We start from the raw sequence: 65,323 nt of genomic DNA on the forward strand, positions 1-65,323 counted from the left end.
TTTTTTAGATATTCGCTATTTCCAGGTGTTGTATTCTACAAAACTCCTAGAAATTTAATCAGATCAACCTCTAATCAGGTCAGTGCACTCTAAAGACCTTCACAATGATTATCGGTTTTCATCAAGGAGCATGTTAGTGGCATCAAATTTGATCTTTCACCAGGAAACAGGAAGTCCATTGTCCAGTGTGCCGCAAATTTCACACGAGTCATGGCTAACTGAGCAAATGGCATGTAGCAGTTGGCTAACTTACTTTAGCAACAAATAAAACTGTAGTCCCATATAGAAACTCTATACTGTATTCCCTGTCTGTCTCAGGGGCTGTGTTCATCCTGGTAATCAGCCCGGTTCTGTTAGCTGTTAGCTAACAAGTAAGCTAGTTTAAAGCCATCTGACCACCAGGGAAGCTCTGTAGTGTAACTAAATAACTGAGAGTGGAAACTGTTGAAATATGACACAGTTTTACCCAAATCAGTGGAAAAAAGTTATAAAGCTGTACTTTTGTACTTTTGAATGCTGAATGGATGTATTCTCCTTCCACACCCGGCTGTGTCATGAGCAACAAAGTGTTTAATTGGATGTAAATTTTGTAACACCCCTTGGTGCAGGATGAGGTAGGTCTGTTATTTCTTAGTTCTTCTATAATCATATACTCCGAAGGAGCAATAAAATAATGTTTAATACAACAAAATCCTTTTCAGAATCAATATTTTGTCAGTTTATTGTTTTATTTTGGTAAGTAACCATGTAATAACTGTGATAATGCACCGTGAGCAGTCAATATTGTGAAATAAACATGCATCACCGCTTCAGGGTTTATCTCACAACAATGACCCGCTCACTGCACATTATTTCTTACTAAAACACATCAACTTTGACTTCATGAGAACTTGTGAAGGTGTTTTTTTTAGATTATGCTAATATATTGTTCTTTTAAGTAAAGGATCTGTGCACTATATCTGTATCACATCAGGATTCTTCCATCTTGCAGCTCCCTCTTAAAGTTGACACCGCTGCTGCTCTGCATATTTCATGTCTGGCAGCAGTGTGACCGTCTTGGCCTTGATCCTTGAATTCCATTTGTGAGGCAGATCTTCAGCTCTGAGATAAAGAAAGGAGTAGCTACTGCACTGGTTTTATTTTCACTGCGAGGTTGTTCACGTGCTCAGTTCAACTACGACCGAGTGTGTTTATTATGTTTCTTTGAAATTCATTTGTTTTTGTGTACATTTATCAGCATTGGAGTTACGCTTAAGGTCACACATGATGAAATGGACTTGGTCAATAAAGACTCTCCAGAGGGCTCCATGTTATCTGAAAGTTACCATCCTGTGATAATAAAAGGGTCAGTGTCTTTTCTTTAATCACTATAACTACCTTGATGTAGTTCTTATTTTTTAAACCTATGTCAATGTTCCAGTGCGTCTAAGTATTTTCAAAGAAAACATCTGGATTAGGACTGTTTCCAGTTACAGAGGCTTACATCTGAACTATATGTCACTCTCTCTGCTCAGTTCAAGGTTGTTGTTTTCAAGTTTTATCTCTTTAGATGTACTTTATCTCACCTCCTCTGATGTAAATCTCATTGTAAACTATCTTATGGACGCAAGCAAAGTTTGAGACTTTGAACCTGAATAACCTGCTGTTTTTATGAAGGGTGACCAACCTCAACGCAGGAAGTAGTGATATGAAGATAAAAGCTGTGCTAATTACTTTACAGACTATTTTTAGTATTTTATTAGTGAGTTTTACTCACTGGTCAGTGAATCAGTGTTTTGGTCAGTTAGTTTATATAAGTTCAATCAAATCCAATCCAACTTTATTTGTAAAACACTTTAAAACAACCACAGTGGACCAAAGTGCTGAAGTTATTTGTCTTTTGTATTGTAGCTGATTAAAAAAATGACAGACGGTAAATTAACATTACATGTAGTTTTGTGAAAGTTGACAAACATGTGTGGAGTCAGTCAGTTGTCTCCTGTCCTCACAGAAACACTGAAGTTGTTATAACAGCACCATGTGGACCACTGCTTGTTTTGCATCATTTAAATATTGAACGTCTGCTGAAGCGGGCAAGCTGCCAATCTCATAGACCATCACAGGCCACATCTGAGGACACATTTTGGACTTCAAACCATTTGACTAAGGACATCTTATTTACTTGTGGGGAAAGTTGGTCCCCCAAACTTGGTTTTGCATAAGTTATTTTTCACCATGAGAGAAACAATTGTTCAAAAAGAAAAAAGTGGGCTAATACAATCTCTAGAAAAAAAAAGTCATGATGTTCTGGGGTGGAAAGTGATACAATTTCTGGGGAAAAAGTTGTAATATTTAAACTATTTAAAAGTCAGAATGTTTTAAGAAAAAGTCATAATACTTCTAAAACAATAGTCATGATATTTTGGGGGAATAGTGGTACAATTGCCAGAAAAATGGTAATATTTTGAAATAAGCTGTAATGTCTTGAGAAAATTTTTTTTAACATTTTGAACGAAATTCATAATGTTTTAAGAAGAAAGTCGGAATGTTTTGAGACAAAAATTGTGATGCTTTGACCAAAAAAAGCTGGAAAAGTTTAGGGAAAAAAAGTTGTAAAACTTTGGGGAAGAAAGGGTAATTTTTTGAGAAAAAAGTTATGTTTGAGGAAACAAAATGTAATGTCTTGAGAAAAAAGTTGAAAAGCTTTTAGAGGAAGGTGAATGGCCTGGGCAAAAAAGCAGAATTACATCCGAGTACTATGAGAGAAGAGAAGAACCAAATGCCATACTGTATGTTACGACTGGATTGTGTAGATTTTTACTTATTTTATACTTTCAAAAGACGTGTGGACTGAGTCATTTTACTATCATCGGTGCACAGCTGATGAAATATTATAAATTCTTTTCTCAGAAATGTTCACCTTTATTCTGTTGTCATATTGTTTTCAACCCTGACCTTGGTCCTTAATAGGCTAGGGTAAGGTTAGAGTTAACCTGCAGAGAATGAAACTTAACTGATGTAGGGGAGAGAGGGGGCAGCTGCAACCAACTTAATTATTCCGATCAGGTACAAACTAAAGTGATGACACTTACTCTACACATGCTCAATAGTTATGAAAGTTTCATTTTGGATGCACAGCATTTTTCTTCTGCTGTTTAAAGTTTAGACAACAAGAAATCCAAACTTATATCAATTTTATTTTGAGGTTATTGGTTAAAAATTAATATGAACATAAAATGCTAATATAGGTGTTGCTAGCTAGCATACATGATTTCATCATGGCTGCAAGAGAGCCGCACAGCCTCATTTAAGCAACTTGTTTCTCTGTGTTGACATATTATTCTGTTAGAAAATTAATATATTTCACTAAATTTAAATTTAAAATTACTTTGCACCCAATCAGAATAACTAAGATCTAATTACCACTAGAACAGTTTCCTAACCTTCTGCAAAAATAGAAATATACTTTAGCTTTGAATGCATACAATGCCTGACATGTAAGGGGATTTCAAGCATATAAAAAAGCAGTCTTAAGTGCAGCAGTAATGTGATTACTTTCAGTGGAGATGTGAGTTAATATGACTTGGTATGAGTTTTTTCAGCGTTACATTTGCCCCTGACCGTTGCAGTCACTCTTATCAAGAGGACAGGTGTAACACTCCTTAATATTATAGTCTTGTCATTACTAGTAAAATATATCAGTTGTATTATTTATTAGTCCAGATATATATGTTTCTAGTGCATTTCAAGTAGTCTGTGAGTTATGACTGAAAATGTAAAACAAATGTTACAGTTGCCCCAGGTCTCCCCTATCTGTACTGTAGGCAATGCGCGTGTGTCCCGCCTCTCTGAAAGGGTTAACTCATAGTAAAAATCCATCTCCATGAAACTCCGCCTTCCAATTGTTGAGGCTGTTTGCCTCAGAAATCACACCACTCCAGATCCCGCCTTCCCCCACCGGGGCCCCTCTCGGTCCCACCCACCGCTGGACCACATTGAAATGGGTCTGATGTTGTTGTCAAACATTACAGTGTGCAGAGCATCCCTCCTCAGCTCCTCCAGCAGGAACATCTCCCGACACAGCAGAGTCTTGACTACCACCGGCGCAGGGTCAAACAGCAGTCACACCCCTCACAGACAGTGTTAAAATCACAATTAGATGAATCTTCCAGTGAGGCTGAAAAACATGGGACGACCGTCACTGTTGTTTCTTCTCTGCTGCCTTGTTCACACAAGTAAGTTCCTTTATTTTATCTCATTAATTAGCTCTATTTTGAATTGGCATTTGCGTTAATTAAAGGCAAAACGGTGCTGTGCTTCAGCTTGATGTTCTGTGGGAGAAGAATATGTTTTAATTATGTTACAAATATGATTTTGGTTATGGTATTTCAGTCGGTGCAGTTTTAAATTGCCCACTCCACTGACAGCACCGGATGCAAGGTGATGGGGGGAGGGCGCAGAATGTAGGTCAAATCTCCCTATCTCATTCACAATGAATGAGTCACCTAGACTCCACCTCGTGTACATTTTAAACCTTATATCCAACAGTCATCATGTGTATTTTAATGGGTGCAGCCTTCAGTTGTACACTTTATCTTTTTTTTTTTTTTTTTTTTATCCTTGCCGGCTTTAATTTGAATGAAGCTGCATGTTTTTTTTTTTCATTCACTGGCGCTCAGCTCGCAGCAGGCTGAGCAGCCAATCAGCTTTGAGCAGTGTGAATACTGTCAAGCGGGGTTTCTGAAAAGCCGGTTTTTTTGAAGCTGTTTCCATTCATAATGTGGGAACTGGCGCCACTTGCATTTAAATAGCTGTGGAGAAAATCTATAAGGGGAACAGTGGAATGAATTAGGATCGCAAGTGCACGTACATGATGCAACATCCAGCCAGTTTGCAAGAGGCTTTCTCTTATCACATCACCTGAAACGCCCTTGTGGAAGGGCCACTCCACCTTTTAATACATTATATTACACATACATTGTGTTACCATTATAATGCATTATATTATCTTGCATTTTTTCCTGTACTCTGTGCTAATTGCGACTTGGAAACATCAACTAAAACTTTAATAAAAACTACTTATATAGAATAAAAGGCTCACACTCTAATATGACATGTCAATTTCCACCATTAAATATAATGATTAGAATTTTTCAGAATTTTTAAAATTATTTTTTGTTTTATTGTGTGACTCATCAGAAATCCACAATATGTTGGTTAAAACACACACTTTTGTCTTGTACCCAGGTTTTCACTCAGTCCTGATATCCTGACACACCCACACCTACCCCCCCCCCCCCCCAAAAAAGTTGCCATATTCTCTAAGTCACGTGTTCAACAAGTAGTAGCACCATTTGAGTCTCCTGAAGGCCATTAGAAGGCCAAAAGTAAATTCTCTTAGTCTATTATTTGTAGTTGTAGTTGTAGTTTTGATCATGTTGTATATATAGCTGAGAATGTCAATCTCAACATTTAGCGCTTTTATCTAAATTATTTCTTTATTATTATTATTATTATTATTATTATTATTATTATTATATACTAATGATAGCTTTGGTGAACTACCTGATTGTATTGATGCCATGTAGCTACATTTCATGTATTTGTTAATGCTATGCTAAAAATTCAGTCATGTTATTATTATAAAAAATGCAAAATCTTCTATTAAACAATCTTGTTAAAAAAATTAATAAAATTGGGCATCAGACAATTTGAACCGTTAAATATGTATAATTAGATACAGTGCTGAAAAAAACATAAAAGATTGAACGTTAGTTTTAATGAGTTGCCACATGCACATGACAGATTCAGGAGAACCCGGAAATGAATGGAAGCCCTCCAACTCGTCGCACATTGTCTTGCATTCCTTTGGTTTTGGTCGCACACTCATCAGTGCGATGCGAAGTTGCTGTCGGACCTGTTCCCACTGTGTTGGTTCTGGGAAATGGTGTGTGCCGAAACATGTTGGAACTGGTTGCCACCCATCCACATTTTCACACCAGTCACAGACAATACAGTGTGTGTCTGTCGCCCATGTTGTGAAATATTTGCCTCTCACCCATGTTGTGACAGAGAAACTTTTTTTGTGCCACTTTGAGGAGAAAGTCATCATCTGAAAGTAGGGCTGGGCAATATATCAGTTTTATATCGATATCTGGATTTGAGACTAGGTATTGTGTTTTGGATGTTATTATATGGTGTTATGGCTGCATTACAGTAAACTGATGTATTTTCTGAACTTACCAGACTGTTATTTGCCTTTCTCACTCATTATATGCCCAAAACTGAAGATTATTTATCAAAAATCCCATTGTGTTCATATTTTGTGAACAATACAATATTCAGAGTATTACAGTATTGTCCCAAAATCAATACCAAGGTATTTGGTCCAAAAAAAATTGTGATTCTGCAGTTTTTGATTGGTATGTCACTCTCAAATTTCTGACTAGCATAAGACACCTGGCAGGATGTTATTCTAAAATAATGAAAAGTGTAGGAGCAGTTCCTGCTCGCTCTTTCTGCTCACCTCATGGTCAATCAATTAAACACACCAGACGTCACAGACTGGGCAACAAACATGAGCACTTTTGTCATTTCCCCAGCAGCGATTTGCACACAACAAATCAATATCGCTGTCATTCGGTCCAGTTTGTCTGTCAAGGTCTGAACTTTAAGCCCATTAAGTAAATATATAGCCAACGTGAAGCTGGCTTCTGATGCGTTGTGTGGGTTTCAGGGAATGAGAATTGATCTATGAAGTGAAAATTTCAACCATGTTGTTATCAGTGTTTTGTAGAGGCACCTCTCCTCCATCTCACTCACACATTCAGGGATAACGTTTTAAATCTAGCTTCAAGTTAAACCATTTAAGTGTTTTGTTTGCAGAGGTGGGAAGTAACTAAGTACAAATATCTGTACTTTCTACTCCTCCAAAACAGGATTCTTACTTTAGCTTTAATGCTGAGGGTGATTAATTGATTATTTTTATTTTGCATTATTGTGCAACGCCTTCCCAATGTTAAGACCGATTGCAGCATACATTGATGGGACAATAACACATCGAAAAGACAATTCCTCGCTGTATGCATCAGTGCATATCACTCACACCAGATGTGATGAGACATAAAAAGATGTGAAAAACATAAGCCATAAAAGAGGTTATACGACAAAAAGGATGCAACAGGATAAAAACAACGTAATAAGACCACAGTTATAACAAGAAAACAAAGACACAAGAAAACAAAAAAAGGTAACAATATGAAAAAGACATACGAGATGAAACAAGACGCAACAGATGAAAGGAAGACTCAATAGTGGAAGAAAGTGAGGTTCAGTTAGCTTTCTACAGAAACAGCTGGTACAAATAGGGCAACTTTTTATTTTTAAATGTTGAGTACATTTCAGAGGCTGTACTTTTATGCTTACTTGAGTAAAGAAATTGAGTCAGTACTTCTACTTTTACCAGAGACTGTTTTACACAAGTATCTGTACTTCGACTAGAGTAAAGACTGTGTCTACTTTTGCCACCTCTGTCATATAGTATTACTGTTGTATCTTTTAAATTAAGGATATTCCTTTGATAAGACCGGGTTTACCAATATGAAAGTGATGACTAACTTTTATGGCAGGGGGCAATAATGCACGTTTCACTTGGAGTCATAAAGAAATTATTGTCTAAACGGTTGATTTGGTTTACAGCCATAACATCTGAGGTTGCTGTCATTTGCAGTCATATAAAATACTACAACAGTAGCAAAAAACATCTCCTTGACCTGCAGACACTTGAAGAAATCAAGCCTCTCCTTGTTTAAATATTGCTTAAGCATCAAGCATGACCGACGGCACCAGATGCTTGACTTTACCAAGAGGCAGCTATGATTTACGACATGCGTAATTCATGATTTGTCCTTTTCCCATATGTTCTTACAGGGTGCGAACATACTATATGAAAATGTACATACTTATACATTAATATTTAATTTAAAAATTTGGGTTAAACCTTGTACTTGTCATATCAGGCTATATAGATGCTAAATCTTAGCTGCTAGGTGGTGGTGGTGTGTGCTGCTCGTGGTAAACACCTCCCTCTGCCCCCCTTCGGAAACAGGTGGCCATCCAGAGTTTTGGAGCCCCCGGGGCCAGAGGGAGGAATGGCCTCTAGTACCTTTTCATAAAGTGCCGTCTCTCTGATGTACAGTCTAATTGGTGCTTCCAGTTCACTGGCTTCATCAGGTCCATTAAAGATGGGGGTTGGGAGGGCGACTCTGTGTCTTCAGCGTATGAATTTTTGCCAACAGGGACCATAAAACGCTGGGAAATTAGATTGCTGTTGTGATTATGAGCTGGGTGTATCAGCAGCTTCCTGATAAATCCTGTTTAAGCAGGCTGCACTGCTTACATTCATACCGTAGGTTTCCCTGTTTGACTTGTGGTTTAACCATTTATCTGCCCTATTTAAACAAGTACCAACAGGCACGTGTGTGTGTGTTCATGTGTGTGTCATGTTGAGTAATTACCTTCCAGCACATTTCACCTCTTGCGGCATATTTATCATCATCTGTACCATCTCTGAAGGCATAGAACCTGCCATAGTGTAATGAAACCCAACTGGGGAGGAACAAGTGAGCTGAAACTTTTTTTTTTTACATTACCTGTGATTATTTGTGACATGAGGCAGTGTTGTATCTGCTCTGAAAAAAAAGTATGCTGACCACAGAAATGCTTCTTTGGTCGAACAACCTTTGGGTGGATTGCCATTAAATATTGTTCAAACATTAGTAGTCCCCCAGGGAGGTATCCTACTGATTTTGGTGATCTCACCACCACCATGAAGTTTACATTTGTGCATCTGAGTAAAATATCACAATGACCATGGGACTGATTGCCCTAAAATTTGGTAGGCCTACAAATATTCAAGTACCCCTCAGGATGAATTGACCCACCCTAAATGCCACCACATTTTGCTCTGTGGTCAAACAGTTGAGAATTTTTTTTTTTTTCTGCGGGATCTGTTAGTGTGACATGTATATAGTCATATCTAATGTTGGCAAAATGCTAACTAACTAGCTAGCTCATCTACTTCAGATGTTTGGTAGCCAGTTACATTTGCTGGCAAATGTTCACAAAAGTCTAAATCAATCATTAGCTATGTAGTTAGCTAGCATTTTGCTAACATTAGAAAAGATAAGTTTGGCCAGCCTGGTCAACTGTTATTGGAACACAGAGCAAAAAGGGGCGGGACTTAGGAAGGGTCACTTGTAATAACTTTAATAATCTCATTACTTATCTGTCAGTGCCATCATCAGGTACTGATGTACTTTGTTTTTACTGCTTAATAGCAAAATGTTAGCATGCCAGCACGCTAAATTAAGATGGTGAACGTTGTACCTGCTGAATATCAGCATACTAGCATATGCATTGAGAGCAAGTTGCCATGCTAGTAGTGCTAGGACTCATTTAAAAAATGTACAATACCAGTGCCAGCACCAGTACTCTTAAAGTGATACAGATACTAGTTTTTTGAAGGAATGTTTGTGCTGATGGCTGCAAGCAGAACCATATAAATAGTAATTTTTTTCTAGATCATAGGAACAGTTTAAGGTATTGTTTGACTGGGTTATTTCAATTGATTCCTTAAAGGTAGTGAGTACAAATACCCAGTCCTACATGTTTGTGTTAACAATTAGGTCAAAGTGCTACTATGCCTACAGGGTCACAGAGTTGCAGTAGCAGGACTGTAGACTCTCAGTCTTGTTTAAAAGCATTCTGCAGAATTATTATTCTGCAACTTCACTGATTTTCATTTGTAGCCATGCTGCTGTTTATGGGGAGTCTTCCTGTATCGGCCCGTGATAAATGATAACTAAAACAATGGCCCTTTTAGCTGAACTGTGTGTTTATATCTGCCTGTCATAGATGCATTGACAACATGTGGAACCAGGCAGTTCCAGTGCGGGAATGGGAAATGCATCACAGTCAGATGGGTGTGTGATGGCACAGATGACTGTGGAGACGGCACAGATGAACTTCCTGGTACCTGCAGTGAGTATCATGTCTCACTCAACATGAGAATGGACTTGTTATTACTCTGCATACATGTTAGAGCTTCAGTCCTTCAGTTGATGATTACGTAGTCTCAGTTATCATTTTTTGTGTATTTCACTTCCAGTGGCCAAAACATGTAGACCGTCAGAGTTCAGCTGTGCAGACCGCCTGAACCAATGTGTACCGAGCACGTGGCGCTGTGATGGAAAAGCTGACTGTGAGAATGGAGCTGATGAAGAAAGCTGTGGTAAGTTGAATTCACTCCAGGCTGCACAGCGTCCACACATATGTTTTACCATTTCCTCAATAATATGTGATCTGTCTTGCGGGGCACAGATCCAAGTACCAAAGTCCAGTTCATTTGATTAGTGTGAACATGTGCATACTGTACTTGGCCACGGTTCATTGAGTTGTAGTCAGGTCCACATGAACAGGTGGTTTTAAATACAGTTTATGTGCTCCAAACTGTTCCTGGTCTTTCATTACTCTGATTGCCCTGATGTGTCTCCTCTCTTTTAGCACCAAGGCAGTGCACAGACACTGAGTTCCGCTGCAGAAATGGCCAATGCGTGTCATCCTCCTTCGTGTGCGATGATGAGGCAGACTGCGACGATGGCAGCGACGAGGCCTCCTGCCCGCCTGTCACCTGCAGCTCCACGTCCTTCCAGTGCAACAACACCGTTTGCGTTCCGCGCCTGTGGGCCTGCGATGGCGATGCCGACTGCGCTGACGGCTCAGACGAGTGGCCCCAGACCTGTGGTGGACAGAGACCGGTCACTGCTGCCACCCATCAGTGCTCAGCCCTCGAGTTCCACTGTCGCAGCGGAGAGTGCATCCATGGTAGCTGGAAGTGTGACGGAGGAGCTGACTGCCTCGATCGATCAGATGAGGCTGATTGTGGTGAGTATGATTGCCAGTTCCAGAGATGGGAAGTAACTAAGTGAAAATACTTAGTTACTATACTTTAGTAGATTCATTTTTTCAGGTATCTGTACTTCACTTGATTATTTACTTTTCTGACAACTTTCTACCTTTACTCCCTAAATTTTAACACAAATAACAAACACAGCTCCTTGTGAATACCATGACCTGGAAGAATCACAGATTACCTCTTGCATCCTTCTAGCTCGTCCCACCTGCCGTCCCGATGAGTTTGAATGCGGTGATGGCACTTGCATCCATGGTAGCCGCCAGTGCAACCACCACTATGACTGCAGGGACATGAGTGATGAACTCGGCTGCGTCAATGGTACGAATATCCTCCCCTATTCTTCGTATTGTGGTCGCTAGCAGCCAGATGAACTGCAAAATATCCAGTCTGTGTCTGCAACTGAATCTTTTAATTTCCATGGCTCATGCATAGCAACCCAGTGTGACGGCCCGACCAGGTTTAAGTGCCGCAGTGGGGAATGTATCAGCATGGAGAAGGTGTGTGACAAGAAGCGTGATTGCAGGGATTGGTCAGATGAGCCTCTGAGGGAATGTGGTGAGTGCAGAGGCCTCTCATTCATAACTGTCTGCTTAATTACTACTTTCATACATTTAATGAAGGTGTCTGCAGCTTGAGAATGTGACTTACTGTACGTCCTCAAAAAAAAAAGATGGTAAACCCTTTCTTCCTCCCACTGCAGGCTCTAATGAGTGCCTGTACAACAATGGCGGCTGCTCTCATATTTGCAATGATCTGAAGATCGGCTACGAGTGCCTTTGTCCTGCTGGATATCACCTGGTTGACCAAAAGCGCTGTGAAGGTAACAAAACATAGTAAACATAAACAACTCTCAGTTTTAATGCTAACGTGAACTTCAGTCAGAATAACAAATGATGCCAAGCAATCTGTTTACTCCATGGCACTGACTGTGCTGTTAGATAACAACAGATTCGACACTGTGACTCAGCATTTGTCCTGTTTTGTTACACTAACATCATGGGTTTTGTTTCATTTTTGTTTCTCTTTTTTTTTTATCAGATATCGACGAGTGTGCTAACCCAGACACCTGCAGTCAGATCTGCATCAACCAGATAGGAAGTTACAAATGCCAGTGTGAGGAGGGCTACCAAGTTGATCCAGCAACCAAAGCCTGCAAGGCCATCGGTAAAAATCAGCTCTTTCCAAAATATTTGTTCTGTTATTCTGTAACAGTCTGCTCAAGTGTTATTTTTATTATTATTTAAGATGTTCCTAGTGTCCATTGTTCACACTTATACACTCTGGTTTTGTAGGTACAATAGCCTACCTTTTCTTCACCAACCGTCATGAAGTCAGAAAGATGACTTTGGACAAAAGTGAGTACACCAGAGTGATCCCCCGTCTAAAGAACGCTGTGGCTCTTGACATGAACATGGCCACCAAAGAGATCTACTGGTCAGACATCTCCCAAAAGAAGATCTACAGGTGAGCAAGAATGAAATCCAAATAAAAGTAGTGTTTTTGTTTCCTTTACTCCTGCTTGATGCCAGCTCTTCACTTTCAATCCAGAGCTCAGATGGACTCGGCTGAAGACTCCACTCATCACAGCACAGTCATGGGTGACAGCATTGATGCTCCTGAAGGCATCGCTTTTGACTGGATTCATGGTAACCTGTACTGGACTGACAGCGTTCGCAGCACCATCTCCGTGGTAACTGCTGATGGAAGTCGCCGCAAAACTCTCTTCCACCAAAACTTATCTAAACCCCGCGCTATTGTGGTCGACCCCCACAGCAAGTAAGTCCAATACAAGCCTTTTTAACTCGACTTCTTTTCTCAGTGTCCCACAACTGTCCCAGTTTCTACTTTCAAAATGTGCCTATTTGGAAATTTGTGGCAACTATTTGTAATTATAAGCTTCTCTATTGGCCCAGAATTGTCCCAGACTTTGTCCCACATGATATTTTTAATGTCCACAGGACAAAGGGATATCCTTAATTTTGAGTGCTGGTCAAATAGTGTTAATAAAAGTCTAAATCCTGCCTAGACTCTCTTTTTGGTGTACATGGAATGTGTTGATTTCAGTATTTTGGTTTGCACTGTTTTATTTACAACATATCTTTGTCCTTCTAGCTTTATTTACTGGACTGACTGGGGGAATCCTGCTAAGATTGAGAAGGCAGGTCTTAATGGAGGGGACCGCAACGCTCTGGTCACTGACAACATTGTGTGGCCTAATGGGATTACACTTGGTAAACTCAATCATTCATGTCTCTCTGGTTTCAAGTAGGGGTTTCCTTATCCATTCATTTGAATTCCAGGGGTCACTCTCGTCTGACCTGTTGACCGCCCCCCCCCCCCTTGTCTGTCCTCTCCAGACCTGTTGAACCAGCGACTCTACTGGGTGGACTCTAAGCTGCACACCCTCTCCAGTATCGATGTGCAGGGTGGTGGTCGACGCACCCTCATCATTGACGAACACAAGCTGGCTCACCCACTGGGGCTCACTGTGTTTGAGGTAGATGTTTACCACCTGATAAACTCTGTTACACATAAACCCAGAGCCTGTAAAATATATGACATGCCATAAACTCCTCACCACACATGCAAACAAAATTATTCCCTACTGCTACTACCGCTGTCCCCAATCTTCCAAATGTTCAGGCTTGGTTGTTTTCTGTGCTTCTAGGAAAGAGTGTTCTGGACAGACGTCAGTAACAACGCCATCCTCAGTGCAAACAGACTGACGGGTGGTGACATCACACCAGTGGCAGAGCACCTATCATCACCAGAAGATATTATTCTCTACCATAACCTCAAACAACCTGCTGGTGAGAGACACAACTCTCACATACTTTTCATTTTCGGCCTTCAAATGGAACTTGTGAACTCATATTTACGACATGGGAATTTGTGTATACCACTTGTGAACTCTGAGCTTTCATAAAATTTCTGTCTTTACAAGGCTGTGAATATCACAAATTGCCCAGTGCCAGAGCAGCGAGGTCATCAGAGAAAAGAAAGATTTTAAGTCAGTGAAAATAATGAATTTAAGTTAAGGCTTAAGGATGATTTTATTTTTAGATTTTTTTTCCTATTTTCTTATGTCAAGTACAGGGACACTAGAAGTCAGTCTATATAATGACATCATACAAAATCGTGTGAATTATATATTGAATTAGTATTTTAAAATCATGAGTTAGTGTCTCAGAATTACAAGTTAGTATCTCAAGATAATTAGAAACTTTCTTAAAATAATAACTGAATAATAATGAGAAGGTTTCTCATATTAATGACTGACAGGATCACCTCTTTCAACACATTGGCTGTAATTGGCTGCCATAAATAGAGACAGCAAATGAACAAGAGGACAACAATAAAACAGATGTTTCATAGAGGAAACAAGACATAATGCAGATTTAGCTGTTGGTCACTGTTACAGTTAACAGAAACTCCAGTCTGCAGTGTAAACCACAGATTTGTAGAGTACCATCAGGCTTCATGGTTTCAGATTTTTTAAGGGACCCTGCAGCCATTGGTTGTTTGCTTTCTTGCCATGAGTTTGATGACAAGATTCATGCCACTCTTATGTATGTACAGTAAATATATAGCTAGCTAGAGCAAGTAGCCGTTTAGGTTAGCTTGGCACAAAGACTAGAAACAGGGAAACAGCTTGTTTGGCTCTCTTTCCAGCTGATTAGTGAGGTTCAGACATGCTGGTAAGTGGATTTTATTTCCATTCGACAGAGCCAAGCAAGATGTTAACCCCTGTTTCCAGTCTTCATGCCAAGCTAAGCTAGATTTCCACTGGCTTGCTGACTAAGCTTATTAGCCTACATTTAGCATTCAGACAAGGGTGGTGGCAGTCTTCTCATCTAACTCTCAGCAAAATGTTAATGAATTATTGCTTTAGTATGATAATGTTAATAATGGCTCCAAGACATATAAAGCAGTTAAACTAAATAAAAATTTCATTCTCTTTTTCATCAACAGGGAGGGATTGGTGCCAGGTATCCGGCTGTGAATTCATGTGCCTGGCAGCTCCTCAAGTGGGCAGACATCCTCCCAAATATACCTGTGTCTGTCCAGATAACATGATGCTGGCAAGAGACATGAGGACATGTGTACCTGGTGAGTAAATTATCAAAGAGCAAAGTATATATATATATAAAGAAGTTTGTTTTTTTCCACTCAGTAGGAAATTGTGTTTGTATTGTGCTCAAGCAGTCCTATACTCTTCTCCTCCTCTGTTCATGTACTTCACCAGCTGTGCCAACGCCTGCAGCTCCTGTGCAACCTCAGGTCCCAGCTACCGACCCCCCTCGTCAGCCTCCAGTGCCAGCCAGCACCACACCTAAGCCCCACGTCCGCACCACACCAAAACCCCAAGTCCGCACCACACCTAAACCTCAGGTCCCCACCACTACTATACCCATAGTAATCACCAGCACGACGGCCAGGCCGGTGCCACGCACCACCACCAAGCCTCCTGTTAGGACCACCACACCTGGACCAAGGATCCAAGCACCAAAGACGGTGAAGCCTAAAATTCCCCAGTCGACCGCAGAGGCTCCAGTTACCTCTCCAGGCAAGTTGAAGCACGCAGAATGGTGGTTTTAGATAGTTTAGGTGTAGATTGTGTGTAGACACTTTACATTCCTGTTGACTATTTAACAAAGTTTGATGGTAGTTTCTTGCAATAAATAGTTTTATGCTGGGCAGGTGACTGTCAGCTCTTACCTGTCTGAGTTTTCCTCAAGAACTTAAAGACACCACTAAAGAACCCTTCCTAAGCCCTGCCCCTTTTCACTGTGCGCTCCAGTGACTCGGTTCAGCAAGCTTGGCACCTCGGTCAACATTGTCCTTTCATGTTTTTCTTGCACTTAGATATGCCATCTGCTCTGCTCGTCTACTTTAAAGGAAACCAAATTTTGAAGATGGTTCAAAGATGTTGCTGGGGGACCTGTTATAAGTTAGCTAATGTTAGCAAAATTCTTGCTCACTAGCTGGCTAATCAACATCAATCATTTCTTAGCCAGTTAGTCAGTGTTTCATTAACGTTTTGCTAACATTGGCTAACTTAAGATGTGACACTATATGTCCCATTTACAGGAAAAGGAGAGTTGACTGAGGTGAATTTGCTCAAGTGTTATTGGAGCGCAGAGCAAATGGGGTGGGACGTAGGAAAGGTCAATTTCAAAACAGTAACTCTACTGCATTATTATGTGACAGTTATTTAAATGTTTATTTAATTTTTTAAGTCTACGCTTTTCATCATCATCATCCTCATAATGCAGTATGATAACAAACTTGGTCTGTTTTGGGAAAACAGCTATTTGTGTATTTGCCCTTTGATGTCAGCAGAGTAAAAACATGCCAGAGCAGCAGTGCAGTCTTTTGAGTGCATTGCTCTCATCTCCGACATACAATGTATATAGTGCAGGTCAGCTTCGTGTATCATTAACTTTTTCTCTTGTGTTTACCTTTCCTCCAGATTTCCAACATGGATTTGCTGCAGCTATACCCACCACTGCCTCCACCACCCCACTAGCTCTGTACATTGTCTTACCTCTGGGTGAGTTGCTTTGTCAGCTCCTGTAAAATGGTTTCTACACAAGAAATAGAAATTATTTGAAATAATAAGAGTGTCTCATCTCTCTCCTCATGCAGCGATTGTTTGCCTGGTGGCTATTGGTGGCGTGCTACTATGGAGGAACTACCGCCTAAAGAACACCAACACTATTCACTTTGACAATCCTGTATATCAGAAAACCACTGAAGACCAAGTGCATATTTGGAGGAGCCACAGCCCTGATGGTTACTCATACCCAAAAGTGAGTACCTTCAACTAAATGGTTTCAACTGCCCCTTCCTAAGTCCCACCCCTTTTTGCCCCCCTTTTTTACTCAATGTTGTCCTTTCCTTTTTCTTGTACTTAGATATACCATGTGCTGTAGTCACATCCTAAGTTAGCTAATGTTAACATGGACGATTGTAGCATATAACACCTAAATACGGGAAAGGAGAAAGTTGACTGAGATACCAGTTTGCTCAACTGTTATTGAAGTAGAGAGCAAAAAGGATCAGTTTGACTGAGATGAATTAATATTGATCAACGGCATCTGTTTCATCGATTCCCTTGCCAATGAAATCTGATGCTTACATCAATAACGTACATTTAGTTGTAATCAGCACATACAGGTTACAGTGTCTGTTATGTCTGACATCCTTTTTATTTGTTGTCCTATCAGAGGCAAATTGTGAGCTTGGATGAAGAGGCGGACAATCCAGCCTTCACAGAAAACTGAGAAATGTCAGGCAGCGTGGAAAGAGGAGCCTCGATAATAAGCTACCTGAGACGTCCTTTTGTATTTTTACCTCACACAGCACAAAGATATGGAAGTCAAAGCCAGTATCACACAAGCTTGAACCACTATATCCTCACAGACAAATAAGTCTGCAGTGGAAAAAAAAACAGGGTGAAACTTCTTTTCAGGTTGCACATTTTTTTTCCAACAACTTTGCAGTTGATGATTCATTCCTCACCAGATCATACCAAATCATACGACAATGGATTCCTCAGTCTAACATATTTCTTATCTTAATTATGATGCTCATGATATAACTGAAGAACTGTGTCATTGTTAAAGCCACATAATGTCTTATAGTGCCATAATGTTTTTAAGCAACAGCTTAAGGGAACTATTTTAATGCATCTTATAATTGGGATTTTCCTCTCACTTGTGTAAGGTAGAATTCACAGATGAGTATTGTAAATATCACTGTTTATCATTATTAATATTGTTATTATTTTAAACATTGTTTTTGTTCATTGAACATTATCAAATTTTTTTTTGCTGTTTTGGCCACTTTTATATCTGTACAGCAAATATAAGGCTGCAGCCAGCAGCAGGTTAGCTTAGCTAAAAGGCTGGAAGCAGAGGGAACCAGCTCTGTCCAAAGGTAACAAAATCCACCTACCAGCACTTTGTATATACGTAATTTATTATAGAACAAATGGCAGTGTTTGTTTACAATAACTTCCAGGTAGAAAATCCCTGTGTCGCATACATAGAATTTAATGGCAGCAACGTTTTTCATGATAGGGTTTTTTCATTGTCACTGTTGGTTGTGCCGAGTTAAACTGCATTGCTTAACTCATTGTTGAACCGATTTGCATTTAGTGAACCCAATACGCCTTTAGTTTTAGTTGTGAGACGGAACTCATGTGCAGAGAAAAAGAGGTTTTTGAAAGTGTCCCCGTGTTCAGCTTTCAGTACTTTTGTAGCTTCCAACTGAATCTCTGTGGTTTGAAGTTTAGTTTCTCTTGTATTTTGCTGTTTCTATGTTCAGACACCTCAGGCATCGCTTTTAGCTGTTTAGGAATCGTGTTAACTAAGCTGCTCGACTAAGCTTGTCTTAAGTTAAAAGACACAAGCGGGTATCACTGCAGAAACATCAGATAGGTCATGAAACAAACACATTTGTCAATTTTGCATTTCTCTGCAATTCAAATCCACTGCCAGTTTCTGGTTGTTGGTTGGCTGACAGGCCGTTTTAACACTTTTTTGGTTTTTGTACAGAATAAATAAATATCATGTTTATTGGTGAGCTTTAGAGATGCTGGTTGGCAGATTTTGTTAGCTTAGCCCAGAGCCAGGCTTGCTGTGTACCCTTCACTCTTTATCCGAAGCTGCTGGCGCCATCTACATATTTAATATCTGAACATGTCTTTTATCCCAAGACAAAAACTAGAGCTGATTTAAAGTTGAGCATACAGTAGGCGAATATAAAATGAATAAGAATTCTGCATACGTGCCATTATAACCAGTGTGACCTCAGTAAGTGTCATAATGATGTGTGTGTGTGTAATTTTGAGTTTTACACCAGCTATCTCCTCAGTAGTGGAGCAAAAACTATCCAAAGGGACCTAAGAACACTGCTGTAGTTAACCTCAAAGAATACACATTGCACACTGTGTATGTGCCTTGATTTATACGGTAGGCTGCGACAGCCTTCAGATTTCACACTTTTGTTTTCTCTGTGCACGTTTTCAGCTTCATTCTCCTGATTTGTGATGGGCTTTCTCTGCCCTGTAAAGCCATCTTTAAATTTTCCCTCCTTACGCCCCTCTTGGGGGGACCGGTGCATTCCTCAAAGACCATAAAGCTTTGATACAAACACGTGTGACCAATGGGGCCGTGTCTAATGATCTGCACCGTGGCACGTGTACATTTACATCCTCCCTTAGGACCAGAGCTTGAACTTGCCTTACACCAGCATCCCCGACAAAAGAAAGCCATGTGCCCATTCATGTTTTGCAAAACACAGCTCATGTATTTTGTATCGCTGACAAATGTGTGCCTTTTTAATGACATGTTTTGTCCACATGTTCATGTTGGTGCTATGGAACTCAGTAGATTTGTATAAAATCAGTGTGTCAGCCTGTTTACAGTGAAATGTTTGAGGGATGTGACAGTGTTACATGTAGGTGAGGTTACACCTAACAAAGACGTTATTGTGATGTGGATCAATCACTGTCGAGAGGCTTGTGGGTAGAAAAAAAGTGCTAATGAAGTTGTACATAAAGTAATCTTACATTTACAGACTAACAGTGCAGATTGAGTGTGTAAATATGATGTTCATACATGTAAATATTTGTTCTTCACTGTTTTGGTAATAATGTCAGTGTTTTAGACTTTGTTGTAAACTTTAAACATTTGCTGTACATAAATAAATGCTTCTATTTATTGTAGAATCATCCTCTGGTGTCATTTTTTGAAAACTTGTGTCTCTTGTCTTTGATGCACAACTTGTTAACATTCATATCAGATGTGAAGCTTGATTTAGTTTTAAACTGAATGCTCTTATGTTGAGCTCTTTCCCTGTGTTTTCCACTTCTCCGTTCAAGCGATGCAACAGCAAACACAGTAGTAAGAACAGAAAAGAAATACAAAATAAAGAGATACAGAAAACAGTATGACAGATGACAGATTGTCAGACAAGAATATGTTCACTAGATATTTATGCATGAAAGTAGGAGAGCAAAATATGATAATGAGCAGAAAGAAAGATGAAAAGTTAGTCAAAAATTTATGAGTATAAGCCAAATTATGATCCTTCACTTTCAGCCAACTATTTCAACAGTTTATCAATTAACCTACTTTGATCTATTACCTTTTTCTTGCTATTTAAACAGTTTATCTATTACCTTTTACTATTTAAGCAGTTTATCCATCTCCTTTAGCTAACTATATGCTGTTTATTCATTACTTTAAGCTTTCCAAACTATTTAAACTGTTTATCTTTTTCTTTAAGTTAACTATTTCAACTAACTTTCACTAATAATGTCAAGTTTTCCTACTTTAAACAAATAACAAATATGTGGATATGTTTTTAATCAAGATTCAATTGCTACTTTTTAATTGAGCTGGTTGAGTTTAATTGAAGTAATTAGTTGAGCAACAATCTTTCCACATACCTGTAAGTGCAGAAGTAAGTAGCTACCCCTGGTTGAGAAAGACTGCTTTAAACAATGTAATAGGTTACAGATGTAAGAAATTGGGAGTAATTTGAACTTAATACTTCCACGAATTTCAAATTAGCAGAAAATGCAGGCAAAACTGGAAAAGTATTAGATGAGACCAGGCCATGATTTGTCCATTTTTCAGAATCGGCTTTCCAAAAATGTATTGGCACTCTTTCCCTTTGTTAATATAGGGTGAAAAGCTACGTCTTACTTTTCTTCTCAGTGTTATCTTGCTTGGCTGAAATGCTTGTTAAGTTATGTGGCAGATGGGTTTTGAAAAACGTAGCATGTTCCACTGTTTTCATCCAGCAGCTTTGGTATGCAGACATGGCTGGAAATGTGCAGGGAGTGTTTTTTTCTCTGTTTTTCAGCGGGGCCGGCTGTGCTTTTGTAACTCTTCAATGGAAAACAGGACCTTTTTCCTAGAAGGTCAAGTCGTCCCAGTGAAACACAAAACCACACAGTTTCTTAGAAATTCTTCAACACTGTGAGTGTGTGGAAGTCTCCCCACCAGCAGATGCAATAATGCAGGCATGGAAACTTGAATTTCAGTAACCTAAACTACAAAGTTTAGTTTATACATTCTGAATGTAATCTGATCACATTAATAAGTATCCCTCATAGTCTAGTAATAGTATATTTTTGTTTGTATGTTGATCAATATATCATTTTAATGGAACATTGTCAATTTGTGCAACAAAAATATTGAGACGATTTGTATTTTTTTTACAAGCAATAGCAGTGGTAGAGCGCTTCTCAAGGTGAGCAGTTTGTAATGGCTAATGTCATTTGTTTTTTTCCTTTACAGACAAACATCATCAACAACAAAACATACATTGGAAACTGTTAATGGATTTTAAGTTATCATGTTTCACAGTCAGGTAAAAGATTACATTGATAAGAATGTGGCCATAGCATAAATAAGAAATGTTTTTCTTCAGCCATCAAAATCTATGTTTTGTGGTCACAACAACAGCTATCAGAGAAGAGAAGGAAAACAAACAGCGTTGTGACCCTGCAGACCTGAGGTCAAATCCACCAGGCATGTCATGTGCAAAGTTCAAGGCTGAGGGAAAGCGGAAGTGCTGAGCTGATAACAAAAGTCAGGGAAAAGATGCAGTGACACATCTGTAAGTGCTGGTAAACACAGAAAACAAGCAGTCCATGCTGACTTTCAGATGTCCCTCTGAGGAAAATCTAAATACTGTACATGATTATTAATGCAGCTTTATCCACAGCATCATCAGTCATTCTGAGGCTTTGTCAAAGCCGTCATCGAGACTCAAAATCCTGCTGTGCAAGTTGTTTCTGTTTGCACAGAGTGCAGAAAAATACTGCTTTTCAAAGAAAAGTTTCATCTGAATCCCTCGACATCATTAATGATTAATGTAACAACAAAGGTCATGTAAGGCAGGCTGGATCATTCCAGTTACTTCCACAGATGGATGGAATAAAGTCTGCTGAAGTCATGGAGACTTATCTACTTGCCACACGTGCTCTTCAGTTTAAAAGAAGGCCTAAATATCAAGTTAACTGAGGACATTTCTTTCTGATTGCAGCACAGACATGGATGACTCAACTTCAGTCATACACAACTATACAATTAATGCAATTCACATTTAAATAGTGATGTAGAAAAAACATTGCAAAAAGGACATCCCATTTTATACAGTCACATAAATTCATGAATTATTCAGAGCATTATGCATTCTGATTAAACGTCTGAGCAGGTTCCAATAAATTTCATCACATGTTTAAGCAGCCCTGTCTCATGCCAAAGTGTATATAGACCCACCGATACTACAACAGTGATTCCCAAAGTGTGGGCCGAGGCCCAATGGTGGGCTGTGTAGGCCTGCAGATGGACCTTGAGAAGTCATGTAATAGAAACAAAAGTTTCAGTTTCATAGTTTTCAAGCTACCATAAAATCCAATCTGGTTTGAAGGGTATATATTGTATTTGGTGACCTAACACATGAGATCCAATACATTAGACACAATTCAACCAACCTGCAACCAACACCAGCAACGTTTCTCAGCAAGCTTTATTTTGAAAGTCTAACCGAACGTTGCATTCAGGTTATTGCTAACTTGACTGTGGAATGAAAGTGTACTTTTGACGTCTAGGTGAGGCAAAACGTGACACTAGGATATGACATCACAACTCACCTCATCCAATACGGACAAAAACAACCAGTTGGGTGCACAGTGACCTTTGCTCAGGCTGCCAGAGAGACCAGCTTCATCTGAGGACGCTCTGCTCACCAGACAGCAGCCTGACCAGTGGCACCACTAACAATATTTGATCAAAGTTGTGCACAGAGAATGAGATGTTCTAAAATGTTCTAGTTCAGCCGTAACCAAACTTAAAGATGCCAGGGTCCAATGTGAAATCAGAAAATGTTCTGAGGCCCACCCAAACTTTTAATCACAACTCTGATCAACACAGGAAACTATTTGTACCAATGACAAGATATAAGATACATTCCGGTGTTAATGTGACAGGTCAAAAAGTACAGTGTAACACAGGTTAAACTGGGTCAGATAAATTAAAAATAACACGTAACTGAAATACCATGGCTTTGTTTTATTAGTCCTGATTACTTCTTACTTCTTACTTCTTCTCCTCCTTTATCAAGCCTAGATTTTACCAGCAGTATTAGGTGTAAGGTAGCTGTTTCAGTGGAATTATTTGCTCAGGACTCATGATAAGACTAGAAAAGTGTACACAGTACAGTCCAGATCTCAGGCAACCCACTAAGAATATTTGCATGTAAGTCCTTTGTTATCGCAAACATTTTGAATAGTAACTGTAATTTAATTACATATTTTTTCACAGTAACTATAATTACAGTCACATTCATTTTGTAATTTCATTACACAGTTACTCTCTAGCACTTATTCTGTCCTATTAGACATTTGAGTGAAAATCGGTCATAATTAGCATGTAAATTCTTGAGTTATGGCCAAAAACATGGTTTGTGAGGTCACAGTGGCCTTGAGTCAAATGGACATTTGTTTGAAGACAATTGCTCAAGATGGTCTTGAGGTATTGCGTTCACAACGAGACGAACATGATGTCACGATGACCTTCCAAGATCTAATATTATAATAAATAAATATAAATAAATAAATAAATATATAATATATTATATCTTCGGGTCCAAGTGGACATTTGTTTCAGAGGTTTTGGAGCTATTGCCTTCACAAGAACAAAATAACCCAAAAGCATAATGGCACAAATATTCTGTCAGACATTTTTGATGTTTGACCTGTATTGATGCTGCCATGAGACATTTCTGTCAGTCAGTCAACATCACACATCTTGTTCATCCCAGCCTGCTCTGATGGGACATGACGTCACACTGTTTTGCCTCACGCAGACTCGCCCCCCTGAACTCTTGCCCACATGGAGTAAACATCCTGTCCAGGTTAACCATAACCCTGTCCAATTATAATTGCAATCAGACCCACTGTTGCTGGGTACTGGTTTACTAATCAGTAATATTATTTCCCCTTTATAAGATTTGTGGGAAACAGTGACCAACTTATATGACTCTGTGTCTTTGTTAGACTGATGTTGGTGGATAATTTTTTTTTTTTAGAAATTAATAATCCTATGCACAGTAACAACAGGGTGCTCATAGATTACAATCCCCTTAACTGACAATGATGAAGAAACTTCAACGTTAATGTTAAATTTACCCTTAGCACTGTCCACATGCTTTTAGATACAGTCATGAGCATAGCTTCATACAGCTATTTCTTTGGTGAGCTGACATTTGTGTTTATTTGTGTTTATTTGGCAAATTATCAGATGATAGTTGAGTTCTGGTGCTTTTGTTAGTGTCAGGTGTGTGGGAAAGGTCGAGGCAAGCAAAAAAAAAAAAAAAAAAGGCACGTCAGCTACTAATAGAATCATTAATTTCAATTTAACAAATATTTCAGCTTTACCTTGACCTTGAAGGAGTGCTCTGTGAAGGTTTTTGTGAATAACCCTCAGAAAACCTTCAGGGAGCATGTAGAGTCAATATTTGTCCCCTGAAATTTAAAAATAGTGGCAGAATAAGATTTAAAAAAAAAAAGAAATCCTGTAATAAATAAAAGTAGTCCTTTAAAAAGCATCCTTTTTAAAATAGGTATTTATTTATTGAACCATATTAACTAATTTATATGTACTCTCATTTATTTATTTAATAGGTATAATATTTATTTATTCATTTATTTGTGGGCATATTCGTTTGTATGTTTGTTCATTTATTTATTTTAAATATATGCATCGATGAAACTGAAAACAAGATCAGATTTTGGGGAGTGAAAATGTTGAGTGATGAATGATGAAATTAGTATCAGAGCGCCTCCTACAGGACAAGTCATGTACCTGCGCACCGGAAACCACGTGGTTCAGCTTTTCACACACGCTTGTTGCAGCTGGGATGGCTTCCCTTCACTAGTGTGTAGTTTTAAGTTAATCACAGAGGTATCCCTTTCATTTAAACAATGTCGGAAAAATCGGAATTGAGGATCAACTCGCAGTTCGCGCAGAAATATGACAAATACCGACAGAAAGAGGAGCTGCAGAGACGTAAGTGTTAGCTAACGGTGGCTAAACTAGCAGGCTAACAACCCAACGTGGGAAAGTGTCGCTGGACTTGAGTTGCTTTCGTCGACGCCGTGGTGTGTTTTTAATATGCGTGTGTCCTGTGTTGTGTTGTTGTGCAGTGAAGGACAAATACGGAGACCGAGGTGATGAAAGTGGCTCCGAGTCGTCCGAGTCCAGCTCTGATGACAGTGAAGTGGTTAGCATCTCCAGACACACACTGATCATCACATAACCGTGTCTTACTAACATCCCACTGGCTTTAATCGGTCGTCTCGCTGTTTTTGTCCTCCAGGAACTGGACCCTGAAGTTGAACGGGACTTTTACAGAACATTGTCCCTGCTGAAGAAGAAAGACCCCAAGATCTATCAGGCAGATGCCAAGTTCTACTCAGAAGGTGATTTAAGTTAATATACAAACATTTATTTATCAAATACATTAACTCAAATGAACTAAATTAACTTGGTGTAAAGATTGACAGATAAATCAGATAAATCTCTTTCCACTTCCAGATGCATCCACCAGTGACAACAAGCCGTCAACCTCGAAGAAAGCAGTGAAGCCCATGTATATCAAAGACTATGAGCGGAAAGTCATACTGGAAAGGGAAGGGTGAGTGAGCTACTGATGTGCCATGGTTTACAATGTTTGACCTCACCACAATTATATAGAACTGCAACAGTTATTTGATCAATTAATAGATTTGTGTCATAAAAAAATCAAAATTCTATCATTCCAGCTTCTTAAATATGAATATTTTTGGCTTTCTTTATGCTGATATCAATATTTTGGGTGTTATTGTGTGTATATGTAGTATAGTTATTGCAGTATCTATCATAATATTCAAAGAATGATGTGAAACTTGGTTTAGACCTTGAGGTGTGAAAGCAGGGAAACTACAATGTGGTTGTTGAATGTGAGCACTGGTCTTTTTATTTTTACTTATTAGCAAATATGAGGACGATGACGAGAGTGATGAGGAAGAGGCCGCCATGAGAAGGGAGGTAAGCTGAAATATACCTAATAATTTTTTTCCTTTGGGAATATGGAGATACTTAAAAGTGACAGAAGATTTATTAATCATCGTTGTTTTCTTTCAAAGAGAGCTGCCTCTCCGAGTTACATTCAGGAGCAGAGGGAGCTGAAGGAAAGGTAAGACTCAAAACAATGTGAGGGTGTCTGGCAATACAATTCACAGACTGGTAATGGAAATCAAACTCTCCCTTCAGCTTCCGTAAATTCGTCCAGGACAGTGACGATGACGACGAGGGCGGTGAGGAAGACGGAGAATCCCAGCTGTTGACCAGGAGGATCAAAACACAGGAAGAGAAGGTCAGGAAGTGTAACTAGTTAACTCCCCAACCTGAAACAGAGACCTGCTAACATATTCCACTTCAGGATGAACTTGTCTCCTTCTGTGTCAATTTTTAGGATAAAGAAGAGGCAGACTATGTGGAGTGGCTGAAAGGTCAGGCTGAGGTTGAGGGTCCAGAAGAGGTGAAGGACATGGTGAGTGTGTGTGAAATATACAGGAGAGTTTGAGTTGCATGTTGGGAAATTAATTTAGAGGCTTGCATTAAGCTCGGTTAGTGATGAGACCTGTTTGTGTTGAGACAGAAATACTTGAGGGACTACTGGAACGACCCAGAGTTGGATGAAAAGGAGTGTTTCCTGAGAGACTATGTCCTCAACAAGGGCTATCTAAATGAGGACGACGATGATGACCGGTATGTTGCTTATATGAATGTTAGGTTTGTTTTCCTCATCAAGCATCCGTATGCAGCCTGATTGCAACATGTATAACAAACGCTCTTGATTCATTAAGGATCCCAACCTACGATGAGGTGGTCCAGGAGGATGTGGAGGACTCTGAAGAGGAAGGGGAGTCTTTCTTGGAGCGGCAGGACGACTTCGAGAGAAGCTACAACTTCCGCTTTGAGGAGCCCGACTCTCAGCAGATCAAGACGTACCCCCGCAACATCGCCACCTCTGTGCGCTCCAAAGACGACCGCAGGAAACGCAAAAGGGAGGAAGTGAAAGAAAGGAAGCAAAAGGTGTGTATTGTGCAAAAAATCCCTCACTATTAACGGGATAGGTCAGATTGTTTGATATTGGATTGTATGAGGTACTTGTCAGTGAATTAGCTGCAGCAGATGGCTTTCAGAACGTCCTCAGTTTGGTGAAGCAGAGAGAATTACAGGCAGGGAAACAGCAGCAGCAGTTCATTACTTACCTTCCATATTTTATCTGTTTAAAAAAAGGTCTGTCAAGGATAAAAGTCTATCAATTTAAGTGTACACTAAAGATTTTGAATATTTTCACCACTTTACCTTGAGACCAGACAGCCTTTTCTGACTGTAAACCTCTATAATACAAGACAAATTTCACTCTCCAAACCAACCAGACTCCATAATCAATATCTGTAATTTTACCTCACGGATCATAAAGGTTACTGGTCTGCCACTGCTTCGCTCTGTTAGTTTGTTGGTGTTAGTGTGTGACTTCAGTGAACCTCAGCCAACCTTTTAAAACACCAAAGTCAAACAATAACATAAACAAAATAACTAATGCATTGATTATCAATAAGTACCTCAAATGACCCATCTTTATATCCAAACTCTTTAATGTTTGGTCTCTTCTCAGTGTTAAATTTCAATATTCCTTCATTCATTTGCTTCCTTTCCCAACAACTCTTTCAGGAGAAAGAGCAGAAGCGGGAGCAGCTGAAGCAGCTGAAGAACTTGAAGCGAAATGAGATCATGGAGAAGCTGAAGAAGCTTCAGGAGCTGACTGGCAACGAGCAGCTCGGCTTTAGTCAGGCTGACCTCGAAGGAGACTTTGATCCACAACGACATGAGCAGCTCATGCAGGTGGGTATATTTACAGACACACACACACACACACACACACACACACACACACACACACACACACACACACACACACCTTCAAAACCATGGAGACAGACAATACACGGTTAAACGATTGCTCAGGACACTTTTAAGTTTTTCTGTGTTAATTTTTATTTATGTGCTCGCTTAATTGACCAATAGCTAAATCCCCACCCAACTGTGATTGTCCAATCAGCTCACTGATCATAATTAGGTTAAGTAGGGCTGTATTGACTCTGTATTTGAAGAGCTTTGAGGGGTTTGTCATTTTTTTTAGACTTAACTCTGCTCTGGTATAAGCTAGAAATATTAGTGATAGCAGGTAAGCTGTTCACCATTAGCACATCCACTGTGGAGTATCTTACCCGCTGTGTTGAAGCCAGAGGCCACACTCAACTGTTCCTTTTCTACTTACTTTTAAACTCAGAAGCTATTTTTGTTTTTCCTCCCGTTCACAGAAATTCTTTGGGGATGAATACTACGGAGAACAAGAAGACGAGAAGCCTCAGTTTAACGATGACGATGAACTCGAGGGTAAGCCTGTTTTCTTCATGTGAGCTGATGCAGCGGTGTTGAAACCTGCAGGTTTTATTCAGATGCAGTAGTAATTCCATGCTCATGGCACGTGCTCAACCAACTGAGCTACTGAGGCATCCCTAGTCATTTTTTTTTGACATCTTAGTGTTAGATTGATCGATGGTGGGATTTTAATTGAATTGCATTAATGAATCAGTCTGTAGATGTAAGCATGTCCTGTTGTGTTTGTGCAACAGAGCACTGGAACTGGGACACATGGACAGGAGAAGAACAAGAGGATGGCTACGGTGAAGAAGAGGAGGAGTACAATGGAGAGGAGTACGATGCACCCCACTGTGACGATGAAGGCTTCATTGTGAGTCGACTCATTTTTGCATACGTTTTTTGCTGGACAGTGTTTTTTTTTTTTATTTGAGTTCGTTCTGGTAAAGAGAAACCGGCTCACTAAATGTCAACCTGTCAACATAGATGGATGCAGACTACGACCCCAATCAGCAGACTGCCTCCAAGAAGAAGAAGAAGAAGGAGAGGAAGAAGATGCAGAAAAGCGATATGCCACAAATGGGCAAAAAGAGAAAAAAGTCTCACTTTGCAGAGGTCATCACTAAAGACAAACCAGTGTTTGATCCACGTAAGTGTCAGTAAACCTCCTGCCATCACATCATAACTATCCTGAGTCCACCAACAGACAGAGCTGTGTGTTATTGTTGTAGTTGTTGTAAGGCTGCTTGTGTTTCAGAGGAGAAAAGCTTCGAGCAGTACCTGGATGAGTACTACAAGCTGGACTATGAGGACATCATAGACGACCTCCCCTGCAGGTTCCGCTACAGGCAGGTCCTGCCCAATGACTTCGGCCTGACCACGGATGAGGTGAGAACTGACGAGAACTGCAATGTGGTTGAAACGAAATGAGAACAGTGGATATGATGTAGGCCGGCTGGACGCTGGTTAATAATGCTGCAGTGATGAGCGTTAAGCTGACTGATCTGGTATTGCTTTTTCTCCGGGAAGAGCTCTGACCAGGGAATGATCTCACTTTAATCTTCTCTCTGAGCAGACAGTGTATGAAATTTGAAGTGTTTACAGCAGATATTTGTTACACATGTTATGATAATGTACCAAATGTGTCACATAAAGACGTGAAGCGTTGGTTTGAACTAATGAAAGTCTCTGGTTCTTCCCTCAGATTTTAAATGCTACTGATAAGGAGCTGAACAACTGGTGCTCTCTCAAGAAGACCTGCATGTTCAGGTACTGTCCAGAGTGTTACATCTGTTCTGTTGTTTCAGGACTTTGATTTATTACTATTATTAATCATTTTCTTTTGTTCTCTCAGGTCTGACAAGGAAGAGATGAGTGATTTGAAGAACTATAAAATCAAGGCCACGAATGAAAAGAAGAAGAAACAAGTCCTGAGCTCTGTATATTCTGAGTGAGTATAACACATCAGCTGGATACCTGGTAACAAATCCAGCCTCGCCATAGCAGTGTATAACAGTATTTATCTGAATTTAATCTACAGGGAAAGTAAGGACTTGGAAGAGACTAAGACCAAGGTGGGGAAGAAGCGAAGAGATCGTCTGAAGAACGCTAAGAATGAAGGCAGAGCAGAAGAGGACGGCGCCGCCACCTCCATTATGGACTCGACAGAAGAGACACTCGCCCAAGCTCTCAGAGAGGCAGCAGACGACGCAGAAGAAGAGGAGGAAGAGGTTTTGATACCAAAGAAGAAGAAGAGACAGGAAGAGGAGCCCCAGACCGTGGTTACTGATACTGCTGAGGAGGTGGCAGATAAAACCGATGAGGTGAAAAACAGAACTGAGAGGCCAAAATGGTCCAAGAAGAAGCACAAGCACTCAGGTGGACGCCTCGCATCAGGAGCCCTCGGGGTGAAAATAGGCGGCCGGGAGTTCAGTAGACAGAGACTGAAAGCTTACGGTCTGAACCCCAAGAGATTGTTCTTCAGACAGCTCGGCAGACAGAAACGAAAAGCACAGGAGAAGAAAGAAAAGCAGAAAAACAAGGAGTGATGATGTGCATTGTCAACAGAACAATCCATTGATTTTCTAAGAATGAAAGACAATAGGGGAAATTTATTAACTTTTTCATTATTTACAAAAAATATGAAGAAAATGTTTAAATGGTGGCTACAAATTTTGAATTTTTACCTCTCATTTATACTGACACTTAAATGTGTATAAATATAGATTATGGGTTGAACCTACTTTTCTTGTTATTCATTGTTTAAATTTCACAAACTGCAATAAACTTGCAGTCAAAATTTGGTCCCTGTGTGTTTTTAGGCTTGTCATTTCTGACAAGGATGGAGTAAAAACATACTCAATGCTTATGAAGATGTCCATAGTTTTCCTCCATGGAGTAAATTTAACCCACATCTGCAGGCATGCTGGTGGTTGTGTCTTCTTCCACAGCAGATTCAAGCAGATGTGTGAACCATCGATAAACTGGATACCAGTGGTGGACAGTAGTGAAGTACATTTACTTGAGTACTGTACTTAAGTACATTTTTTGAATATCTGTACTTTACTTGAGTATTTGTTTTTTGGAAACTGACCTTCACTACATTTCAAAGACAAATATTGTATTTTGACATTTCTAGGAAGGTGGTTGTTACTTTTTGACTGAGCTTTGAAGTCAGCTGTTGCTGTTTTTTCTTTTCCAAAATGCAGTTGGTCACATGCTGTGTTCCTCACAAAAGAAAACCAATCACAGTAGCTCCTCTCAAATGGGACTGATGTAAAAGCAGAAAAGTCTTGTGTAACAAGAACAAGCAAACTCTCCCTCTTTCATTCAATCAAAAAGCGGTAATGGTGACGGCAGGAGAAAGACAAAATTAAATCTCAACATGTTATTATAATTATTCATTATTCCAGGTAGCTTTTAATGTTGGATTGTTTTATTGGGGTGAAAAATACAGCATAATTCATGTATATACTGCCTCCGAGGACAGAAAGAAATCTCGGTTATTTAACAGACTTGGAGAACTCCTTACAGTTGGCTTCAATCTAATGTTATGATGTGATTTTAATACAGTTACATCAGAAAATGACAATAGCTGTCCCTTTTGGTTTTGATTGATTGTATTGACTGTATTTCTATGCTGAAGTTTTTATAGGTGTTTCTATAGGCTTTGTGTAGCAGAGTGGTTCTACAAGCAGATCAGTGCATCAGTAGGTGGTTTCAGAGTTACAAGGTTCTGTAAATGCATCATGAAAACAATACAGCATATACTGATATTAGGAAATTTGAATACTTAAGTATTTTTAAAAAACATGTACTTCTGAATACTTAAGTATTTTTAAAACCAAGTACTCTAGTACTTTAACTCAAGTAAAATTTTGACTGAGCAACTTTCACTTGTAGTTGAGTAATATTTGACCAGGAGTATCTATACTTTGACTCAAGTACTGGGGTTGAGTACTTTGTCCACCACTGCTGGATACTACATGGTTGATGAAAGCAATAAACTAGAGCGGCTTATAATGTGGAATATAAACTTGTATTTCTGTGGATGGGGACTCCTCATTAATCCTAACTAATTTCTATATGAAATACATCAGGGGTCTGTGTAGAATTGAGCCTTTTTTTGAGCCACTTTTCATTTACACATTCCATAGAAATACCTAAAAAATGACAATGTCAAATAAAATTGATGACTTGCATTCATTGCCTGTATTGAATTATGGACATTTTATTAAATTTCTCCCCTCCTGTGATAGTCCCCAGGCTTCATTGTTAGATGTTTTTGAAAAGACATGAAAAAAAAAAAGATGTCGATGTTGAAGAAAATCTACCAACATGTTGCATGTTGCTAACTGACAATTCCAACTTTCTGCTGTTAGCGTTTGAATTTAGCAAATAGGAAAGAAGCTCGTGCAACTCTCAACCAATCAGATTCCAGCCCCCTCACCCCATCCACCAAGAAGTACAGTAGGAGCGAATTTAAAAAGCATTACAGCAGCAAGAACATACTGACGCTACAATTTGACTCTTCGCCCTGAATTTCACCGTCAGGAAACATGGTGAGGATTAAATAAAAGTTTTTCTTTTTGACTTCACTGGGTTTAACTATGCAAACGTCCCTCACCAATTATCAGTTGAAGTTGATGTGTCTTTGTCGATGTTAGCTAAAGCTAGCTTAAGTTAACAACTGAACGTTTAGCTTCTGCTAACGTTCCCCTGAACGAAAAAGTCTGATGTGAAGAGCAGTTTAACAAAATCTAATTTTTCCTGGTGATATAGTGTTTTAAGGTTTGTCTAGGAAGGTGATGAGTAGGTAACGTTATATTCTGGTATACTGTAAATAAATGTTCAAGCTGCTAAAAAAAAAAAAAAAAAAAAAAAAAAAAGATCAACCGTCAAAAACTGACAGCAGTCTGCGGGAGCGCGCGCAGCCCGTTGGTCGCCCACTGTCCTAATGTTATCAGAGAAAATAGCTGCGCAGTACAAAAAACACATCAATAACACAAGGCACGGGGGTAAAAAGCAAATCGGAAGCGGAAAAAACAATAAATATGTCTTTTTGAGTTTGTGTTTCCCAGTCAGGGTGGGAAATTAGCACCAGAAACCAGCCCAGTGCAGATAAAATATGAAAGTGGCTGAAAGATTTAAGACACAAATTCAGTTTTACCCATTGAAATACCTACAACACAGAAGTACAACCCATAAAATGCAGCTTTGCATTTTACCAAAAAAGTGATTGCAGCTCCTAATTTGTGACTCAAATGTTCTGTCTGCCTCAAAATAGTTTAATTTCACTCTTGATGGTTATATTTGACAGATTGAGGCCAATCTAGTACTTTTACCCGTTGATATAGCTTTAAAGGGGTAATACAACCATTAACAAGTAGTTTTCTTGAACAGTGAGTAATGAGTAAATGATTAAAAATGTAATAGTGCATTGCTTTTGTTTGCCACCAGCGTGAGTGTATCTCCATCCACGTCGGTCAGGCTGGTGTCCAGATTGGCAATGCCTGCTGGGAGCTTTATTGCCTGGAACATGGAATCCAGCCGGACGGACAGATGCCCAGTGACAAGACCGTTGGAGGAGGAGATGATTCCTTCGACACCTTCTTCAGTGAGACTGGAACTGGAAAGCACGTCCCCAGAGCTGTGTTAGTGGACCTGGAGCCCACTGTGATCGGTATGGGTTCACAATTCTCCACATCCACAATTTTTGATTTTAATGACTGATTGATGATTGGTTTGATTTTAACTTTTTTTTTTTGCACTGACAGTCGTGTCCTAGACTACACAGTCTTGATTTGTAAAGATCAACAGTCATTAGCTTTATGCCCTGACAACTGCCATTTAAATCATATAATGTCCAGTAGGCTATGTTGTGTTTTCTTTAGAAGTGTTTTTGTTTTTCCTTTGGATTCGTGCTGGAAGCAGCAAGTAGGTGGGGATGGAGAGGGAAAAAAATAGGAGGAGAATCGCAGATTCTGCCTTTGGATTTGATTATTGAAATTGAAAGCTCATTTTGATTGATTTTCAGTTTAATATTAAAATTATGACACCCCTGACTTGTATACTGAAATGAAATGAATCCTAAAAATATCATACTTGTTGTGTGTGATTGTTATGATTTGTTTTTCTCCAGTTGTTAAAATCCTGCTATAATTTATGCTAATTTCCCCCAGATGAGGTGCGCACTGGGACGTACCGCCAGCTGTTCCACCCTGAGCAGCTGATCAATGGTAAGGAGGATGCCGCCAACAACTACGCCCGTGGACACTACACCATCGGCAAAGAGATCATCGACCTGGTGCTGGACAGGATCCGCAAACTGGTGGGTAAATTCAGAGCAAGTTAATTCCTAATTTTGCTTTTGACTATCCAATGAAATTATATAATTGTATCTCATATGTGATTACTGTCGGTCCTCTCTGTCGTCAGGCTGACCAGTGCACTGGCCTTCAGGGCTTCCTGGTTTTCCACAGCTTTGGAGGTGGCACTGGCTCTGGTTTCACCTCCCTGCTGATGGAGCGTCTCTCTGTCGACTACGGCAAGAAATCCAAGCTGCAGTTCTCCGTCTACCCAGCTCCCCAGGTGTCCACTGCTGTGGTGGAGCCCTACAACTCCATCCTGACCACCCACAGCACCCTGGAGCATAGTGACTGTTCCTTCATGGTGGACAACGAGGCCATCTACGATATCTGCCGTAGGAACCTCGATATCGAGCGTCCCACCTACACCAACCTGAACCGGTTGGTAAGTCAGATTGTGTCCTCCATCACTGCTTCGCTTCGTTTCGATGGTGCCCTCAATGTTGATCTGACAGAGTTCCAGACCAACTTGGTGCCGTATCCCCGTATCCACTTCCCTGTGGCAGCCTATGCCCCTTTCATCTCTGCTGAGAAAGCTTACCACGAGCAGCTAACGGTGTCGCAAATCACCAACGCCTGTTTTGAGCCAGCCAATCAGATGGTGAAATGTGACCCTCGTCACGGCAAGTACATGGCTTGTTGCCTTTTGTATCGTGGTGATGTGGTGCCCAAAGATGTGAATGCTGCCATTTCCACCATCAAAACCAAGCGCACCATCCAGTTTGTGGACTGGTGCCCCACTGGCTTCAAGGTTGGCATCAACTACCAGCCTCCCACTGTAGTTCCTGGTGGAGACCTGGCCAAGGTCCAGAGGGCTGTGTGCATGCTGAGCAACACCACTGCTATTGCAGAGGCCTGGGCTCGACTTGACCACAAGTTTGATCTGATGTACGCTAAGCGTGCCTTTGTTCACTGGTATGTGGGTGAGGGTATGGAGGAGGGAGAGTTCTCTGAAGCCAGAGAGGACATGGCAGCTCTGGAGAAGGATTATGAGGAGGTCGGAATCGACTCCATTGAGGGTGAGGGAGGGGAGGAAGGAGAGGAATATTAAACATAACATAAAGGCATTAGTTAAACAGGAAACAGTTGATTCCTTTTGTTCTTAAACACATTTACATTACATTTCATTTCAGTTTGATCTGATGTACGCTAAGCGTGCCTTTGTTCATTGGTATGTGGGTGAGGATATGGAGGAGGGAGAGGACATGGCAGCTCTAGAAAAGGATTATGAGGAGGTCGGACTCGACTCCGTCGAGGGTGAGGGAGGGGAGGAAGGAGAGGAATATGAAACAGAACATAAAGGCATTAGTTAAACAGGAATCAGTTGATTCCTTTTGTTCTTAAATACATTTCAAAAATTACAGTTGGTCTGTTAATTATCAGTTTAGCTCTGTTCTCAATAAAGTTCCTGTAACATATGAAGTTGTCTGTGTTTTTTTTATAAAACTATTTGTTGTTTTCTTTCAAAGAATGACCAATTATCTTTCTGTCTGAATCCTGGACCAGTTTATGTAATCCGATAAGAAAATTGCAGACTTAGTCCGACAAATTTTTGTACACGAATTAAAATACATTACATCTAAAGTTTTGCAGAAAACATATGATATCCACAGTGTTTACATTATTATTATTAATAGTCATTTACATTTTAATCCACTGAGTGCTTTGGAGAGAGGTCTGGCTATGTGACACTAAAGAAAAAGGAATATAATAAATGTCTGAAAGAAGAGCTGGTGTCTTCAAGAGATCATATGAGTGACAAGACAGAAAACCAGAACCATAAACTTGTGGTGCTGTTAGCTTGTTTGCTACACTTAGCATTCAAATGAAGTATAACTTATGATAATGATTGACATTTCTTTAAAATGAAGAAATGTTAAAGGACTTAAGATAGTGTTTGTGATTTTGTTTCATTTGAGGCCCGTCTTTAAAGCTAAATCTCAAAGTGGCTGAGTGTTTAAATCACTTGGCCTTTTATCTTACTATTTGAAAAATGTTATTTGATTAAATACTGTTTTTTCATGAAATTATTGTCAAATCATTTTCTAAAAAACGTAAGATATTTTTTCTGTCAACTTATTTGTTCTACTAATGCTCTAAAACTGATAACCAAACCAATAACCAATAAATTCTATTTATGACACTTGTAAATTTGCAGTAATTTAAACAACCTGGTTTGTACATTATGCTGTGAGTGTTGACACCACATTCCTTGTTGTTTTCAGTATTAAAGTTAAGTGTTCCTAAGAAAAAAGCAAAACAAAATAAAAATTTTTGTGTTGTTGAAAAACAATAGGAGACAAATAATTAGAAAAGAGGGGCTGGATGAGTTATTATTTAGTAAACAGGGACAGTCCTGTCCTGTAGGTGGCGGTGTGCACAGACGAGGCTGCTCGAAATCCGCCAATGACCATAGAAGAAGAAGAGGAAGAAGAGGCGCGCGGAGGCTCTGCATTTGAATCACGGAAAAGAGCTGACCGGTAAGACGGTTTCTACTTTACTTCCACCCAAAATGACCTTATTTCTTTCATAAAGATTGTTCTTACTAGTTAATTATAGAATCGGTAGTTTTTGCTGTAACTCGTATCGTGTGTCAGTGTCAGGTTTTAGTTTAGTTTGCCACGTAACTACGGCGAGTTAGCTAGCTATCATTGTGAACAAGGTAAACAAAACACAGGGAGGGTTTCATGCATTTTAGTCGGGGTGTTGCATTTACGTGTCTGATGTTGATGATGAGATGTTTTTTACTTGGTGTTATGAAACTAAAGTATGACTATGGATTATTCGATTGAAAATACCAAGCAATATATAAATATCAATCAACTGGATGAAAACCTAAACGTACGACTGTTTATACTGTAGAACAATAACGAACAATTTACTGCTTGAATACTGCTGCAGATGACTAAAGGAACTGAATAAGTTACAGGACTTTGCCACATTAATAATTTTATTCATGTAACATAAGTTAAAACAGTTTACAAGCACTTTGACAGACAAAGCAAGAGTTCATACCCAGGAGGCAATATATGACAGAAAGTCAAAACTGAGGTAAAATTAAAACAAAAATCAAAAGGAGCAAAAACATATAGAGTGAAGGCAGAATGATAAGAAATTAGAACAATAAAAACAAGCAAAAGCATGCTTAGTTTTAAGCCTTAAGGCTGTGAACTGGATCATACTGGGTCAACATTTCTACTATGTAGCTTGGGATAGACCTAGATGGTCTTTAAAAGTGATTGGTAAAATCTTAAAATCAATTCTAAAACCCACAGGTAACCATTGGAGAGAATCCCGGGATGGGGTGATGGGGTGTCCTCTGTCCTGAACCAGTTTGAGATGAGAGAGTAACTTTTGGTTTATGCCAGAAAGGAGAGAGTTACAGTAGTCAAATCAAGAGACGATAAATGCATGTTATGGAGTATTATTACACTGTGGTATTATCAATTCTATTGAAGTAAGTCATTGAATATTCTTCCATTACAGGAGACAGAGAATTATTGTTTGGTTGTTTTTTGTCGATAATGTGAAGGTTAATAAGTCTTTATGACCTCTCACTCAGTGCACCCTGCTTAGAAAAACACTATTGTATTGTTTATTCTCTTCTGCTGTGTGCTTTCTAGCTGGCTCTGTGACCAAAATGGCTCAAGGTCATAAATTTCAGGACTTGGAGGAGATGGGGGAGTGTTTGGTGGCCTTAATCAACAGCTCCCAACCTGACAAACTGAGACGGCTGAAAGATGAACATGAGGCTCTTTTTGACCAACACATGGAGACGAAAAAGATTGTGACACAGATTTTAAAAGGCAAGTAATCAGACGTTAAATGATTTATTGTTTCTCACCTGTCAGTGTTCTCTATGTTATCGCTGCAGCATAAGGATGAATTAGAAAATATCTCATTCACAGTATATGAGGTTGTGTGCCAGCACTGTATAATGTCTAACTAAACGTCAGCAACAATTAGCCAAATCATATTCTGTGTGCATCCATTAAAGGGTTAGTTCAGATTATTTAAAGGGGTTGAGTATGAAGTTCTTATCCATAGTCAGTGTATTACCTAAAGTAGAAGACAGTCAGTCTAACCCCTCTGAAGAGGAAGTATTTAGCAAAGTGGCCCACCTAAAAGAAAATTCAACATCAATTTAAGCCATTACGCAAGTCAAATATCTTGCTTTCTCCAAACCAACCGAACTCTATTGGTGAAATCGCTAATTTTACCTCACAAAACATGGGACCTGCCTTGAGAGTAATGTTTGGCTAACTTTCCAATCAGAAAAGGCTGTGTAATGGGCAAATATATTATAAATACAGTGTAAACTTAAACTGGTACTATTTATTTATTTATTTATTTATTGTGGATCTATTTTAAGTGGTGAAAATACCCTTTTTTGCTGACCCTGCAGCAGTACATTGCTTAGCTTCTGTGCTAATGCCCCTCTTTGCCCCTCCAAACTGGGTTGTGTGCTGACTGGCATCTACTGCATGTAATATACTGACTGTGGACAAATCTCTCATAAACCCCACTTCAAATAATCTGAAATAGCCTTTTAAACTTGGACCCAGACCCTCTAATTTTCATCATCAGTGCTCTATCTGTCTGCCACTCCGTTGTCATCTCTCCATCCATCCATCCTCAGATGTGGCTCAGATTGAAGAGAGTGTGGGCCAGAGGCTTCTGGACATGGAGGAGGAGAAGAAGCAAAGGGAGAATGAGCTAGAGAGCCTGGAGGAACAGCTGAGGCAGGCCACAGCCAAGAGCCAGATCACGGACTCAGAATTACAGTATCCTTTACACATCTGTGTTTGCCACAGAAAGGGCAAATCTTCTGTGTCATGTGTGTGTTATGAACTTTGTTTTTTCTTGTTGGCATCCTTAATCCTCCTCCAGATTTCTGCAGAGAGAGTTGGAGAGTCTGAGAAACACTGAACACGAGCTTCAGACTCTTCAGAACGAGGTGGATGAAGACACCACTGAAGTCATCCCTTCAGCAGTGTGAGTATCAGATACTGAGTAATGAAAGTTTCTTTTGTCCAAGAAATTGTCCCACTGCTACAACTACTTCCAGTTACCACATACTGTATAAAATGACAATTACCCTTTTCCCCTCCTTTTGGCATTATTTGCTTTCAATTACCCCCTGGAAAATGCTGTTCCATACATTGAAAAATACTAATTATTTTTTTAGGGGATGTTTGCTACTGAATCTAATACCATTTTATGTATTTTCTGATTTCTTTGTTTTGTTTTTAATCTTCCCTCGACAGATATGTGGCTCAGGTGTACTACCTAATAACTAAGATCAAGTGGGAATATGACACACAGCCCAACATCTTGAAAGGAGGTACAGTTTTCTGTTGTTATTTGTGTGTTGCTGTGTCAGTGTGTGTGTGTGTGTCTGTTAATATGCCTTCACATAGTTTTCTCCTCTTGCAGTGCACTATGGTGCAGACCTGACCACGCCCATCAACATCGACACATCTACGCGATCTCGGAGTGACGTAAGCGACCAGCTGTGGGACTTCGTCAAAACTGAATGGTAGCTGAAGTATAAAGGTGTCGTCAGAAGTGTTGTCCTCATTATTTTTGTTTGTTTGTCAGTTTGTTTGTTTTCTCCTTTTCTATACAACATTGAAATTGTTTTAAAAATTAAATATCACAGATCTTTGGGTTGAGTTGTCATTCTCTAATTATGTTTCAGCTATGTGGAACATGCTGTAGTGTCAGATGAGGCCGTGGGGTTGTTGACCACTAGATGTCGCTGCAGAGTTTTGTTATGATTGTAAATGCATCAATGGTTTCCTTTTGTTTGAGTCAGATGACAGCAGAGTTTTTTCCATGACATCTGAACAACATGTATTTGCTGAGAAAGACATTGAGATGCTGTTGAAAGCTTTAGATGAAGCTTGTAGGTGAAATAGTCAGACTAGTTTACTAAGGTTCAGGCCAGTGGTTCCCAGCCTTAATTGCCGATGCTGATTTTAGAGAAGAATAACTCACTGAATACTGATATGGAATATAGTGAATTTTTGAGTTTGAATGAAAATAGACATTTCCTGTGGATTTTGCAGCAATATGACTATGCAAAGTTGCTCAAGTCAGTTTTCTTAAACAACTTTGAATTTGAATATTTAATTTTAAAATATTTAAGTTAAATATTGTTAAACATACTAAATAAGAAAATAAAGAATGAAACAAAAAAAAGCTAAATAAACATCAGCACTATAATATTATTCACTATTATCTATTTCCCCAACATAGATCATATTCATGCAACTTTGTTTCACTCTATTTCTTGCCAACTATTTTGATGATGAATCATCTCAATATTTTTTCAGGTAAAAATGTCACTGTTGGTTTTGGACTCTTGGTTTGGCAAAAAAAAAGTTATTTGAAGATGTTATTTTGGGCTCTGGGGAACAGTGCTGAGCTTTTTTCACAGTTGACATTGATATTTTACAGACTAAATGATAAATAATCTTCAGATTAATTGGTAGAAATGCATGAAAATACAGAAATTGTTAGTGCGAGCCCTAAACTTTTCATTACTTTTAGGCAACAGTTTAACTACACAGTTAGCTGACAGTTTCATCTTTTGATTCATTGCTGTATAAATTACGGCTGCAACTAACCATTATTTTCATTTGTGATTAATCTGTTGATCATTTTCTTGATTAGTAGATTAGTTGTTTGGTCCAGAAAATGTGAAAAAATATTGATCAGTGTTTCCAAGATCAAAAGGTGATGTCCTCAAATCTTTTGTTCTGCCAACATGCCAAATATATTCAATTTATTTTCATAAAGGATTAAATAAGCCACAAAATATTCACTTTTAAGAAGCTGAAATCAGAGAATTTGGACTTTTTTTTTTTTCTTTGAAGAAAATCAAAATGGATGATTTATTATTATAAGCAACTAATTTAATAGTTGACAGCTAATTGAGTTTTGCAGCTGTATTATTTAGGTTGTGATGTATTTAGAAATCAATTTCTGTCAATATATTATTTTCATAGGCCTCTTTAAGTGTAACTGTACACTTAAATTCATCTAATCAAAATTCAGGTATGATTGTGGTGGGTTAGCAAAAAAGTAAGGCAAAATAATAAATGAATTATGATGATAAGATGCTGAAACTTCTCTCCAGGCAAAAGTTAGTGTTTTGGCACTGGGACGTGTGTGTTGTATTATTATTTACCCATCAGCTCTACTGAGAAATGCAACTTCCTCCTTCTTTGAAAAGGACCTGATGCCATGACTGTTTACCACTGCAGCACAGCAAGTGGTTAGGAGGGGGCAGGACGACATACGACTCTTGGGGAGGCTGAAAGTCACACGTACCCTAACTTGGAAGCCCCACGCACTAGTGTGTGGTTTCCTTACGGTAAACAGAACAGCTACCAGCCAACACTTGTTTCTGCAAATTCATCTAAAGCCTACCTCAGCCACAGGCACACATCATATCAAGTGGTTAACAAGTGGTTTGCATGAATGTGGGTCTTGAAGTAAAGATTGAGCCTCTATTTTTCTTTAGTTTTCCTTTCATTGCTGCATTGTTGACGTCTCTCATTACACGGATATTTTCTTTTTTAAAAAAGGGGGAAAAATACAAAATATTATTTAAAAATGATTTTATTGCTGCTGTATGATCAGAACTTTGTGTGTCCTGAAAACGGGCTGTTCCTCAAAGCAATGGTCTGCTATACAGAAATAACAGACCATAGCATGCTGTAATCGACCAATCAGAATTGAGTATTTAACAAAGCTGTGCAATTAAAGTTACTAAGATTGGCTTTAGAAAGTGCTAGTGCTGTATTTGATGAAGTGCGTCACCCTTCACGACAACATCAGCAGTTACCATGGTGTACAGTTAAGTCCTCTATTATTGCACTGACATCTGTTTCTATTTTTCTGGCCACTCAGTGCTTATTTACAGAGTTCATTTATATTAATAAAGCTGAATTTGTCTGTTCATTTGGGGCAAAACGAGAGACAGAATGTTTTTAATATTGAACCAAAAAGGGATATAAAAAAGATTCAGATTCACATTTCCCAACAGCTCGTACTGTCAGTATTTATAAAGGTTTTGTTTCATGCCAGCAACTAATTATTTAGACATTATGAGGTAATATCAGTAAGAAATCAGAGAAAATACTTTTTTTTGGTACCACTTTACAATAAGACTATTCTTATAAATGATTTTTAGATGCCTTATAATTAGGTTATTAATTAGGTTGTATGGACCATAAATCATTAATAAGAAATTACAACCATGTTATAAGACAGTTTTCATACATTAATGTGAGCTCACCCCATTAATAACAGGCAAAAGGGAGCCTTATTGTAAAGTATAAAACCAACTGTTACAGTAAACACTATTGCCAAAGCTTAATGTATGAATATGGCAAATTTTACATGTTAATTTGATGCCAAATTTAACTTTTTCACTGCGACGAAATGCTGACGGTGATTAAATGCTACTAACTTATTAAGAAACATCTGATGAAGCTTACAGGCATAAATGCTGCTGATAGAGAAGACAGAGTAAGCAATGAGATCTGAGGCTTAACAGTACAGATAAATATGGGCTCACTATTTAGCAAGTAATTGGTCACTCTGGCCCTTTTATCTAATATGTTGTCACAGCTTATTAATAAATTATAAAGGGCTTAACCTGTTTGATAAGCAAATAATAAACAATTTATAAATCATCTATAAGGCCTCTCTTATTGTGAAGTGGACTTGGGTACCACTTTCCAATAACTCTACTTATACATGGTTTATAAACATTAATAATTATGTTATAAAATATTTACAACCTACTTATAAATCATTTATAAGGGTAGTCTTACTGTGAAGTGTTACCTGTACATTGAACAGAAACCTGAGTGCTATGTATATATTCAGACCGTCCACAAAAACAGGAAGGCTGTCGATCGGTGAGAAACATGACACTTTCAGGCATCTACTGAAAACCTTTATAGAACAAAAACTCTAGTTTGGGGTAAAGAATATACAAACCTCCATGTAAACATCATTCACATATGTTTTATTCAGTGCACATATAAAACTGGCATCATAACTTAAGTGAGTTTTTTTACAATACAAAATGCAGCTCAAAAAAAGGCTATAGATATTTACAAAGTACAGTAAAAAAAAAAAACAGTAAATAGATTTTGCTCTTTACATTTATGTACAGTATTACAGTTGGCAAAGTGCCCGTTTTTATGTGACTATGACCACAATGAAATTCCCCGGCACTTTGAAGCCCACACACTCTGTCGTCTGGGCTTTAACATATTTCTGCCGTGTGTGACAAGATTATATCTTCCCTCCTTCTCAAGAAAAATAGATCTCATGGTGAACTTTTCTGCAAAAGAAAAAGGCTCTTCTGTCTTTTGGGCTGTTTGTCCACATGCTATATTATATCATTGCCATATTTTAGTTTAAAAAACCAGCAAGGCGTCAACAAACCTCCACTGTCAGCTTTATTGCTTTTAGTCATTCATCAAGTGTCGCTACATATGTCGATGGGACCTCCAGTGCTGCAAACCGCTCAGCACAACCCTCCGTATGACGTGTTCAGTGCGTCTCCAGGCCTGTGAGACTCTGATCTCGGCTGAGGGGACCTCTACCCAGCATTACTGCTGACCAAAACTCACATGGCAGAAATTACATGGTTTTGGCAGCACAGTTTGGGTGTGGATGCTCTGTGTTTGTAACAACATATCATTACACACTACACAGGAAGAGGAGATAAGAGTGAATCTTATGCTTTGACCTCAGTCTATCAGATGTGCAGCATAACTGCATGCATTTCCGTCTTTGATTCATTTTATGTGCAAAAGCAAACTGATAAAAAATGAAATGACATTTTTTTTCCAGAAGGAATAACCTCTGATAAATACTGACCTTGTTTTCAATGTCTAAGAGAGAAATGTAATGCATTTTTTCACAGGAAACTGCCAGCTGCTATTAATGTTTGACAGTTCCTGTCTTTCATTATTAAAGCATTGTAGAAAATATGCACAGAAAGCTGAAAAAGTTAATGCCTTCTCCCAATTTGGACTTCTTTCACATACACAGAGCTTATTCTGCTCCATGAAGATTAATACAAAACTCTGGCAGAGCGCAGCTGACGACTTCAGCTCCTACAGCTCGTACGTGTTTGCTTGACTCGAGCAGATCTGCAGCTCAGACTTGAGAGTCATAACAGCAGTCCAAGTCTTAGTCTGAATGCTTGCTCTCAGTGTGTCATGTTTTAGACATCCTGGGGTAAATGGCTTTGATAGTGGAGGGTGTTAAGTTCCCTGTGGACACTGTCGTCTCCAGTCCCTCCAGTCTGTGAGAGGCTGCGTCAGTCTTACTGGTGCTGCACTCCAGGAAGGGCATCCCGATCTTCTTCACCTGTCCGTCTTTTGTCATGAGGCAGTGCCGGCAGAGCAGCCGGAGGATGGCCCTCCTCATGTCCTTGCTGGTCAGGGTGTAGATGATGGGGTTCAGAAGGGAGTTGAACATGGCGATGCCCAGGAAGTAGTCTGCCTTGAGGAGCACCTCGCAGCTTTTGGCCGGACAGCAGAAGTCCAGCAGGAGGAGGATGAAGAGGGGCAGCCAACATGCGATGAAGACTCCCAGGACGATGGTGACAGTCTTCAGCAGGGCCATGTACTTCTGGGACTTGCGGTACAGGCCTTTTCGCTGTGGGACTGAAGCAAGACGCTGCGTGTTGGACTTGACAATGCGGAAGATGCGGACGTACAGCACCACGATGGACATGAGGATGGCGCTGAAGACGGTGATGCAGAAGAGGATGTAGCTTTTGGCGAAGAGCGGGAGGACCGTGGAGCACTGGTCCAGCTGTCCTATGCAGTTCCAGCCGAGGACAGGCAGGACACCCAGCAGCACAGACAGCACCCAGCTCGCCCCGATCAGAGCAAACATCCGCCCCTGTTTGTCCCCTTGGTACGGCTTCATCCTCACCATGGTAACATGGCGCTCTATGGCGATGGCCAGCAGGCTGATGACAGAGGCGGCCAACATTATGAACACGCCCCCCTCCCTCAGAAACCACAGCACTGGGGTCATATTTAAGGTGTTGGCACCTGACATGATGATGTTGACCATGTAGGTGAAGCCCGCGAGCAGGTCAGACAGAGTCAGGTTGCCCAGCAGATAGTACATGGGCAGGTGGAACTTCTTGTTCTTCCAGATGGCCAGAAGCACCACAGCATTTTCTACCACGATGAGAAGGCAGACCAGCAGGAACACTATGGCCTCTGGTTTCAGTCCGTCCTTGTACTTGTTCTCCTTCAGTTTGCCCGTGTAGTTATAATGCTCTATGATGACGGCGTTGCTCTGGTACTCACGAAACATCCGAAGCAGGTTTCCTGTGGAGGGTGACATGGGCATGGCGGATGTGGACACAGCAGCATAGGCAGCATGAAAAGTCTCTGTTGCCATTCTTTGGTGCTTCCAGAGGTAGATACTTCTTCTTTTCTTCTCTTGACTTTAAAATTAGATCCACAGTGAGGATGTCATATAGTCCTCTGGTTGTGCATTTCTTTCTTTCTTGGTATTGAAAAGACAGAAGTGGGGGGAAAAAGTCTTCCGGTTGATGTAATCAAATAGAATTTCCTGTGGTTTGAGAATTTTTCCTCCAAAGAATCAAAGTTTTTCACTGCCTGGGCTGCACACTAGGAGGCGGTGAGAGCCAGCCTGCATTACACAAGAGGGAGAGAAATCCAGTATTGACAAGAGAGAATAAACACAATAATTAATGACAGGAAATGGAATATTAAATTAATTTAGAAACGCTAAAACAATATCCAGAATACATGAAGATAATTACACAAAATAGCGATCATATCGACATGATTAATGGGGGGGGGGGGCTCCAGTGCGGAACATGCAGTAATAACTTCTAAGGAGCGTCCAGACTTCAATGTGGAAACATTTTGAAAGTCTAAATTAGAGTTTTGCTTGAACGTTTTGAACTCAGTGGGAGTGTTTTCTTGCCAGCCAATATTTAAACTCACGTTTGGGATGCAACAACTTGAAACTAATTTGCAGTTTATTTCATGCGTCATTTATTGAGATGACCAGATTTCTGAAATGAGAACGGGGCATAAATCCAGTTCGGCGGTCAATATATCATTACAGTATCTAATGTTATTATCTGTGAAATTCCAGTTTTATTTATTTTAACCATGGTAACGGTAATAAACTGTGGTGCAGGCCGAATGATTGGATACTATTTAACTTTGTAAACATCATAGTTTACACTACCAAGATCTTCCCCTTCCTCTCTAATATTTTATGATAAATAGCAGCATACACTATAAAAAATACATGCCCAATTTTTGTATTGTATCTCTTGTTTGGATTAGTAAAATGCAATCTGTAATCATATCTTTACGTTTCCTCCTCTATCTCCTTCACTTTTCTTCACATCTAGTCTTTTTTTTGAAACACACAGTTAAAAACGGGGACAGCTCCAGCCAGGGACAGGCCACCAAAAACGGGGACAGTCCCTGGAAAATGGGGACGTTATCCTTTCATCTATGCGTAAATACGCACGCATTCAAGTATCCAAACCGGCAAACTGAACTCGTACAGGCAATTAGACTGGGAGTATTAAATAATATTTTCTTTACATACCCATCCAGTCGTAATTGGAATACATACAGTAAAGGAAGTGTGTCTGTTTATACATTATAGCATCAAACTATCCGTATTACAGCTTCTGCAGTTTAAAAATGACCACTCGCACATAGTTAAGTCACTATAAATGTATCACCGGGCAGCACAGACGCGTTTCACGCCCCTGAGGGCATCTTATCGGTTAAAAAAGTAACTTCAAAAAAGTTTTTCACCCACCTGTAAAAAACGTGTAAAATATCCAGTGAAACTTTTAGTGATCCACGGCCGGAGTAGACGAGGAGGAGGAGGAGGAGGAGGACACGGACTCAGTCTGCAGCACAGCGACATGTGAGTGTGCTGTGGGAATGGAGCAGGGCAGGACTCAACACGCAGTGGGTTGGTCTAAGTTTTTGCCCTTCAACGTTTTTCCTCCCTCCTTCATCTGACCCCGTGAGTTTTTTGTTTTTTTTTTCTTTTCTGATTTGCCCTCAGGGATTAAAGCTCACTGGCAGATTATGAGATTGTTTTTGTGTCACTGCAACATAATAAGAAGGTGAGGAGAAAGTGAGATTTTCACCTTATCACTTTGCCCTGGGGTTGAGCTCAGGCTTTTTGCAGCATGTTACCAATTGTTTTCTCCCTCCTGTTTGAAGTGTAATTATGGTTGTAGATCATTACAGCTCTATGTTGCTCTTCTGGTTTGTCAGATTATGTGGAAATCTCTCTCCCACAGTTAATAAAAGGCAAACATCACACTCAGAAGTCAACTCAAAACTGGAAACCACAAGTTAATTTGTCAGTGGAAAAATAGTAATTTGTGAGAGTGGTGCGGCTGCATCTGTTTTGCAGTCCAGAAACCCCAGATTTCAGAAAATAACTTACTCAGATATGCTTCATCTGTAATTATCTTTTAGCTCACACATCAAAAAAGACACTTTTTGGGAGACATGGCATCTGGAGGTCTTTTTCAACTTAAAGATCCCCTGCAGACATATTTTAAGACATACAAATACTCTGCTTGAATGATGAATTGTGCACAAAAACCTAAATTGCCTCATCAGATATTCTTGACATTGCATGTGTGGCTAATCAGTCAACTCACTTGATTGATTGGGCAAGTGGTTAAAAAAAAAACAGTTAAAATTCAAAGCTTCAAGTGGGACTTACTTACTTTGACTACATAAAGCCCTAGTTTACACTTATTTGTCTTCCTTCTAAACAAGTTTTTATTTGTGTTGTGCTAAACTGCTAAAGACATTAAGGTCACTAATGAGTCCCTGACTGGGATTAAATTAGTGAAATCACCCTTTATATGTCCTCACAATCACATTAGCCAACACAGCTGGAGAGATGCAGACCACAGCAGACATCTTATCGCCAGATCCTTTATTTATTTAGCTGCCAGCTTCAGACAATGTTTAGACAGTATTTCTATTATGATTAATTGATTAATTGATCAGTCATTTTACATAGAGGTGTATGTTTACAAGTTGAGATGCATTACAATGAAATCCAAGAAGTGTAAGTTATAAATCTTTACTAATTACTTTTTCCAGACATTCTTGGATAATGCCAATTAAATGATTTTCTCCCTTTCATTTGCCATGTAAGCACACTTTTTCAAATAATTAGAAACTAAATATCTGAATATTTTGAGTTGTTAGTTGGACAAAGTAAGACATTTATAGATGTTATCTTGGGCTCAGGGAAACTGAGATGGACATTTTTTATACTATTTCTGACATAGACTAATAAATTAAGAGAAAACAATCTGCAGATGAATCCATAATAATAATAATAATAATAATAATAATAATAATAATAATAAAAACAATTGTTACATCTTACTTGTCATTTCAAATTGTTTTACCTCGCCCCAGAATTTATTTCTGCAGGATGATGCATTGGTAACCATATCTGGATGGATAAATGGCACCATATCTTTTTAGTTTTATTTTATTTACCATTAATTTACCATCAAGGTATTTGAAAAATGAGAATCGTCCTAAACCAGCCATTTAAAATTGCTGGGACAGTGACAGAGGACAGGGGAAATTACGTAAGGTGAGGGTGGGTGAGTGAACGCTGGACGGGGCCTTCTCTAAACAGGAAGCTGGTCTCATTGTGCCTAGAAAGGAGAGGGATATCCTTGAGAAAAACACAGATGAAGTCATTGGTAGGAATTGACACACAGAGCGGGAGAGCTGTGACTACAGAGTGACGTGCAACCAACACTTAAGAGCACATAATCAACAACTTACTCATTTCCACTGTCGGAATTTATGGAAAATTTGACCAAATGTGTTTACAGCTGTTAATGTAGGGGAGAGCAGGGATGAAAGTACATGAGGGGCAGTTACAACACTGACTTTTTCTCTGGTAACATGGAAGTCAGGAATATGCCATTAAGTACACCCATCACTGAGTCCACAGGTGACGATCAGTCGATCCAACTAGTTTTGTCAGAGTTGATTTTAAAGTAAAAAACACAAAACAAAAGTTTTTTCTGTTTTTAGGATAAGGTTTATTTATTTAGGATTGTGAATGTGTATCATCTGTTATACCTATCAACAGGTCTATCAATTGGTGCTATGATCAGTTCACTGTCTGTCAGACTCCATTAACATATTGCTCAATTAACTCAATTAACTGTTATAGACATTTAAGATTATCAATTACCTTCTGCACTCATTTGGTGAATATTCAGAATTAATTTTAATTTTAATTAACATGACACAAACAAATAATAACACAAGTTACAGACTGAAATAGAAATTTCACAAGACACTGCTGCTATAGCGTAGTTGCATATTAGAGGAAAGATGAGGGATAATGCTTAAAACATAGGAAGAAATTTATCTATTATTATGTTGCTATTTATGTCAGTGGATTTTTAAGGATCCTTCACAAAAGTGGGGCCCAAGCCAAAAGTTAGTTATTTGGGTGACCTTGGTATGGAAAGTTTAGGAACCTTGGTTTATAGCACAATGACATCTGATTTAATGTGATGAAGAAGTGAAATAATCATTTTGAGTGTTTGTTTTTAAATATGTAACTTACCACAGCTGTAAGGGTCTGGAAAAGCTTGAAAATACACCTTGAAAATTCTTGAAAAGTGCTCGAATTTGACTTTGGAAAAGGAACCCTGTAGTAGGAACCCTGTGTTTGTGGTCCATTTATTTAACTGTTACATTCATCCTGCCAAAGAGGAGCAAAAGCAACAATGTGAAACAGGAATTTCTAGTCTGATTGCGTCCAAATTATTTATCCAAACTTTAAAAAAAAAGGGTTTGTGTTGGTAGGGGACATGTGTTTGTTGTTCACAATAAAAAAAGTTACACTTTTGTCCCTGCTCTCCCCTACTCATGTCATTTTATTGACAGACTTTTCTTGTCTGGTGGTCTCAACTTTTGTCTCCAAATTCTAGCCTCTACAAATAGTTTCTTTCTCCCCAAATCTACAGAATTGTTCTTATTTTAGCTTCAGCAGCTCTTCTCACCACACCTGCCTGTCTGGGGCAAGTTTTTTTTGTCCCCTTAAGTGATTTCCAGTTGGTGTCTGCTGTTGGTGCTTCCTGACTCATCTCATTCTGCCTCTCCTCTGCTCCCTGAGGCCCACCCAAGTGATAACCAGGTTGAACTGTCAGCCAAAGTGGCAGTTAACCCCCCGCGGTGACACCGTGACAAGCTCTCAGCATGCCGCCTCTGATTAGTTAACACACAAAGACGTGACAGCAGGATGCTCTGCTCTGTCTTTTTCTTTTTCCCACAGTGGGGATCTGCTCCGTCACTGTGTCTCCCCCTCAGGACACAAGCAAAGCTTTAGAGCAGGCTGACCGGTCCGGACCCACCCGCTCGTCGTCTCGCTGCCTGGAGCCGAGGGGGTGCTTTCTGTTTTCAGTATGTTCTGTCCGACACTCCTGGCTCTGGGTGATTTTTCCTGTGACGTTAATGCGCTTGTAGAAAGGAAGTCAGTCAGTTCTGCTTTTGTAATGATAGCCCGCTTTAGATTTACTGCTGCTTGTGTTGTCTCCTCTACTTGTTTGGCTGCTGTTGGTCAGTGACCGTTGAGATGTTTGAGCAAATAATCCTGAAGTGACTGAAAGGTCATATATCCCTTCCTCTAATGCTACTGCCTTTAAAAAATAAAAAGATTTAAATGTATAAGAGCCCATTTGGGTTCAGTTCACACACCATATACACTTTTTTTTTTAAAGCCTTGCATCACTACTGAAACCTGTTGCATTTCTCTGCTCTGAGGTGTTACTGGGGGCTCATATTATGCAAAATCACACCTCAAATGAGATTCTCACCTTGCGCTAACAGTTTAAAATACACGGCCTCCAGGTTTAATGTCATTTCACAAGAACAGTAGAAATGATTCACACCTTACTATTTTCAAACAATCAGTTGTTAATGTTTTTTTTTTTTTGAATGTTGAGTCAGGGTGTGTTGTAAGGCAGATGCCTGGCAGCTGCTTTGCTTTTTTCACAAGGAAATTGTTAAACATTTAGAGTGAGATGTTAATTGAATAGTTCAACATTTTTAGACATATGGTTATTTGCTTTGTTGCCTGGAGTTAGATGAGAAAATGTATTACATTGTGCATTAAATAGCTGTAAGTAGGTTAGCCAAGGTTAGCATGAAGGCTGGAAACAAGGGACACAGCCAGTCTTTGTTCAAACAACATATGACTACTACACTGTATCTTGTTTGTTTAATTAACACAAAGAAATGAAGTGTAAAAACAATTATTTGCTGTGTTAGAGTTGATATATGCCAGTAGGCTACATTTCTTGGACTGGAACACCAGTTTGCAGGCAGAAAGCCAAACGCTCTCGGCAAGAAATAGGCTAATCCAGCACATAATCCCCCACAAAACGTTGTGTTATGTTTTCTACACTTGAGTTTTGTACAGATTAAACAAATGAAATATAATGCGTTAATTGTCTACCTCGTTCAAGCAGTCTTTGTGCCATAATATCTGTCTATTAACTGTGGCCTTATATTTATGTGAGAGCGGTATCCATCTTTTCATCTGACTCTCACCAATAAAGCAAGAAACAAAAACTAAAGAGTACGTTAAAGGATAAACATCACTTTATTGTTGCATACAGTTATCGACTTAAACATACAGTTAGAGTCAGTATCTGCATTTAATCCATCCTAACTATCAGAGGGCAGCTGCTGTGCATCGCCCAGGAACCAACTCCAGTTCTAAGCCAGCACCTTGTTCAGTGGTACTGACTGGAGAACTGATCTAGTATACATGTGTTAGATGGTGGGGGAAACCGAAAGAGCTGGAGAAAGCTTATGCAAACATGCAGAGAGCATGCAAACTCCACACAGAATCAGACCCACAGCCTTCTTTCTGTGAGACAACAGTGCTAACCACTGTGCCACTATTCATTTGCTTTTTGGACTTTGCTTGTGTTTTTTAATCAGATGCTTAGCCGGCTGTTTGGTAGAGTAGACCTTTTTTTTCCACCAGGAAACTCTCAAGGATGGAACATTTAGAATGAGGTGTTAGCCCAAAATGAGAAGTCACAGAAGGGCCTTTGCTTTATGGGAAGTGTTTTGACAGGGAAGGTTAACTTAAGGTCATGGTTTGTTTTGCTCCTCCTGTATGCTAGAAAGAGGAGATGCGAGCTATTTATCAAAAATGCTACAACAGATCCCCCCCCCGTTTTTTAAAGAAAAACACAGGAACGCTTATGTAGTGTCCAGCACTGAACTGACTACCAGAGATTTATGGGAAACCTAGAAATAGCCGGCCTTTGTCAAAGTCCAGCTTCTCTGCCACACTGTTTCATGTGCAGCTGTGCTGGGCAGCGACCTCACTTTCAGCTCCTAATAAGGGGAAATGGGAAGAGCATATGTAAATGTTGGATGTATTTCTTTTCCATTACCACCAGGCTGCCCACCAGAGATGAGAAGAAACTAAATACAGATATTTAGTTACTGTACTTAAGTAGAATTTCCAGGTATCTGTGTTTTACTTGAGTATTTATTTTGCAGACAACTTTTTTCTTTTACTCACTACATTTTAACACAAATATCTGTACTTTCTGCTTCTCACATTTTCAAAACACTTGTTACTTTCATTGCAATGCAATTATTGATTATTTTTATTTTTTGCATCACTGTGTCCTGTCCGGATATAAGACATAACAAGACATAAAAAACTACATAAAAGACGTAAGAGGACAAAAATGATGTAGCAAGACGAAAAAGACATAACAGGCGAAACGAAATTTAAAAAACACACAAAAGACAAAATAATTGTCACAAAAATGATGCAACAAAATGAAAACAGACAGAGAAGGAGACCTGATTGCAGAAAAAAGGTGAAGTTCAGTTAGCTTTGCACAGAAACAGTAAATAGAAATATTCTTCAGAGGGCGACCTCACACTTTTAGTTACATTTCAGAGCTTGTAACTTTTCACTTTTACTTGAGTAAAGAAGTTAAATAAGTACGTCTACTTTTACCAGAGTCTATTTTACACAAATGTCTGTACTTCTACTTGAGTAAAGAATCTGTGCCACCCTTGCTGCCCGGTGTATTTCTGTCAGGCGGGCAAATGTACCTTACTCTCCATGCTAGTCTCCAGTCTCCAGCTGCTCTGTCTGCACATTTGTTGTCCCTTCTTTTCTTATCCAACAGGACACGATGCCCCACAGTCTAAGCATTTGAATTCACATCAGATTGTATCTACAACCTTTAGTCCACCATTTCTTCTGCTTCTCATTTAATTGTTTTCTCTATCATGCAAACACATGCAAATCTGCCTTCGATTATTGTAAAAAGTGACATTTACATACAGTATACTTTATGTAGTGGGTCTGTGGAACGTGTAAATTCTTTCACCAGAGGAAAACAGCATTTAGCTCTGATCCAGGCCTCATGTTTTTACAAGGAAAACACACTTGAAGTTTTTCATTTGTGTTGCAGCCAGACAGCCTTTATAGAGCGACTCAGCACAGTAAAATGCACTAATTCATTTCCTCGATTTAAACAAAGCTGTTTTTGAAAATATCTCTACCCCCAAGTAGATATTTTTCATTAGAGTCAAGAGGCGGAAAAAGCTTTGTTGAAGTTGCAAAAGTCAGTGGGGATTTTCTGGTACAAATAAACACAGGAAGAGGCTGCCATTCGGGACCACTTTGATTAGACATGAACCAAGCATATGTGAATATCAGTTGTGTCTATATGCAAACACAAACATCCTCATTTCCTATGTAAACCTTTCACCAGTTCTCACTCGTCTCAGATGGGCATGTTGCTCTGTTTGAGCTCAGGTTCCAGCCACGCAGTTTCCATGCTGCAGATAAATGATTGTTTAGTAATTTTCTGCATATTCATGACTTTATCTCAGCTCACTTACAGCTGTGTTTATTAAAACCCACGATGGCATCACTGGGATCGAATCCCACAAGTCTGGCAGAGCCACGTTTTAGGTTGACCACCAAGCCTTCTTGGCCCGCAAAGAGAAGAAATCAACGTTGTATTTATTATTAAAGGATGATAGCTCAGTCAGCATTGTTAACACCAAGTGTTCTACCTCATTAGCCAAAAAGCCACTACTGCTACCACTTGAATTTCTGGCATGACATGCTGACATCTCTTTGTATTCTGTTTCATTTGTGGTGACTTCTTGTAAGGCTCTCGGGAGCTGTCTTATTTTTCTTGTTTGAAAGAACTACCTCAGAAATTTGGAAAATATGAGGTCGATATCATTCTCATATCTGTCTGTTTATTAAAAAATCCGATCTTTTGCTTAATTGGCTAGTTAAGTGAGAAAACTGAGACCACAACTTACTTCAGGGCTACTAACCTCCTTCACTTTTCCAAAAGACAATGCTTTTCTTGGTCTTGAGAAGCGACAGCATTTATTAACTCACATACTGGGACTGTACTGTGCATTTACTGCCAGGCTGACAGCTTACTAAGTTTATCACATCCACAATGTACAAAATAGGAGAGTCTGGCCACTGACTTTGGGCCCTGTCATGGTGTTTGAATCAGGCAGCGTAGTGAGCGGTAGGGAGCAACCTGGATGAGGGAGTTCAGGTAGGTGGGAGCAGTTTTAGTTACCTTTTTGTAGGCAAGTGTCAGGTTTTTGAATTTGATGCAAGCGGCAACGGGAAGCCAGAAGAGCGATCTGAATAGCGGGTGACGTGCTGTTTTTGGCTGATTGAAAACCAGATGTGCTGCTGCATTCTGGATCATCTGTAGAGGGTCGAACGTGCATGCAAGCAGGCCTGCACGTTCAAACCTCATGGTTGTCTGCATTTTGTCAAATCTTTGAGTAATCAAGCTTAAACCCAAACTTGAAAGCAGGATTTTAGCAGATCACATTGTGTCAGTGATGTAACCTACAGTCCTCTTCTTCTTCAAACCAAAGAGGCTTTGTTTCGCTTCATGTTTGGTTCAATTTTTCAGACATTTTCTTCTTTCTGTCTCCACATTCCCACATTTTAACATTTAACCTTCCACCCTTTACCCTCTCCCACTCACACATTTGCTGATAAACCCCATAAAGGCACCAGGTCAACTTGATAAAGGCGCATTCTTTCCTAATAGGGCTCCTCTGTGAGAGTAAAAAGTAATTAGAAGCCTTTTACTTTGTGGTGATTTTCATGTTTTAGCTTCATCAAAGGATCACATGATCGGTTTCAAAACCAAACTGGGCAATGTTAAGAATCTGAAAAACTTTTTCTTATTCCTAGAATAATTACTATTGAGAGGTTTCCACAGTGACAATATCCTCCACAGAGGCTGTCATTTACAATCCATGGGCTGCCATGCAGTGGTCACTGACAGGCTAGCTCATGCTTTCAAACATATGTATTTTTTTCCACATTAGCTGTTAGGGGGGTGAGACATGAATGGGCGGTTTTCATGAAAGCTTGTTTTGTTCATACAGCGGTGGTTTGGGATGAGTTCATCTTGGAGGACAGAATGGAAGAAAGAGCAAAAGAGTTGTTCCCACATCGGGGAGAGGGGAGAAGAGGGTGGGTGTGGGCAGGCAGGGGGATGTGTGACGGACTGCATGGTGGGGGTGAGTCATGAGAATTAGTAACCAGCCTCTGTGAGATTTATTCAAACTTCTTCAATTACTGACACGCCAACAGCCCACCAGCACTTATTGTTGGAGGTCAGCTTCTCGGAAGAGCTCACTTCCACACAGAGGGAGAGCATGGGTATTCGGCACGGGGGAATAAAGTCATAAACAGTTCCTTTTGTGTGATGACGATGTTTGGGAAATTCAAAAGCATTCCTGACTGAGACAGATCCCCGATCTTTGTCTTTGGGTTTCAGGCATGTTTGGAAGGGTTACTTTAAAAATGTATTCTAGTATTACCTGTTAAAAATGTAAAGTCAGTAATCATATCTTATGCTGACTCAAAATATGGTGAAATTTCTCAGCTTATTAAAATGTTTTATATTCACTGTTATTTTTTAATTGTTTGTGAAACTCTGTAGGGTGTTGTGTTGTTCATGAGAACACCAAAACCACAGTTTGCTGGGTTTCATTTGCAGCTTTCCCAGGGACAAAGTAATGAATTACTTCCACCAGGGTGTTAGTCAGTGAATGAAAGCCTGCATAGCTGTATATAAAGGAAGCCAGGCAGCAAACAGGTACGGGCAGATTAGTAATACAATAGCTAATCTAATACGTCTTCAGGAAATGTCAAAGAAATCAGCCAGACGAGAGGATTATAAATGGGTCTATCACTGCCATAGCAAATGAGGTAAAAGTGGTTCTAGGGTACTTATCGTGGTGGTTAAAAATACCCTCTTACAGCACTCCATTGTCTCAGTTCAATAGAAGTACCTTTCAGCATACACTCCCACCGGCCATTCGCCACACACACATTTCTATTCACTAAATGATTGTATGAGCGTTTCACCTCCAATGAAAATAAAGCTGTAAATTTAACAGGCGAGAGGCCGTCTTCCTATCAGGAAGGCTTTTCTATGAAAAATACACCAAAATGCGACAAGGCTGATAAGGTGAAAGACATGGCCATATTAGGTCGACTAGTCATACTTAATCATAGTTTTATTTTTCTCCAAACAAACAGTACTTCTCGACGTTTTTGCCTTGAGACTCCATAAAACGACACTTTTTATATTTGCAACCCCTCATCACAGGTTTTGCCTTATTTAGTCTGTTGTAATACAAGATAACCTCATGAAAGATATTGTTTATGAAGATTAAATAGCCCTTAGAAAGAACTGATTATTTATTAAACCCCATCCCCTGATCTGTGACTGTTTAATCACAGCTTAGCAACCGTAACTGGACACAGCAGGTCTGTCAAGCTTCAGGCTGTATGAAAAAACGTTATTTTCAAAAAAGACACGTTTCCAGCTAACTTCTCCAACAACACACCAGATATTGTTATGTTTGCCAAACATATGGTCAGTCATCATTCTCAAAGCCTTGTCTTTTGTTACATTAAAAGTGAAATATTGACTAAAATATGAATGAAGTGCGTAATGTGAGCAGTCAAACAGGTTGTGTTAGAACATAAAAACAGCACGACATTTTGTCCACACAGGACTAGCATGAGCTGGGGTTCAGCAGCAGTTTGTAATAACTGTGGAGGTCGTCAGTGATCTTAATCCCGAGCAAATCTGCAGTGTCTGTCATTTGTAAAGTAAAAATTCCTTATATTTAGGTTGTATTAATGCAAAGCATTGATTTGAAAGGTATCAGATTATTAAATAAATACATTGGACTTAAAACAACTGTTTTCATCTAAATTCTTAACTTGATTTTAAAAAAAAATCATTTTTGTGCCACCAACTGAAGTCATTTTCTAAAAGTTGGACCACCAATTGTCTTTTTCAGCGTGCATTAAATCAATAGCCTTGTATGCTGAATGATGTGGTGAAAGCCATAGATTATATATGATGGGAATATTATGACCTCTTTATACATGTATTTTATGACAGTGGAGGCTGACAAACATCATTTTTATTGCTAAATGATAACCCTTTGGTGTAATGAAGCAAATTTGGGAAAGTACATATTTCTTTTTTTACCGAACATCAAAACAACTTCTGCAATGTAACAACAGTGAAAAATGTACTGGTATGAGCTCATGCAGACACCATAAAATCCGACTTCATGCCCTCGTCTGTGACTCTCTGCTCATATTTGAGCCACATTTTATGTAGTAAATATAATCTGTACATTGTTCCGTAGTGGTTCCAAAAAAAGCAGAGCAGAAACCCTTCATTATGAGCGTGCTCTGTGAGTGTGGTGTGGGCCCATGCAGGGGAAACCAGCAGGCTGTTTGGCTCACCCAGACCATCACAGAGGCCAGACTGGGTATGTTTCACTGATCCTGTACTTAACTGAAACCAAAAGTATTGTTAGTCTGCTCTCTGGTTTCATGCGTGTCTGTCATAAAAAGAAGAGAATACTTGCCCGTTGGAACGGTTTACAATTTCTTTGTGCTTCAGCGCTTCACTTTGAAGCATGTGATGTGTGTTTAATCAGTCTAATCGCTGTAATAAGGAAAAGATAAAGATGATTTTTTAAATTATTGGGTTGTGTTTGGGACTGTTTTTCTCTGCTTGCAGGGCTTTGGATCATGGGTCATTTTTAGCTGCGTGTGTGTTTTGGTTCACCGACTCTCCCTTTCCTATGTCATTTCCTGCGGCTGGAGCGAGAAATGTGTGTGAAAGTATTATCGCAATACAAAAACCTGCTGCACACAACCAGCAGAACAGGTCATTTGTCTCTGGCACTCCAATCACTCCTTGATAAAGGCATTGCTATACAGGAAGTGAATTGCTCAACGTTTTGTAGGTTCTCATGTTTTTATTGGCTGACACATGTCCAACCTCTGGAACCCATTAAAACCAGCTCGGCCTGGCGCACACTCACACTTACACACATAATCATAAAGTGTGCATGCTCACACGATCACACATACACTGTATACAAGTTCTGAAACACAGCATGTGTCACAAGGCTTACATCTGTATTGCTAACACCAATCTGCCTAAAACCCAACTCAAATCACACACCCACACACTTACATCTTTACACACGCGTACCCACGCACACACACACCGAGGAAAATGCATTACAAAAGGAAAATACCCATTATTCTCGGGGTGTATATGACTCAGATAAAGACTGTGTGAACAGTGCATATTTGACCAAATTTGTTTCACGCAGTGGTGGCAGAAATACTCAGATCATTTACTTAAGTCCAATACAAATTCAACCATGTAAAAATACTCTATTACAAGTAAAAGTCCTAAATTTGAAATCCTACTAAAATATAAGTGCAACTATCATCAGCAAAGTGTACTTTAAGTGTCAAAGCAGAAGTAGTGGTTGTGCAGTAATATGTCAATGTGACTGAGAAATGATTATATGTGACGTTATTAGGTTGTTATAAATAACTGCCAGCCTTGAGTCCTCAGAAATAAGGAACAGTGATACCAAAAAAATAGTTTCAGAGGCTTTATTCCCTGCATTCTTTTAAAGAAGAGTTTTAAAGAATGAAAATAACAATAATACATACACCGCAATAGCATTTTTTAGGTTGAATAAATTTAATTTTACTTTTAATTCTTACAAAAGAACACAAAATAATTTGCTCCTATAGCATAAATCTAGAACTAATATGCATCACCTTTCTTTCATTTATTTAGTTTTTGCCCCTGCCCCTAAAAGAAAATTGACATGGCAGATTTTAAAAAATGTATGCCCCATGCCCCTTTTTCCTTATGATTTCCACTAAGAATTTTCTACAGAAATGGGAATTCTTCTTAAGAAGTCTGGTGTATGGTATGGTGTAGCTGTATTGTTGTCCAAGTGGAAAAACTTTAGTCTTATAAGGCTTACACAAATTGCACAATGTCAAAAAGAGGTTTTGAAAAGAAAAAAGTGTGAAATAAGGAGAAATACAGAAAAAATGTGATCCTGGGAGGAAACAGGGAGAGGGCAATGAAAAACAGAGAGTCCCCTGGGAAAACAGGAAGAATTTGCATGCACAGTATATTCATAATACTGATGCATTAGGCCCCACTCACACAAAGTGCTTTGTTTTTCTCCAGTTGTTTTCTATAAGCAGGAAGCATTTTGCATGTTGCTAATGCACCCCAGACACCTCACATTTTAGATGCTCAGAGCGCCACGCGTTTTTGCAGGAGTGCTCTGTACAGAAAAGCACCTAACGTCATGGACGGTTTTTCCCATTGTGCAATCTGGATTATTAATTTAGAGACAAGCCTTTCTGAGGTGGCGAGAACCAAAATATAAAGGTACAGATCTGAGTTTACTTCACAGCAAAACCACAATTAGGCTAAAGGTCGATTTGATGGTTGCCTCACATCAGTTTTTTAAAAAAATGCACTGCGCTGCTCTTGTTAAAAAAAAATTAACAGTTTCAACAAAACAGGCAGTGCATTGTGTATCATGTTTTGTGATCTGCCGGATGTGCTCAGTGTGATCGGGTTCTTACTGTTTGTTTACACTGCCAGCAACATAGATACAAAAAGCCAAAAAGAAAAAAGAACAAATCATTCAATATTTGTATTGTAAGGCCAAATCTGACAAATTCCTCGTCTGGGACAGCTCTACACAAAACATAACACAGGTTTAATCATTCATAGGCATTTTTAATGCAAAAATATTACATAATATGCCTTTAAAGTGGAATCTGATATCAAATGTGCTCTTTGAATGATTTGTGAGCGCACCTTGTCATCAGACTGCCATGACGCTGTCACTCTCTGATGATGTATCTTTTCAAGCAGCAGGTATGAAACACGTGTGGCTCCAGTTGCTGTGAATAACTGTATGTTCTGTAACTCTGGGCGGCATAACGGTGACAGGGTCCAGCACATGTTGACCAGGGGACCCCAACACCCCGCCGTCTTGAGTACTGACTGTGTTACTGTGCGCTGTGAAGTTATGCGAGGTATTCCACTGTAAAACTTTACCAGGAGACAAGGCGTATATTCTTTCCAGCCTTTCCACGCCCTTGGGGCTGAGTAACCGTAGCCTTGCATGAGAGCGCTCGCAGCTACGCACCTCTCTGTTCCCAGAGACCCGAAACTCTCCAAAACCTGGCTCATCTGGACACTTTCAGAGAACAGCGTCACAGCCCCAAGCAATCATATTGTGTTACACTTCATTGTTGATATTCCTTGAAAAATTATGTCTTTGTGAATAGTCTGATCCTGTTTATTATGATGAGCTGTCTGAAGTGAATGGAGAGCTGTGTCACCGCTGGAGAAGGTAATTTATTTGAACACATGGTTGCTGTTATTATCATGATTAGCTTTTGAGATTCCACTTTCTTTAGTCTGATCTTCTTTGGAAACAGCTCCAGTGTCCACGTCTTGATTCAATTCAAGCCAATTATCTCCCAATCCCTTTCCCACTGTCCTCGCCGTGAGTCACATGTTTATGCATGATTCTCTCACCGGTTTTAGGCAGATGCTGCCCTTAATCACTATAAACAGATCATTGTCGTGTTCAAGCTGAATGAGGTTTACAGATCAGATGGAGTGGGTTTTGTTTAAATACGAGGTTTTTACGGGAAAGCTTATGAGGGAGATGATTGAGCGGAGCAGGAAGGATGAGGAGCTGGGTTTTAGTTCTGTTTGGATACCAGCGGTTTTAATGAGATGGTCCTGCCTCCAGCCAGCTCAGTCAGTCAGTACCCACTGCCATGTGTGTGTTGTTAGGATTTAAGTGTTCTGCTTGACAACAGGGAGTGCCTGGGCAGCACATGGAGCTTCTCCCAGAGAAAAGTCACCCACTCTGCTGAGGCCAAATTCTTGCCTTCGAAGTCCGCAGGTCATCGGTCATGATTCTCCCAAGACTGTTTACACCACACACAGTGAGCTCTTCCCCTCCATGCAGCTCTACAAGTGTTTGACCCACTTTACTCTGCATGATCTTAGGACTGTATATCGCTCTGACATCATTTGGTATCTGTGGTAGGAAATGAGCAGCTTGATAATTAATGTTGTACACTGTGGCCTGTCAAAGGAGCCATTATATCAGTAAATCAGTTGCGAATGAGTGACTGAAGATACTGTAGGTAAGACTGTGTTTAAAGGAACGCTTCATTGCTTCTCTTGTGAACGTCTTGAGTGTATTTATAGAAGCTGAGATCTTTTAGATGCACCCAATAATTGCAGAGGGACAGTTTTCAGCTAACAGCAGTTTCTGCCTGTTTACGGGTTCAGATCTAAATACATTTCTCTCATACATACCATGTGTATGTTATGTTATGTTAATCTTATACATTAAGATTATGATTTAGTTTTTTCTGACACTGGTGCTAAAATGATCATTTTAAAATGGTACCACTGCCTGTACCATTAGCACTAGCAACAAGCTAACAGAAGGCCAGAGCTGTGTTTAGTTAGTGGTTTTAACTAGGCACGTTTAGTGACGCATGGGCAACTATTTCAATTGACAGCTCGGGCGTGCAGCACCAGAATGAGGTACCATGTGTTTTAGTTATTAGGCACTGGTCGTGTAGGAACCACTGCCATATTGGCCCCATGTCTTGGTACCAAACTAACATCAAGCAAAGTTTTTGCCAGATTAAGATTAAAGGGATCATTTTATACTTTGGAGGCTTTCTTGCTGAGAGTTTGATGACAAGATTGATACCACACTCCCTATGTGTGGTGAACATGTTTAGCACAAACACTGGCAACATGTGGAAACAGTTAGCCTGGCTCTGTCCAAAGGTAACAAAATCCATTGACATTTTATATTTCATTAAATATGTACAAAAACAAGGTGGAAAATCAACAAGTCGTGGTTTCACTGATGTTTATATTCATTCTTTAGTCGATTTGTCACAGTGAGGTTACGCACATCCAACAAACTTCTACAGGTGCTGGATCAAAAGGCAAATGGAAGGCAAGAATCAAACAAAAGATCCGTACACTGCAGCTTTCAGCTATTTAATTTAGCAACGTTTTGATCGAGCTGAGATCTTTTCTCTGATTCTTGCTTACAGTCACCAGCGGAGATTTCTGGGAAATGAATTTGCCTGGTTAAGACGTGGTCCGACACATAAGCATGGTTAGCTGTCTCCTCCGTTTCCAGTCTTTGTCTTAAGCTAAACTGTCTGCTGGCAGTAGCTTAATGTTTACCTAACAGATATGAGAGTGGTATCAATCTTCTGATCTGACCTTCAGCAAGAAAGCGAATAAGTGATGTTGAACTAATTCCTAAAGTCTGAGGTCAACCTATCAGATATAGGCCATGACTAAAAAAGGTATTAGACGGATCAGTGAAGGAACTTCCAAACATCACGAAGAGCTAATAAAACCTGATGTTGACTGATTCTGCATCTGCACGACCTTCTTTAGTTTCAAACCAGTCAAGAGTTTAAATCATAATATTTGACAATGATATTTGAGGAAACTGACAATGTTCTCAGAAGTTTGAAAATTAGAAGCCAGTGACAACTCAGGGACAGGTCTGTCCGTCCAATCAGAAGTGAGAAGTTTTCAGGTTGTAGGTAGATAGCATTGAATCCATGGCCATGCTAGACCAAAATCAGCAAAGCAGAAGTTTTTGGATGGGCTGATGAGTGTTTACAGTCAGTTTATTTCATTTTTACGCATGCTAGAGGCACAATTCTGTGGATTGAAATGGTGGTCGATCCACCACTTTGGAAATAATTATTTAACAGTTTTGCCATGAAATTTTGTACAGATTCCCAAAGAGTGAATTCTTATGACTTTGGTGACTTTTCATGTAGCATCAACATGAGGTTCACATTTGTGGTCTTGACTCAAATTTCTCAACAAACGTTTGATGGCTCCATTTGCCGTGCACATTGAAATCATGATGGGGAAATGAAAGTCATTTTCTGCCAGTGAAAAACATAGTCTCCTCAAAGCTTATGATAAACTGCTAACAAGACACAGCAGCGAAACTACAGTTAGCTTTATTTCATATATGGCGCTGTGCTGTATTAAAGTGTATTTGAATTATACGCAGTACAATAATTTAATCTGCACATTAATTTGAAAATCATTTGAAACAGCTGATCTGTATTTTGAAACAGCAAATAAAAATCAGTTAATAGTGAAGCTGCCTGCTTTCTTAATATTTAAGTAATAATATACAAATGTCAGTTAGAGTCTAATCTGTGTGGGTAACTAAGTTAAAGGAAAAATATCCATCATAATAATCATCAATAATAACATTAATCATTTGATCCTGTTTGATTGTCAAAAAAAGATAATTTTACAAGAAAGTCACTGTTTGTCATAAAACTGCTGAAGTATAAGACTGTGAAGATACATAATGAGAAAGACAAAACACTCAGTGGTCGTGTGAGTGATGTCATGACTGTCTACCTCCAAAAGCTAACATTCACCACTGAAGCCATGATGCCTATGTGTTTTTGTACCAGAATGGAGTCACATGAGTAACAGGTCGCAGCGATGTTGGTGTTGATGATGTATATTGTGCAAGTCGAAAGATGTAGCTCACTGAGCGGACAAACCTACCACAAACTGCAACGTTCTTATCTTGAAAAATCGTTTCAATTTAAATACATATTGTGTGATATTCATGACACAGCACAAATGGGAACAAAAAGTTTGTTTGTCACCATTTACTACCATTCATACTTTTTCCAAAGTAAGGTCACGTGGCAGCACACCAGAAGGGGAGGGACTTCAACTCTTTAAGAGGTTTCTACTGCACTTTATTTTTAGCTCTAATTAGCAATTATTAGCATACCGACTCTCTAAACTACATATGAACATGTGTTGTAAACATTATGCCTGCTATACATCATCATGTTAGCTTTCTCATTGTAAGCTGTTGTCTTCTTGTTTATTTTTACATCTGTAAATGTTGCAGTAGTCATTCTCACATTTTTAGATAATACATATTTGCTGGCAAAGTACAAAAAAGCAAACTAGAAAGAGGTTCGGCCTTTATTTGAATAAGCTACTTCATGTTTCCTTGTTAGATGATTACGGATTTGGTCAGTTGGATGGGTGACATCACACACGTTACTGTTTTTTCAGCTAGTGTAGATTTTAAAAAGTGTATAATTTGAGGTTTGCAGTGTAGTTTCAGGTCTCTGATTTCCTGCTGTGGGCCAAACATGAATATGTGACATGGATGTAAAAATGGAGCAGTTTGGGGCACCCTGGTAGAGTGGTTGGTGGAGGGTGCGCCCCATATGCTGAGGCTGGGAGTCCACTGCGGCAAAGTGGGGAGTCGACCTTCAGCTATGCTATCCAACAAGGGCACAAAGATCCCCCCAAGTTAGGAGGAAATGGAGCAGTTTGATGCAGCAAGAAGAACATTTAA

At 39.4% G+C, this 65,323-nt stretch overlaps 5 protein-coding genes and 1 non-coding gene across 6 annotated transcripts; 5 read left to right on the forward strand and 1 right to left on the reverse strand.

Moving 5' to 3' along the window:
* The first annotated feature begins 3,987 nt into the window (after window positions 1–3,987).
* ldlra (low density lipoprotein receptor a) lies at window positions 3,988–18,020 on the forward strand. Its single transcript, XM_084743494.1, has 18 exons — window positions 3,988–4,214; window positions 9,895–10,020; window positions 10,148–10,270; window positions 10,543–10,923; window positions 11,150–11,272; window positions 11,387–11,509; window positions 11,655–11,774; window positions 11,993–12,118; window positions 12,247–12,418; window positions 12,503–12,730; window positions 13,067–13,185; window positions 13,312–13,451; window positions 13,623–13,764; window positions 14,927–15,064; window positions 15,201–15,521; window positions 16,428–16,508; window positions 16,604–16,767; window positions 17,185–18,020. The coding sequence occupies exons 1-18, from the start codon at window positions 4,139–4,141 to the stop codon at window positions 17,239–17,241; spliced, it is 2,760 nt and encodes a 919-aa protein (XP_084599620.1). The 5' UTR covers window positions 3,988–4,138; the 3' UTR covers window positions 17,242–18,020.
* A 6,836-nt stretch (window positions 18,021–24,856) lies between these two features.
* On the forward strand, window positions 24,857–30,639 carry kri1 (KRI1 homolog). The gene is made up of 18 exons (XM_084744736.1): window positions 24,857–25,047; window positions 25,185–25,261; window positions 25,358–25,460; window positions 25,576–25,675; window positions 26,013–26,067; window positions 26,166–26,215; window positions 26,293–26,395; window positions 26,495–26,572; window positions 26,681–26,790; window positions 26,889–27,117; window positions 27,763–27,933; window positions 28,413–28,488; window positions 28,728–28,846; window positions 28,960–29,122; window positions 29,231–29,361; window positions 29,678–29,742; window positions 29,828–29,923; window positions 30,014–30,639. The coding sequence occupies exons 1-18, from the start codon at window positions 24,963–24,965 to the stop codon at window positions 30,519–30,521; spliced, it is 2,319 nt and encodes a 772-aa protein (XP_084600862.1). The 5' UTR covers window positions 24,857–24,962; the 3' UTR covers window positions 30,522–30,639.
* LOC146309734 (Z30 small nucleolar RNA) lies at window positions 29,449–29,548 on the forward strand. Its single transcript, XR_014772539.1, has one exon. It is a non-coding gene; the product is annotated as a Z30 small nucleolar RNA (small nucleolar RNA).
* A 2,751-nt stretch (window positions 30,640–33,390) lies between the features above and the next one.
* On the forward strand, window positions 33,391–35,448 carry LOC146309735 (tubulin alpha chain-like). Its single transcript, XM_084745270.1, has 3 exons — window positions 33,391–33,655; window positions 34,155–34,303; window positions 34,411–35,448. Exons 1-3 carry the CDS (start codon window positions 33,535–33,537, stop codon window positions 35,389–35,391), a joined length of 1,251 nt encoding a protein of 416 aa, XP_084601396.1. The 5' UTR covers window positions 33,391–33,534; the 3' UTR covers window positions 35,392–35,448.
* A 1,274-nt stretch (window positions 35,449–36,722) lies between these two features.
* On the forward strand, window positions 36,723–40,009 carry spc24 (SPC24 component of NDC80 kinetochore complex). Its single transcript, XM_084745092.1, has 6 exons — window positions 36,723–36,820; window positions 37,964–38,146; window positions 38,980–39,124; window positions 39,231–39,335; window positions 39,608–39,684; window positions 39,777–40,009. The coding sequence occupies exons 2-6, from the start codon at window positions 37,981–37,983 to the stop codon at window positions 39,881–39,883; spliced, it is 600 nt and encodes a 199-aa protein (XP_084601218.1). The 5' UTR covers window positions 36,723–36,820; window positions 37,964–37,980; the 3' UTR covers window positions 39,884–40,009.
* A 3,356-nt stretch (window positions 40,010–43,365) lies between these two features.
* s1pr5a (sphingosine-1-phosphate receptor 5a) lies at window positions 43,366–47,357 on the reverse strand. Its single transcript, XM_084744698.1, has 2 exons — window positions 47,214–47,357; window positions 43,366–46,052 (listed from the first exon to the last, which is right to left on the reverse strand). Exon 2 carries the CDS (start codon window positions 45,795–45,797, stop codon window positions 44,592–44,594), a length of 1,206 nt encoding a protein of 401 aa, XP_084600824.1. The 5' UTR covers window positions 45,798–46,052; window positions 47,214–47,357; the 3' UTR covers window positions 43,366–44,591.
* Window positions 47,358–65,323: the final 17,966 nt, after the last annotated feature.

Source organism: Lutjanus erythropterus, chromosome 19, assembly GCF_056507025.1.
Source record: "Lutjanus erythropterus isolate fLutEry1 chromosome 19, fLutEry1.hap2, whole genome shotgun sequence".
NCBI classification, from domain to species: domain Eukaryota; kingdom Metazoa; phylum Chordata; class Actinopteri; order Lutjaniformes; family Lutjanidae; genus Lutjanus; species Lutjanus erythropterus.

Excerpts from the sequence above, each read along its gene's own strand:
- kri1 (XM_084744736.1), top strand. The coding sequence starts at position 24,963 with ATGTCGGAAAAATCGGAATTGAGGATCAACTCGCAGTTCGCGCAGAAA. Across the intron at positions 26,791-26,888 it reads GAGGACGACGATGATGACCG|GATCCCAACCTACGATGAGG; the intron begins GTATGTTGCTTA and ends TGATTCATTAAG. Across the intron at positions 28,847-28,959 it reads GTGACGATGAAGGCTTCATT|ATGGATGCAGACTACGACCC; the intron begins GTGAGTCGACTC and ends CTGTCAACATAG.
- ldlra (XM_084743494.1), top strand. The coding sequence starts at position 4,139 with ATGAATCTTCCAGTGAGGCTGAAAAACATGGGACGACCGTCACTGTTG. Across the intron at positions 13,186-13,311 it reads GCCTAATGGGATTACACTTG|ACCTGTTGAACCAGCGACTC; the intron begins GTAAACTCAATC and ends TGTCCTCTCCAG. Across the intron at positions 15,065-15,200 it reads CATGAGGACATGTGTACCTG|CTGTGCCAACGCCTGCAGCT; the intron begins GTGAGTAAATTA and ends GTACTTCACCAG.
- LOC146309735 (XM_084745270.1), top strand. The coding sequence starts at position 33,535 with ATGCCCAGTGACAAGACCGTTGGAGGAGGAGATGATTCCTTCGACACC. Across the intron at positions 33,656-34,154 it reads CCTGGAGCCCACTGTGATCG|ATGAGGTGCGCACTGGGACG; the intron begins GTATGGGTTCAC and ends AATTTCCCCCAG. Across the intron at positions 34,304-34,410 it reads TGGACAGGATCCGCAAACTG|GCTGACCAGTGCACTGGCCT; the intron begins GTGGGTAAATTC and ends CTCTGTCGTCAG.
- s1pr5a (XM_084744698.1), bottom strand. The coding sequence starts at position 45,797 with ATGGCAACAGAGACTTTTCATGCTGCCTATGCTGCTGTGTCCACATCC.
- spc24 (XM_084745092.1), top strand. The coding sequence starts at position 37,981 with ATGGCTCAAGGTCATAAATTTCAGGACTTGGAGGAGATGGGGGAGTGT. Across the intron at positions 38,147-38,979 it reads TGTGACACAGATTTTAAAAG|ATGTGGCTCAGATTGAAGAG; the intron begins GCAAGTAATCAG and ends ATCCATCCTCAG. Across the intron at positions 39,685-39,776 it reads GCCCAACATCTTGAAAGGAG|TGCACTATGGTGCAGACCTG; the intron begins GTACAGTTTTCT and ends CTCCTCTTGCAG.